General features: G+C 36.9%; 2 pseudogenes; both read right to left on the minus strand.

Moving 5' to 3' along the window:
• Positions 1 to 4,467: 4,467 nt before the first annotated feature.
• Positions 4,468 to 6,495, minus strand: LOC129884185 (uncharacterized; annotated as a pseudogene).
• Positions 6,496 to 12,031: 5,536 nt separating this feature from the next.
• Positions 12,032 to 35,303, minus strand: LOC129884186 (uncharacterized; annotated as a pseudogene).
• Positions 35,304 to 72,089: the final 36,786 nt, after the last annotated feature.

Genomic DNA, 72,089 nt, shown 5'->3' on the forward strand with positions numbered 1-72,089 from the left:
CCAAACTCCTGTTTATAGTTGGCTAAGGGTACGGTACTTAGCCAATCGTCCCACCAAATACAACACAAACCCGAGTGAAGCCTCCATTGAATGTGAGGTTCGGCAATGTGTTTGTTGTGCATCATGTGTTTCCACACAAGCGACTGGCTAGTATGGAATTTTTTGATGATGGGATTCGCTCTTTGACAGTATTTGGCTCTAAGGAAATCACCCCACAATGTTGGTTTAGCTCTAAAGATCCACCATTGCTTTAATTGGAGAGATTTGCACACATCTGTAGTTCTCCTCAACCCAATACCTCCTTCGTCATAAGGGTAACAAAGTTTCTTCCATGAAGCCCAATGGTATTTTTTCTTGTTATCCTTCCACCCCCAGAAAAAATCAGCGGTGACTCTCTCAATCTGTTTGAGAATAGTACGGGGGGGAGTAATGGCCGAAAGAAGGTGAATGGGGAGCGACTGAAGTACGTATTTCACGAGTGTAGCTCTACCGCAGTAGCTGAGGATTTTGGAGTGCCACCCTCTAATTCTGTTGACAACCTTAAAGACCATATCCGTGTAGTACATGACTCTCTGCCTGCCAATGTACAGCGGTCATCCTAAGTGTAATGGGACTATGCTTTTGAGTGAAACCCATAACCTGTTTCACCATTTCCATATTGGCTTGGAGTGCATTGGGATGCATCATGAAGTGGCTCTTATTCTTGTTTATAAGCTGCCCCGATGTCTTTTCATACAGAGTCAAGGTCTTCATGATAATCTGGAGAATTTCCTTCCTTCTGGAGGAAAAGATGATAACATCATCCGCAAAACTCAAATGATTAATCTGTGGGCCTCTTTTCTCCATATGAAAACCACGATAGAAGTGGTAATTATGAAGACTATTCAACATTCTGGACAGCACCTCCGCTCCCAAAATGAATAAGGCGGGAGAAAGAGGATCACCCTGTTTGAGCCCTCTAGTGGAGTGGAAAAAACTATGTCTAGACCCATTAACGATAACGGAGTACCAATTGTTAGACATGATTCGCCAAATCATATTAATAAAGGTCTCACCAAAGCCCATCCTTCTCAGTACTAGACAAGTATAGGACCAGCAGACTCTATCATATGCTTTGGCCATGTCTAACTTGATAACCACGTTGTCGCCAATAATAGGCTTTCGGATATTGTGGATAATCTCCTGTGCTAGCATGATATTTTTGGAGATGCTTCTTCCTTTTACAAACCCAGACTGATTGAGAGAAATAAGACCGGGGAGAATCGGAGCAAGCCTGAGGCAAATGAGTTTTGATATGATCTTATTGGTGAAGTTACTGAGACTAATGGGTCTATAGTCATATAGTGTGTTGGGGTGATCTACCTTTGGGAGAAAGACCAAACAAGCATGAGAAAAGAACTTAGGCATAGCATACCCTCCGAAGAAAGAAATAACCACTACTAGTAGGTCCTCCGAAATAATCTCCCAGCAAGCTTGGAAGAATTTTCCATTCATACCGTCTGGACCAGCTGCAGAGTTAGGATTCATGGAGAGGACTACCTGTTTCAACTCTTCAATGGTAGGCGTGGCTTGAAGGCTTTCATTCTGAGCATCTGTGATCATTCTAGGAACGTAATTCAAGATGTTCTCCGGAATCCGAGATTCATCACTTGTGAATATTTTCTGAAAATGATCGCATGCTGCTCTAGCAATGTGTTCGTCGCCTTGAATCCAATCCCCTTCTTCGTTGGTAACCTTGTGAATGAACAATCTCCTTCTCCTACCACGGGTTAAAGCATGGAAATACTTGGTGTTAGCATCTCCATCCTTGAACCAATGTTGTTGAGTTTTTTGTTTGAGAATGTTCTCTTCAATTTTAAGAAATCTGATGTATTCGGCGTTGAGATCATGCAATTGCATCCTGTTCTCTTCATTATTGGACTTTGAGGTTGCTTTGGACATGTCTTGACACCTTTCTAGTTTTGAGTTAGTGGCTTCTTAGACAAAGTCAAAGTTGAATTAGAATAATTCCTTTTGAGTCAATTTTTAATACAAAATTTCAGTATTAAGTTTATGACATTAAGTTACATTGTACTTTGAATATTTAAATCTATTATTTAGGTCTGGATGTTGGGCCGGTTTGGTTTAGTGTTGCATATTTGGGTTTGATTTTTCGATTTGGTGAAAATGTTAACCAAACCAAACTAGAATAAATTTGGTTCAGTTCGGTTTTTATAATTTTGGTTTGGTTTATTTCGGTTCGATTTCCAAATTAACCAAATTTAATCAATAATAAAATAATGATACACATATTTTCATTCAGAAGACAACTCAAGCTCTCTCAAGTCTCGTCTCTCTGTAGTTACTACTTACTAGTGAGCAGAATTTTGTCCATAAACCATATATACGGTACATATCCCATATGTACGGTACATTACAAGTTATAATGTGGTATATTATCCAGAAGAACCACAACTCTACAAGTCTATCATCTATGGCAATTGAAAACCTACTGGTATGGTTAGAACTTTAAAATGTGCCACAACATAAGCACTTCTTGCCCCAAATGCTACTGAATTTCTTATGTATTTTAAGTTTTCACCTTTACAAATTACTAGTAGTCACTAGCTATATATATTAATATAACTTCTACAATAGACAACAATCAACACTCAATTGTGATTTCCAGCAACAACAATCAACCAATGCAATAACATCCAAATTATAGATTTGCTTGCAAAAAAATAAAATTCTTTAGACAAATAATAGACATTTCATAATAAAATATATAAAATTGCCAAACAAGTTATGTATAAAAGTCTTTTACTTATAATTACTTGGATTGTTCAATGTTTAGTGTTCACTGTTGCCGGTTGGTCTTGGAATGGATTTAGTTTTTGGCACTGCTCACCTTCACTGTCGATGAACAACGATGAGATGCTGAATTGTGTGTTTGTATGCAACTAACAACAGCTCCCAAATTGACGACCTCTCAACGATAGGTCGGAGGTTAGAGTCACGACTACCGACTCGTGAGATGAGATTTGAGACATCAAAGTTCAGACTAGGGATTTTAATTTTTTGATTTGGGAATTAAATTTTAGTCTTCAGTAATGTGGAATATCAGATGTGGGAATTGGCTAATTGGATTTGCCGATTTGGGTCACTCCAATTCCACATAATTAGTCCACATTGATATTGGGCTTGGGAGTTAGAATATAGGCCTTTAGGGCTTAGTGACTAAGTATAGTAAAATTCGGTTTCTCGGTTTAATCGAATTTATATAGTTAAAATCGCAAACCTAACTGAATAATCAAAATTTTAAATTTGAAAACCAAAACCAACCGAATAAACCAAAAAATCGAAATCGAAATTAAAAAAAATTGGTTCGTTCGGTTTTTTCGGTTTGAACCGAAATATTCCCAGTCCTACTATTATTTACCTATTGATGAAGATGTTTTTAAATGTCCACTTGAGTTAACTCTCTCTATTGAGTCTAGTCTTCCGCTGAGTGACTGAATGAGCAATTAGACTAGGTGGTTCGCTTGGAGGCAAAAATGGTCTTTGAGTGCCGACCACGCCTAGGGTACCCTCTCGAGGCATGACAAGAAACAAGATGCTTTTATCAATATTTAGAAGAGGCTAGTCGTCCACTATGTGAAGGAGTCCGCACTCTGCTTTGTCTGTTGCAGTTAGATTAATGAATCTTAAATCACTACTAAAATAATGTTAAAAGAGACCTCAAATGTTGGTCGTTAGAATGCAGGTGGATTTTTGTAGAGAGCTCATGAGGTCTCTACTAATTTTTTACAGAATTATTCAAAAAGAGACCTCATCAGGTTGCTAGTTATTATTTATTTTTATTTTATTTTTTAAAAAGGGAGACCTTATTAGGTCCCTATATTATTATTTCTTTTTATTTTATATTCTCGAAAAGAGACCTAATGAGGTCTATAAAAATTATTAAATTTATTAATTTTATGAAGAGAGACCTTATAAGGTCGCTTTCACTAAAACACACAAGAAAATAAGCGAGCTAATGAGGTCTCTTTAATGAGAAAAAATAGTTTTTCCCAAAAAAGAGACCTCATGAGGTCGCTTTATCTCATTGCTTGAAAAAAGAAATTGCTAGAAAATAAAAGGCAGAAAAGTGACCTCATGAGGCCTCTTATCTGAAAACAAATCTAGCAACTTATTGCTTCTTTTACAGCTACCCACATGCCATTTTAATTCAACATATATTCTAATCAGCAAAATCAAGCTCAAAGAAGTTCCAACAATATACCGATATAACAAATCATTTGGTATATATTCTCTTATCAACTCAACATGAAAAATAACTTAAACGTTATTCGAATTAGAACAAACAAAACATAAAAGTCGTAAGTTATATATAATAGAATCATTCATTCACAAAAAACTTAATAATTAGTACAAACAAACTATAAAGTAAGGAATTTAGATTATCTAGTACAACTCTAAACTTCACTAATGTGGTTGTGTGTTTGCCACATGATCCTCGTCATCTTCTTCACCACTAGACTCATTTATAAAATCTCTTTGTTGACCATATATTTGCGGTTTAGTACGTCGAGACTGAGAAGGTCGAGGAGGGTAAGTGACATCATCAGAACAAGGTGGAATCCCTCCTGAAGTAAGTAATGTATCTAGTTCAGCCATAAGACCCACATACTTTATGTCCCTCCTCCTTTCCCTAGTCCACGAGGCTCCAACTTGACTAGATATCTCAACAATCTTCTTTTCCATAGCCAAATTAGTCTTCCTTATTTCATCATCAAGAGAACTACCTTCATTCCGATTTAGTATATATATAGTATTTCCTCCTTTCTTAATGGAAAGGAATCGAAGAAGAAGAGAAGATAAGTGAATGAAAAATGAAGGGAAAATGAAGGGAAAGAGAGTTAGAAAGGATTGACTGATGGATTAGTTATAGTTTTTGGACGAATGAGTTGAACTCTGTTCAACGAATCTTCAAAGCAACTTCGTACCTCCTATTAGGGTGAAGTTGATAAATTATTCTAACATCTTCATGAATTGAACTCACGTAATGGTAGCTTTTTTGTTTCATTTAAATAAGATTCACTCTATCGCTTATCCCTCTATTCTTTAAAATGATGATATATCCTTTTGACCCGACTATAGCCAATTGGTTTAAACGAAGGATAGGACCATTAATGGAAACCATCATTCCGTCCTATAAAGGTATCCCTTTGGTTACAGGTAGACTAGCTCAAACACTCTCAAGAGCTGGGAAGCGTAGAATCTTTGCAATATGTAATTACATAAAACATAGGTTACTTGCCCCTATTCATGAGTGGTCAATGAATGTATTATCTACAATAGAGATGGATGGTACGTATGACCAAGAGTGCCCCATAAATCTGTTAGCTCGTAATACTTACTGTTATGATGCTACAGATAGATGGCCGTTATCAATCATCTATCACACTTTTGCATTGTTCTTCGGAGCTACTTATGCATCAGGTGTGGTAATTGGTCTTAATACATTCTTGGTTCATTATCCATTCACTAAGAAGATTTCATTCTTGGCAGGGCAACCTTTAGGCTATCTCGGTTCTTGGTCACTCTTCTCTATAAGGTCAAATGAGTTTCACTTTCACATAGTGAAATGCTTCGTACCTAGGCCTTTTAGCTCATAATGATAGTCATGAAAGGTCTGTTGTGGAATTCCATAATTATACCCATATTTACTCGGACCACCAACTGAGTCTAGCCAAACTCTCTCAGCCTACTCTTGGCTAAGTATCATGCCTTGGTTATCTTCTGGCCGAGTCTGAAGAAAATTATCTAAGGCTTGAAGATATTGATTTTGAATTGAACAGTAATAACATTAGAATATAAATTTAGAAAAAAATAACTATTATTTTCAATTAATAGCTTAAATAGGTTTGTTGAGCTCATGGCTCAAACCAAACGTCTAGCTTCTTACCGATATTGCTCATCTTCTTAAACCTGAAATTGCTCCCCCAATGGTTAAGTAACTTTTTCCAATCCTCAGCTAGAATCCATTGAGGCTTCTTGTCACGATCCGAGAGGGTACCCTAGGTATGACCAGCACTTGAAGACCATTGCTAGTCTCCAAGAGAACCACTTGGTCCAATCACACCATCATTCATCAACATTTTAACAGAGGAAGACTCAAATCATTATGAAAACTAACTCATAAGATAAGGCCAAAGGCCAACAACCTATCAAATTAATTAAATTAACAAGACTAGTATGAATGAAACTAGCCAATAATTAAACCAATCGAATATGAAGCCTCTATCAACTATCTAAGGGTGCCAATGACATCTAAGGGTGCCAATGACAGGTTCATGGCTACCTCGAATCAAATGACAAAAACTAAACTCAAAGCTAGGATGATAGATGTGTTATCCTCTGGAAGCAAGAAGGACTCACCAAATAGCTGAATACGAACATATCCTCAACGATGCACCTTTTGATGATCTCTAGTACCTGTCTCTGCATCATGAATGCAGGCCTAAATGGACGTCAGTACATGGAATGTATGAGTATGTAAAATAACATAATGAAACATGCATCAAGGTAGAATCAATTCAACTCAGAGATCTCGAATCAAAAGGTGAATGACTCAATCAAGATGTCATAAGTCCAAACAAGGATAAAATTTAGACAAAGACCAATTATATACCTTCCAATCCAATCAGAATATTACCAATACCTATATGGGAGTTTCTCTTATTCGACAACCATCACTTATGAGCCAGTGATAGTACAAAAAACCGACATTGTTACCACATCCATCCATTACCTTGTTAGGGTAATAATGAATCAACCAACCATGGATCCAAAACCAATCAAGTCCTACCATGTCAGGATAATAATTTAGAAAGCATCCGGCTTAATGGTTCAATCCTCTCCTATATATGGCGACGTAGGTATTGGGTTTGAGTTATTACTTAGTCTTACCCTTTCGGTGCTCGTTACTCCTACCAAGACTCAAAGCTCATAAGAGAATCAATCCAAATCAAACTAAATCAACAAGTCTCTGTAGAACTTTTTCAAGTCATCAATTCTATCAATCTATCCTCTCAACCAATCAATTTCCCAATTATTCCCAATTATTTGATTAAGAAATGTTTTAGGCAATCATTTATGACAACAATTAGTTGAGACCATTCACTTGGGTTCAATTAAGTAAAATATATAGGACCATCAGTTGATCGACATTATCATCATGCTCACATCCTAATCACAATCACATTCATAAGTACAAGGCTCTAGACTCAATCTTTAGGTATATACAATGTAATATCAATCAATATGCTATTAAGGTTTATGAAATAAATAGTTCAAATCATACGTTCAAGGAATTCATTTGTATAAAAGTATGAACTTATTAATAATTATTAAAATATGTAAATTTAGAAAATAAATTATCAAGAACACATTAATGGGAACTCAATCCATTCACAATCAACCTATCATAATCACGGGCACATGGAATAAAAAAATTTATATTTTAGTTTAGCCTTACATACCTAGAGACGAAGAGCAATTAAGAACTCAAAGACCTTTCTTGAAGAATTTGAATCCTAGCCTTTCTCATCTTCTCTAATCCTCCCTCTCAAATAATCTTAGTTTTAATGAGAGTATTATGCGTTCAAGGTACTGATAAGGGACTTGTAGAAACATTTACTCTTCAGGTCTATGAGTGGTAAACCCCTCGATGAGTCATAAACACGACTCATCCTATAGGTTTCTCAGAAGCCTGAAATTTTGAGTCTCTAAAGTTTCTCTATAGGTCATTTCTACGACTTTTAGGGACTTTGATGACTCGTCAATTCAATTTGTATGAGTGAAATTTGACTTTAGGATTTTGGTTAAGTCGTAAGAGTTATTAGGACTCATAAAAGCAATCATAGGTGACTTCTCAAAACTCCATATTTTACAAAGTGTTGGGAAGGGTGTACTTATTATTCCTACGACTCGTAGAACGCTCTATGAATCATAGACGAAACTTGTGGTCCTCAAAGTCATTTCTTTTCCTTAATTTTTCTCATAGTCATCGATCCTAGTTTAGGTTAGGATAACACGGGGTGTTATAATATCTCTCTCTTGAGATCATTCATCCTCAAATGAAGATCAAGATAAAGGTTTTTCTTAAGGAACGAATACAATCAAGAACTCAACAATTAATCATTTGTACAATCAACTAATTAAACTCAGGAATACATATTAAATACTCAAACTCGGAATGGACTTCAAATCAAAGATAAGAAACGAACGTTACCATAAACATCATAATTAGAAGGCATGAATGGATGAGGATATCTAGCTTTCATATGCTCTCCAGCTTCCCATGTAGCCTCTTCAACAAACTGATTTGGCTATAGGACCTTGTCGGATGCTACCTCTTTGGTTCTCAATTTATGAACCTAACGATCTAGAATCTAAATTGGGATTTTTTTCATAATTCAAACTCTCCTTCACCCCAATTCTCTCAGTTGGGACAACAATTGAAGGATTTCCCAAGCACTTCTTAAGCATAGAGATGTGAAATACAAGATGAATAACTTCTAACTCTAGGAAAAATTCTAATTCATAGGCTACATTACCAACCCTCTTCACAATCTGATAAGGACAAATATAGCGGGGACTAAGCTTCCCTCTCTTTCCAAATCTCATCACACTCTTCATGGATGAAACTTTCAAGTATACCCAATCATGCACTTCAATCTCCAAGTCTCTCCTCCTAATATCAATATAGGATTTTTGATGACTCTAAGCAGTTCTCAACGTCTCTTTGATGATCTTCACCTTCTCCATGGCTTAATGAACCAAGTCTGGTCCAATCAAATAAACTTCTCCAACCTCTAACCAACCAATTGGTGATCTATATCTCTTCCCATATAGATCTTCATAGGAAGTCATCTGAATGCTCGAATGAAAGCTATTATTGTATGTAAACTCAATAAGAGGTAAATGGTCGTCCCAATTACCTTTGAAGTCAATGAAAAAGTCTCTTAACATATCCTCCAAAGTTTGTATCATAGAATTTTCTTGGCCATTTATCTACGGATGAAAACCAGTGTTAAGGTTCACTCTTGAAGCCAAACCTTTTTGGAATAAATTCCAAAACTGAGCAGTGAACTGAGCTTTCTTATCTGAGATGATAGACAAAGGAACTCCATACATCTAATAATCTCTCGAAGATACAGTCTGGCATAATCCTCTATAGTGTCCATAGTCTTAACTGGCAATAAATAGGCTGACTTGGTCATTCTATCCACAATTAACTAAATAGAGTCATAATGTCTGCGGAATCGCGGTAGACCAGTAATGAAATCCATATTTATCATCTCCTATTTCCATTCTGGAATCTTAATATTCTGAGCTACTCCAAAAAGCCTTTGATGCTCAACTTTGAATTTTTGTCAGTTCAAACACTTGGACACAAACTCTACTATACTCTTTATTCTACTTCACTAGTATATTTCTCTCAATTCATGATACATCTTCGTAGTACCTAGATGGATGGAATACTTGGAGTTATTGGCTTCTTCCATGATTCTCTCTCGAATACTATCAACTATTGGAACACACAATCTCCCTTGATACCCTAACACTCCATCTCTCCCTTTGGAAAAGGCCATTACCTTCTGCTTGTGAACCTCGTCTTTCAGTTGAAGGAGAATGGGGTCCTAATCTTGCTTTTCTTTCACCTCTGCAACTAGAGATGATTCATCCCTATTCTGAATGATTGTACCACCATCACTTGAGTCGATAAGTTGAACTCCAAAACGTGCAAGCCTATGTACTTCTTTGGCCAATTCTTTATTTCCCTCTTCTACATGAGTAGTGCTTCCCATATATAACCTATTAAGAGCATCGACACAATATTAGCTTTACCTGGATGGTAAAGAATGCTTATATCATAGTCTTTGAGCAACTTGATCTATCTCCTCTGTCTCAAGTTTAGCTCTTTTTGGGTAAACACATATTGCAGGCTCTTATGATCTGTGAACACATCAACATGTATGTCATAAAGATAGTAACACCAAATCTTGAGAGAGAACACCACAGCTGCCAACTCAAGGTCGTGAGTTGGGTAATTTCTCTCATGAATCTTAAGTTGTTTGGAAGAATATGCTATCACATTTCCCTTCTACATTAACACATATCCCAATCCAAATCTAGATGCATCACAGAAGATAACAAAACCATCCATTCTCTCGTTTAGGGATAGCACTAGAGTAGTAGTTAATTTTGTTTTGAACTCTTGTAAACTCTTCTTGCAAGTAACAGACCATTGAAACTTAGCCTTCTTCTAAGTTAGCTTAGTCAATGGTGAAGATATGAATAAGAACCCTTCAATAAATCTACGATAGTAGCTCGCCAGGCCCAAGAAACTCCTTATATCAGTCAAGGATGTGGACCTTAGCCAGTTCTTAACCACTTTAATCTTTTGTGAATCAACTCGTTTACCATCTCTAGAAATAATATAGCCTAAGAACTCCACAGACACAAACCAGAATTCACATCCTTAAGAGTTTGAAGGAAAATTCTGAGATGATTAGCGTGCCTCCTCACTTCTTGAATAGATCAGTATGTCATCTATAAATACAATCACCAAAATATCTAAATACTGTTTGAACACTCATCAATTCCATAAATGCTGCGTGAACATTAGTCTGACTGAAGGTCATAACAAGAAACTCGAAGTGACCACATCGGGTTCTGAAAGAAATATTTGGGATAACACATTCTCTGACTTTCAACTGGTGGTAGCTTGATCTCAGGTCTATTTTTGAAAAATAAGTGACATCCTAAAGCTGGTCAAACAGATCATCTATCTTGGGAAGGGTATACCTATTCTTTATGGTGACCATATTTAGTTGACGATAGTCGATGCACATTCATAATGACCCATCTTTATTTCACACAAATAGGAAAAGAACACCCCAAAGTGAGATACTCTACCTAATAAATCCCTTAACTAGGAGATCTTTAAGGTCTTTCAACTCGATAGAAGCCATTTTATATGGCAGAATAGAAATAGGCTGCATATCAAGAAGAACATTAATCCCAATGTCAATCTCTAGCAGGAGGAACTCTGGGCATATCCTCAAGAAATATTTTAGGAAAATCATTTACAATGGGGATAGACTCAAGAGTAGGTAACTCAACACTATCATCTTTGACTCTAACAATGTGATAAATACACCCTTTAGAGATCAACTTTCTGTCCCTAAGGTGGGAGATAAACTTACCCTTAGGCACAAAAAGGCTACCCCTCCATTCTTCGACTAGCTCATTCACAAAAATGAACTTAACAATCTGAGTTCTATAATCAACAGTGGCATAACAAGAATAAAGCTAGTCCATGCCAAGAATCATATCAAAATTGACCATGTCCAACTCAGCTAAGTCAAGCATGGTATCCATGTGATGGATAAACACCTCACAATCTCTATAGACCCTCTTAGCTAAGATAGACTTACCACATGAGTAGATAGACTGAAAGGCTCTAGAAGACACTCAGAAATTTTATCAAATATACTAGTTATATAAGGAGATACAAAGGATAAGGTGGCACTCGGATCTATAAAAATATAATAATCAAAAGTAAAAACTCAAATCATACTTGTCACAATATATGGGGAGTTTTCCTGATCTTGGCGGCTACCCATGGCATATAGACAGTTTCTACCTCCTCGCGTACCTAAAGTAGTACTCGTCTGATTACCTCTAGCCGAGGGTGCAATAGTGGAAGACTGGCTCAATTGACCGATGTCGGACACTCCTTCTGAAAATGGCCTACCTGGCCACATTTATAACAACCATTCTTTCCATCTTTACACTCTCCCAAGTGGAGCTTACCGCACTTGCCATAATGTAGTTTTCCCTTTGAACCTTTAGTCACACTAGCTTGGGATTAAGAACCCTGGGCTCTCGAATTTTGGTGACTCTATCCCTGTTGATCATACCAGTTATGTGGCGCAGGTGTAGTTGCTGCTGATGGAGCATAATTGGAAGATCTCTTCTAGAAAAAGGACCTATTTCCATTACTCTGCCTCTGCTCATTCTCATGGCCAGACGATTTTGCCTTCTTGCTAAAGTGCTCTTTCTTGTCTATCCTCTTATCTTCCTCTACCTATTGAGCATACACCATCAACCTGGAAATATCCATGTCAGAAATCAGCAGTGATACTTTACACTCCTTCTTCATGTTCCTCCCCAATTTAGAGACAAACTTCCTCATCTTAGATCGCATATCTGGGACCATATCCGAAAAATATCTAGACAGTTGGATGAACTTCAGACTATACTCCTTTACTGTCAAACCATCCCATTTCAAATTCACAAACTCTTCCACTTTTGCTTCCCCTAATTCCCTAAGAAAGAAATAATCAAGGAAAGCTCCCTCAAACTTATCCCAAATAGAAAGCTCAGCATCCTCACCCCTACCTTCCTCCCACTAGTTGTACCATACATTCGCCACATCCTTGATCTGATAAGAGACCAACTCAACCCCCTCAATCTCCATAGTATGCATCACTTTCAAGATCTTTCACATCTCACCAATGAAATTTTGGGACCCTCTTCCACTTTAGAACACGCAAAGACAGGTGGGTTCATCCTCATGAAGTCTCGATTCTCACAGAAGCTGACGGTTCTTGAGACTTAGAGCTGGGAGATGGTGAACCCTGTTTATCCCTCTGGCCAGCAATCAGTTGGGAGAGCATAGTGATCCCTCCTTTGAACTCAACTTCCGAAGTAGAAGCTAGTTGAGTAGTAGGCTCTTGGGGTTCCTCAGTAGACCTTGCAGGTTGGCCCATAGTTATCACCCCTAATGGAGGGGGCATCTCAGATTGTGGAACCTCAGTATTAGCGGCATTCCTCTGACTAGCTATGCATTTAGGAGGCATTATCTGCAAATGTGTAACATACGAATTAGGAAGGAAATTTTAGAGTTAAACTCTTTAGCACAAACTCAGAGTATGAAGAAGTGAAATAATTTCTAATGTCATATAGCCTCTTGATTATAAGTGTGGTGCACAACACTTCGATAAGCAAGACTCTACAAGACATGACTTCGTCGACTCCCTAGGACTCTTAGACTCTATGTTCTCATACCAAGTTTGTCAAGCCCTGAGAGGGTACCCTAGGTGTGGCCAGCACTTGAAGACCATTGCTAGTCCCCAAATGAACTACTTGGTCCAATCACACCATCATTTATCAATATTCTAATAGAAGAAGACTCGGCTCATTATGAAAACAAACTCATAAGATAAGGCCAAAGGAAAACAAACTATCAAATTAATAAGACTAGTATGAATGAAACTAGCCAATAATAAAACTAATTGACAACATCAACAATCTAGTCTATAAAGCCTCTATCAACTATCTAAATGGTGCCAATCACAGGTTCATGGTACCTCGAATCAAATGACGAAAACTAAAATCAAAGCTTAAATAATAGACATGGTATCCTCTGGAAGCAAGGAAGACTCACCAAATAGCTGAATATGAATAGATCCTCAATGATGCACATGTTGATGATCTCTAGTACCTGTCTCTACATAATGAAATGATGCAGGCCCAAATGGATGTCAGAAATATGCATCAAGCTATAATCAAATCAACTCAAAGATCTCGAATCAAAAGGTGAACTACTCAATCAAGATGTCTTAAGTCTAAATAAGGATAAGATTTAGAAAAATACCAATCATATACCATCCAATCCAATCCATTTCAATCTAATCCAATCCGAATACTATCAAGATCTATATGAGAGTTTCTTTTATCTGACAACCATCAGTTATGAGGTAGTGATAATAAAACAAGCCAATCTTGTTGCCATGTCTGTCCATTATCTTTCTAGGGTAAGAATGAATCAACCAATCATGGATCCAAAACCAATCAAGTCCTATCATGTCAGGACAATAATTTAGGAAGCATCTGACTTAACATTTCAATTCTATCCTATATATGGTGATATAGTTATTGGGTTCGAGTTATTACTTACTCTTACACAATTCGGTGCTCGATACTCATCCCAAAACTCAAAGCTCATAAGACAATCAATCCAAATCAAATCAAATCAACAAGTCTCTATCAGATTCTTTCAAGTCATCAGTTCTATTAATCAATCCTCTCAACTAATCAAATTTGCAATCATTCCCAATAATTTGATTAAGAGATGTTTTAGATAATTATTTATAACAACAATCAGTTAAGACCATTCACTTGGTTCAATTATCAAAATATATAGGACCATCAGTTCATCGACACTATCATCATGCTCATATCCTAATTACAATCATATATTTACAAGTTCAAGGCTCTAGACTCAATATTTAGGTATATACAATGCAATGAAATATCAATCAACATGCTATTAGGGTTGATGAAACAAATAGTTCAAATCATACGTTCAAGGAATTCATTTTTAGAAAAGCATGAACTTATTAATTATCATTAAAATGTGTAAATTTGAGAAAAGGAATTCTCAAGAGTACATTAATGGGGACTCAATTTGTTCACAATCATGGGTACATAAAGGAACAAAATCCATGTATTAGTTCAGCCTTACATACCTGGACATGAAGAGCAATCAAGAACTCAAAGACCTTTCTTGAAGAACTTGAACCCTACCCTTTCTCCTCTTATCTAATCCTTGCTCTCAAATAATCTAAGTGATAATGAGAGTAATATATGTTCAAGATATTGATAAGGGACTTAAATTAGTCCTAAAATGTTAAGGGTTTTGTTTTAGAAGGGTGGGAAAAGACTAATCTATCCTTCGTTAAAACTGAAATAGGTCGTCTATGAGTCATTTCTACAACTCATAGAAATTTCCATGAGTCATCATCTACAATTGTGGAACTAGGATGGAAAAGGTGGTGGTATAAAACTTAGGGTCTACGAGTCATAAACCCCTTGACGAGTCGTAAACACGACTCATTCTGCAGGTTTCTTAGAAGCCTGAAATTTTGTGTCTATGAAGTTTCTCCACGGGTCATTTCTATGACTCTCTAGGGACTTCAATGACTCGTCAATTCAACTCGTAGAAGTGACATTCAACTTTAGGATTTTGGTTAAGTGCCAGGAGATTCTGCGAGTTATTTTTATGAATCGTATGAGTCATTATGACTCATAAAGGTAATCATAGGTGCCTTCTCAGAATTCGATATTTTACTAAGTGTTGGAAAGGGTCTACGAGTCGACCCTACAACTTGTGGAACTCTCTACGAATCGTAGAGGACACTCATGGACCTCAAAGTCAGTTCTTTTCCTCAATTTTTCTCATACTCATCGAGCCTAGTTTAGGTTAGAATAACATGGGGTATTAAATTCTTCTTATTTTTATGAGCTTTCAAAAATAAACTAGCAAGTAAAGGCCTAGCTTTCTTGTCAAAGTTAGCACAAATTTGGGCCTCATGTTTCGGATGCCATGCACACTTTCTCTTCAATGACAAGATAAAGTTTTTATTAATAAATATTATTGAAGACAAGTATTTAAATAGAGTTAAAGCAATAAATTTTAATATACCCTAAATTCTAAAAATATTTGTCTCTTGAGATTGGCTGACATCTTGACCCTAAGTCGGATATGCATCTCTATAGAGATATTTGATGATCCCCACAACATCATCCAGATTAAAACTGTAATACAAAATTCAAACACATATAGGTTAAAACTTAAGACAATTATGAGATAATTATAAACTAAAGACATTTTGTAAAACAGTTAATGTTATGTATAACTATCAGGCTCGATGACAAGTATATTGTGTATATCCCTTAATCCAACTTGTGTAAGGACTTGATCATGTGTAGCTGACTGGCTCGTGGTAGGAGTGTCCGACTCAGAACTATTGTCTTGAAGGCGAAGACATGACATCCCAAGTTGTAAAGTAGATGCTTGTGAAGGTTGTGAGTCTGTAGAGGGCTGAGTATATCCCAATGATGGTTTCCTATAGGATGATAGTGGATGAATCTACGGAGACACTTGACTATTAGACTCAGTCTGTCTAGAATACTGATGTATCAGAGTATCTAGTAGAGGGGGAGATGGTGTGGAGTATGATCTAATATATATCCCTGTTGGTCGTCTACTAATCATACTATCTCTCATTTTTTTATTTTTGGGGGAATTATCAATACCTTTATTTTTATCACCACCTTCCATCTAAGTAACAAAAGTATTCAAGTCAAAACAAGATTAGATATTTACAAGAAAAAATATTTCTAAGAATTACAATAACAACATACTCAATGTAGTTCCAATATACCCACTAAAGCAGAAAAAACTCAACTATTCAATCAAATAACATCATATTTAATAGGATGAGTGGAATAGTAATCAAGTACTATGTAATCCCTAATTATTGTAATCATATATAACCACACACGAGTATGCATTATACTAGTAAATAACACATATATTAGTGACACCATGAGAAAATGGTAGCCACTCAAAAATATATATCAGTGCAATTTCTATTAAAGGACAAGATCCAAGTCACTGATAAGCACAAAGTAAGAAAAAAATATCACTACTATTTTGTAATGGCTATTCTCATATTCACTTTTGGTTTCACCTTAATTTCTTGATTTATCTCCTACATGAATCCCTTAAATGTAAGAAAACAAGCACACGTCATTGTTAACAAAAAAACAAAAAAGCAAAAAAGCACAAAATCCACAAAATCGTAAAACAAATACTATGAGAAAGAAGCTCTTAAAAAAACATTCACAAAATCCATTTTCATATTTAAGCATAGTATCTCAAACTAATAAGTTTTCAAATATTCTTGGATTTAAAAGTAATGCAACTAGACTCAAGCTAGGAGATGAAAAAGCAAATGAACTTGTTCAAACACATCTAAGATCACACAAAAAGGCTGAGTACTGATATAAAAAATTATCAATTTTGATTATAGGATCATATGAGTTGGCCCGTACAAGCTTATATTTCCATGAATAGATAGCAAGAAGAAGGCCAGTTAATTTCCCTCAAATGTCAAGTTTCACATACAAGCATTCAAGAACAATATATATATATCTAAATACAAAAACTCAACATAGTAATTGCTATTCCTCCTCATTCTCATTTTCTTCTTCTGACCATTCTTCCTCTTCTGACCATTCTTCCTTATTTGCCCACTCTTCTTCATAAATTGATTCATTTGCCCATTCATTTGTTAGTTCTTCTATATCAACCTTTTCTAATATATGTTCAGGATGCTCCAAATTATTTTCTAACTCAGCATCCACTTTATGGTGAACACTTGATATGTCATCATCCTAGTATGCAACATCTAACATGTTTTCAACTTTCACATGACCCATGGATTTAGTTTTAATTAATACCCACCAATTTTATTTATATGGACACAAGGGATAAGGCGCATAATACATTTCTTAATATTTTGTCCGATGATGAAAGGATCATATGCCCCATACTTCCTTGTGTGCCTTACTTCAATGATATTATATTGTTTGATTTCTCTCGTACCTCTTTTTAGAGTTGGATCAAACCAATTGCATCGAAACAATACAATTCTTTTTTTTTGGCCAACCAGAATACTTCATTTCTAAAATCTCCTTGAGAAACCTATAGTAATCTACTCCATCCTAATCTCCATCACAACATTTCACCCAAACTCCACTATTGTTAATTTTTTTTTATATTTGGAACATTCTTCAGTGTTGAATTTAAAACCATTTATAAGATAGTTATCCTTTAAATCATGTTGAAAAATACTCAAACACTTTATTATTGCCATATAAATACACGAAGTAGCTATCAAAGAGGATGAATATTGAGTTAGTCATTTTGCCTTATAATGGCATATTTAGTGCAAAATAATAACAACTTACTCAGAAAATTTTTTAACTTGTGGAAAATTTAACAAGACATGTGTCGATGCAGACTTAAACTCCATTGCATTAAGATCTCTCTTTGTACATTTTTTATATCCTTTGCTTGGTTGATTGAAGATTCATAATGGCTCCGCAAAAGAATTAATCTCACCAACATCGTCATGATGATTGAGTCTATTTCACAAGCATGGCACATCACTTGTGAATTAATAAGAATCAAAATGAGTTATTTCTCTAGCAAGGTAGGCCTCAACCATTGCGCCTTCAAGTCTATGTTTTTGCTTCATAACCTGTTTACACTTGCCAATAGTCCTACATAATATTATATAATGATTAATTTTTTAAAAAATATTAATAAAAAAATCTTAAGAGCTAAACACTTACCTCTCAAATGGATACATCCATCTATATCGTACTGGGCCTCCAAGGCGAGCTTCGTGCACTAGATGCACAGGAAGATGCTCAATCACATCCTTGGTGCACGAACCTTTTATGAGCTTTTCTAGAGGACCTTGTCCCTCGTTTTTCTAGAAAAAATAATAAATAAAAACACGACACCGTTTGTTGCTTTTGTCAATTTTTTAAAAAATACCTAAAAGAGATGGACTATATTGTACATTGGCGATGCAGTCCATTTCTTATTGAAAAGTGTTGAGGAAAAAAGCAATGGAAGTGACTACATCACTTTTTTATTTTATTTTGACAAATGAATGATGCAGTCTGCCACTTTTGGTCTATACTCTTACCCAAATTAGTGTTCAATACTACTCTCAAAATATAATTTATATGTTCATATCTCAAGTGAGTGTATTTACTCAATTAACTCATTTAGTCTCATTGGACTTTTCTCAAAAACTCAACTCTTCTCAACTCATCTCTTCTCTTTAAAATGGATATATTCTCGACTCAATAAATGCATTTTAAGCATAGCTTGATCCTCAACTTAATCTCAAAAATAGATGTTTAAATGTATTAGTGTTCATGCTCAAATTAATAATTAAGAAACTTCTCAAACTCAAATTATGCTCAAAATAATAATTAAGATACTTCTCGAACTCAAATCCTACTCAAACTCTTCTCAATTAAATGATGAAAATAATTTCTATCGCTCAAAATAGTGCACAAAATAATTAATGTAAAACTCAGCTAGGATTCATGTGAATACAACCATGAACAATAATATCAAGGATTTAACTCTTGAAAATCATCTATGTATATTTAAATATATATAAGAACTCAATAGAACTTATATAGATAACTTAAGAAATTCACTTTATCGGAATTGAAAATTCAAACTCAAAACTTAACTTGACTGTATGAAGATGTAGGGCATGAGGACGAATTTATTCCAACATTATGATAGCCTTACATACCTAGAACAAAGTTTATTTAAGTAAAATTGGAAGATCTTGCTTGGAACTCTTGAACCCTAACTCTTCTCCTTCTCTCCAATTCTCGCTTTTGAAAGATTTTAACTGTTAATGAGAGAAAAACCTCATTGGGTGTTGATAAGCGATTAATTTTAGTCCCAAAATGGCATGGGTTTAGTTTCAGAAATGTGGGAAAAGACCAAATGAAACCTTATTAAAATTGACTTGGGGCCGTCTATGGGCACTTCTACGGATCGTAGGATTTTATACGGACCGTAGAAGCTGGTCGTTGAAACTAGGTACCAAGAGTCAGGCTCACTATAATTTGGTCAATGGGTCTATGGCAAAACTTCTATGAGTTTTAAAGGACCTCTCATAGGTTTGACTAGGATTTTGGCTTGGGGTCTAGGGACCCCTTTATTTGGCTTATAGGGTCCTAGAAGGGTCATAGGACAAGGTCGTAGTTCTTAGGTACACATTCAAATAGCTACTAGAATATGTCATGGATTTTAGAAGAGACCCTAAGGGTCATAACGAAGTTGACGGTTTGTAAGGTAGACTCGTAGGAAGGTTTCTCAGAACTCACTATTTTTCAAAGTGTGGGTGGACTCTATGAGTCACCCCTACAATTTGTAGGTTCCCACTTGTAGGCCACTGATCTAACACTTGGAAATTTGGCTAAGTGTCGGAGGGGTCTATGAGTCCTTTCTACGACTCGTAGAGTAGTCTACGGATCGTAGGTGGAACTCGTGCCCCTACTGTTCAATGTATCTCTTCAACTTTTCTCTGGGTTCCCGGCATTTATCTAAGTTAAAGTAATACAACATGTTACAACAGACTTGTCTCAAAATATAAAAGAATAGCCAAAATCTATATACCAATGGAGAGGTTCCAAACAAGAAAACCATAATCTCACCCTCTATCTCTGGATGTCCCACAAAAGCTCGAATAAACATTATTGACTAAAACTTGGATCTACTTCAAGAAAAATAGATGCAAAGTATAGTATGAGTACCAAAACATAAGGTACTGTAAGATCTTGAAAGTTGGAAAGTCGAAAAAGGAGGATCAAAAGACGATTTCTCAGAGAAAACTCAACTTTTGGCACCAGGTGATCTTCATGAGGCCCTATACAGGGTGTGAATAGGAAAATATGCCATGAAGGGCCATCATGGTCCATGCCTCATCAATTGAGTTTTAGAGGTTTGGACCACGAGGGTCCACCACAAGCCGTGGTGGGAACCACACACCATTATGGATCCCAAGGTGGACACCTCTGCATGCCCCTTTTAGGGAAACCACCATGGCTACCCTCTACAGTCCGTGTTACTCTCTGCAGACTGTGAAGGTCCCATGGAAGAAATCCCGAAACTTTTCCCATAAATCCCCAAGTTCAAGTCCAAGTCTATTACCACGGACGATCACCACGGACCGTCGTGCCCTCAACAAGTTATGGTGTGTCTTGTGGTGGCACCCCCTTTCAAGACCTTTTTGCAAAATTCTAAGTCCAACTCCATGATCTTCACCATGGACCGTGGTGGGTCTGCTGTGCAGCCCTAATTTTCAGTTTTAATGAAGGGCGTTTTGGTCATTTCCTATAATTTCTTTAATGTATATGTATAGTTTTTTGAACTATATTCCCATATTTTAACCATCCTAAAGTCTTCTAACCCTCTCATTTTCATCATAATTATCAAAATTAGAAAACCTTCCCTCCCAAGTTTTCTCTCTAAGGTCTTCTTCTCTTTCAAGCAATTCAAGGGATTTCTTCAAGGTCAAGCTTCCATTCTATTCAATTTAGGGCTCATAAAGGCCAGGGTATGTAGGTATTCATCCATGGGTACCTTTAACCCATGGAATCGCAAAGATTTATTCTCAATTTCTATTATGATTTCTTCAATTAAAAGCCCTAATTTCATGATTTGTATTGGGTCTTCTAAATTATGATGTTCTTTAATGCTATTAGACTAATTATGCATAATTCACATCATATTGCATGATTTCAAGTTGATTTTCAATTACATGTGCTATGTTCTAGTTTCAAGTATGATTTATGAGATATGATCATGATTTTCAATGTTATATAAATGAAAGCTTTATGAATGAGTTAACGATGCTCTATACAAAGAAGTTTATGAATGATGATTCTATGATGTTTCAAGAAGAATAATGATAGGACAATATAAGTCCCTAAAGATGTGTTAGGATCAAGGATATATAATTATGGAAGGCCTAGACCCATATTATATGAGTTATATGATAGATGAGCTAATCCTATAATTTTTCTATGATGTGATAGATGAGCTATTCGTATGATATTTTAGAAAGATGGATTGATAATTATTATTATCTTTCCTTGTGGTGTTTATATCATATTTTATGATTTCCGTTGGGATAATGACTAAGCATTGAGAGGACTACTAGATGGGGTTCAGTCTGGTAACTAAAGGTTTTTTACCTGAGGGAATCATAGTAGCAACCTTTAGTCCCAAACGACGCTGCCCATGTAAGTTTAAAGATGCCAATATGGTAAAGCTAGTGGATCCACATAGTAAATTTAAAATCATTACTAATAGAGTATGCCCTGGAAAGGTAGCCTTCCCCATCTCAATGTGGGAGTCATCAAATTTCATGTATTAGCTTGCATGGTCTTATATATCAGTTAATGGTCCTATCCCACACAGTTTCAGCTGAGTTATGAGTTCCTATGATGATTGTGAGATCTTTGATGCATTGACCAATGAGATAAATGTTTTAATATTTTCATGAATTTATTCATGTTTAAAAGATATTGGTCTTGCATCTATGATTCATATTAATTATATCATATATTTATTGTTCATATTTTTTCTCACATACTTAGTGTATTTCATGTACTAATGTATATTTTTTGTCTACATCATATCATAATGTAGGGACCGACGATCACGCTCATCCTCTTCCCACTCGTGGCTAGAGTTAGCACTAGTGTACTGTTGGTGAGTCCTTATATTTCGAGAATGAAACATTTTATTTATTATGAGTTTATGACTTCTTTTACCTTTTATATTGGCAAAGTTAGGGAATTATCTTACACCCCCATCTAGACTAGTAGAGGCATGTTAGATGTTCATGGAGTCGATGTTGTCTCTTATTCCACATTTCTGAAACTTATGTTCTATATCGAGATTATGCTTTTGTATATTTGATCTTTTCTTATTATGTTTCATTTATCTTATGTATGCTCTTGAAAGTTATGCTAAGAGGCTTGGTTGGGGTCCCTAAGGATTCTAATCACTGTGTTACGGCTAGGCTCTAGGTCAGGTCATGGAAAACTTGGTATTAGAGCACAAGGTTCAAGTGTTCTAGGGAGTCTAACATGCTGCATCAAATAGAGTCTTGATCATCAGTATGAAGTGCACCACATTTATGAATAGGAGGCTATAAGGCATCTTAGGAAATACTTCACTTCTTTCATGATCTCATCGTGCTATAGAGTTGACCTCTAAGATTTCCTCCTCTAACACTTTCTCTTTGCAGTTACAGAATCATGCCTCCACGCAGAGCTACTATCTGAAGAAATGTTGAAGAGGAGCCTCAAGCTCTGAATGCTCCTTTGAATGAAAAAAGTGACTAATGTGGAGTTTCAATCCTCTTTTCATATGTTAGCCCAAGCAATTACTACTCAAGTGAATCAAGAAGTAGTTGTTCCTCCCAATGTATCTACTCCAGTTTCATGGGTTAGAGACTTCAAAAGGATAAACCTTCTCGAGTTTTGTGGATCTAAAATTGATGAGGATCCTTAAGAATTTGTTGATGAATTATACAAAATTATTGATATTATGGGAGTGTCTTCGGAAGAGATGGAAAAATTAGTGGCCTACCAACTTAAAGGTGTTGCTCATATGTAGTACAACCAATGCAAAGCCAAAGGAATTGAAGAGGGTCTCATAGCTTGGGAAAAGTTCAAGGTTTGCATTTCTCGACCACTTCTTTCCACTTGAGTTAAGGAAGGTGAAGTTATTGGAATTTATCAACCTCAAGCAAGGTAACATGAGTGTGAGGGAGTATTCCCTCAAGTTCACAAAGTTGTCCAAGTATGCTCTATCCTTGGTAGTCGATTCTCATGCCTGAATGAGTAAGTTTATTTTGAGAGTGTCGGACTTGGTTATAAAAGAATAATAAACCTCTATTCTCATCAAAGAGATGGAAATATTTAGGCTAATGAATTATGCCGAGCAAATTGAAGAAGAGAAACTTAGGAAGATGAATGTAAGGGAGTCTAGGAGGGCTCAGTTTGAAGGTGGGTTTCTCACAACAAATCTGGTTGTCGTAATGTTCATTTACGAAAGGGTCAAAATTTTCAAGGCCAAGGTTTTTCGAACTCTCCGACTCCAAAATTTTAGAAAGACAAGGTGCCAAATCCTAAGGCACAGGGTGGAGCTCCGGGTGGTCAAGTTATCCCACTATGTAAGAAGTGTAGGAAAACCATAGGGGAGAGTGTTTAGCGGGGTTGGATGTTTGCTATAAGTGTGGAAAGTTGGATCACCATGCAAGGGAATGTAGGAGTGGGGTTATACCCAAGGTTCATACTCAGACTACCGGTCATTCGAATCAGTGTGCTACTACTTCGGGTGGTGGTCAGTGCCAAAACAGATTTTATGCCCTTCAGACTTGTCAGGAATTAGAGGATTCTGCCGATGTCGTGACTGGCATGTTGAAAGTCTTTGACTTTGATGTTTATGAATTTTTAGATCCAAGTTCTACTCTATCATTTGTTATTCCTTATCTTTCTATGAGATTTATTGTTAGTCCCGACATCTTGATAGAGACTTTTTTGGTCTATACTGTCATTGGTGATTCAGTTGTGGTTAAAAGAGTTTATAAAAATTATCCAGTTTTAGTTTTTCATAAGGTAAATTCACTTGATCTTGTATAGCTTGATATGACCGATTTTGATGTTATTATTGATATGGATTGGCTTCATGTATGTTATGCCTCAATATAATATAGGACCTATGTGGTTAAATTTCAGTTTTCTAATGAGCCAGTCCTAGAATGGAAAGGTAGTATTCCGTGTTCAAGGATCAATTCATCTCATACCTTAACGCTTGAAAAATAATTTCAAAGGTTGCATTTATCATCTAGTTCGGGTTAGAGATACTAACTCCAAAACTCCTACTCTTGAGTCTATTTCAGTTGTTAATGAATTTCAGGAGGTTTCCCCCGATAAACTGCCAAGCATTCCCCCCGAAAGGGAAGTAGACTTTGGTATTGATCTTCTCCCTGATACTCAATCTATATCTATTCCTCCTTACAAGATGGACCCGAAATAACTAAAAAAGTTAAAGGATTAGTGAAGGATTTAGTAGATAAGGGTTTCATTAGACCGAGTATCTCTCCATGGGGTGCTCGGTTCTCTTTATTAGAAAGAACTATGGTTCTCTCCGTATATGTATTGATTATCGATAATTAAACAAGGTCACAATCAAGAATAAGTATTCAATTCCAAGGATTGATGAATTATTTGATCAACTTCAAGAAGCGAGTTACTTTTCAAAGATTGATCTTTGATCAGGATATCATCAACTAAGAGTAAAGGAATATGACATTCCAAAGATGGCTTTTACAACTCGGTATGGTCACTTTGAATTCTTTGATATGTCTTTTGGACTAACGAATGCCCCTGCAACTTATATGGATTTGATGAACAGGGTGTTCAAACAATACTTAGATATGTTTGTTGTTATATTCATTGATGATATTTTGATCTACTCTCGGAGTGAGGAAGGACATGCCGATCATTTGAGAATTGTGTTGCAAATTCTCAAGGACCACTAGTTGTATGCAAAGTTTAGTAAATCTGAATTTTGGTTAAAGTCAGTTGCTTTCCTTAGTCACATTGTCTTCGGTGAAGGAATTATGGTTGACCCCAAGAAGACCGAGGTGGTTAAGAATTGTCCTATAACATTGACTCATTTTGATAATCGGAGTTTTTAGGGTTTAGCCGGTTATTATAGACCGTTTGAGGAAGGTTTCTCTTCCATCATATCTCTCTTGACTACTTTAACACAAAAGAAGGTGAAATACCAATGGTCTGAGGCATGTGAGAAAACTTCCATGAGTTGTAGGATTGGCTTACCTCTGCTCCAGTGTTGTCTTTAACGGAAGGTTCTGATGAGTTTTTTGTATATTGTGATGCTTCACGAGGTGGTCTTTGTTGTGTTCTATTGTAAAATAGTAAAGTGATAGTTTATTCTTCAAGGAAACTCAAGGTTCATGAAAAGAATTACCCAACTCACGACTTGGAGTTGGCGGCGATAGCATTTACTTTGAAGTTGTGGAGACACTATCTCTATGGCATCCAAGTGGATGTTTTCACCGATCACAAGAGTTTGCAATATGTGTTCACTCAAAAGGACTTAAACCTTTGACAAATGAGATGGTTTGAGTTGTTGAAGGATTATGATATAGGTATACTATACCATCCAGGTAAGGCAAATGTGGTTGCAACGCTCTTAGTAGACTGTCTATGAATTGTGTTATCATGTTGAGGATGAGAAAAAGGAGCTAGTTTGGAATATGCATAGATTAGCCTATTTGGGTGTTCGATTGGTTGATTTCGCGGATGGTGGTGTTATTCTGCAAAATGGTTCTGAATAATCCCTTGTGGCAAATATTAAGGCAAAACAAGATAGTAATCCTGTGTTGATTGAATTAAAGAAAGTAGTTGTCGAAAAAACCATTGAGGCTTTTTCCCAAGGGGGAGATAGTATTTGGAGATATCAAGGCCGATTGTGTGTTCTGAATGTTGTTTACTTGAAAGATATGATATTTTCTAAAGACCATGGTTCATCGTATTCTATACATACCAGTTCCAAAAGGAATATTGCATAATTCGTGGCTAAGCTTCCTAACTATCAACAAGTAAAGGTTGAACACCAAAAACCCAGAGGTTTGGATCAAGACAATGAGATTTCTAATCAGAAGTGGGAAGCCTTGAATATGGACTTCATTACTATTATACCCTCAAAAAAATTTAAGCTATGACCCAAGCCATTCTTCTTATGCATATAGGCCCAAACCCAATGACTCCTAATTGTATATGTGTCATAGGATCGATTCCTAAGTATTTTAAGTGTATTAGAGGTAAATTAGGGTCATAAGGAACCTCTTGTACTAAGTTGAGTTCAAAGATCCTTTACCAATTAATTTTTCGTATAAGATCTTATAAGGGTGAAATTTAAATGACCATATCTCTCATAATATTAAGACTTAGGTGACCTATGACCTATGAAATTAAATATCTATGTATCCTCTTTCCAACTCCGTCAATTTTTCCTCATTTAGAGTTTGGAGTAAGATGTTATGATCATTTTACAGGAGATGCTCCATCTTGGCAGAAGTCCACAATGGCTCCGAGACGTGGACAATATATGGACTCTACTGCCTAAGACAAATGATGCCCCTTTATTTTAAGGGTATTTTTGTTTTTAATATCCCTAAACGTGTAAAAAATTAATTTTTCCTCATAAAAAACCCTCTCATTCACTCCTAATTATTAACGCTCAAGAATTTTTTTTAAAAAATCAAGTTAGGGTTCTCATTAAAGTTTCTTTATCAAGCTAAATTCTTCTTCATAGATTTCAAGATTTCCAACACAAATTTCTTCATAAATACATGAATCTCTAAGAGAAATCTTAAATCCTAACCATATAGTTTCCAAGAAAACAAATCCAAGAATTTCAATAAAAGGGCCTCTTGTTTGTTCTTCTTCAAGTTGAGATTTTTCATCAAGATTTGTAGAGATTTAAAGGTATGTAAGGCTTAAACAACGATGGAATGAATTCATCCACATGCCCCTTCATCTTTATTAATTTGAATTGAGTTGAGTTGGAGTTTTTTAGTTCATTGAATTGAATTCTTGAGTTATTTATTGTCTTATTGAGATCCTTGTACTTAATTAAATAAGTATTTATTATGTTCATGGGTTGAGTATTTGATATAGATGCATGTTCATGTCTTTGTTCACATGAATCCTAATTAAGGATTGTATTTGATTTTATGCATTGATTAAGTTTGAAAGTATGAATGGTAAATATCCTGCATGAGACTGAGTCAAGCATGAGTTGAATCTGAGAAATATTTTAATTATTATATTGATCATGAATATTTTGAGCATAAATGATGATTTTGAAATAGAGTTTTAATAAGTTAGGATTTATTTTGAAAATATATTTTTCTAAAAGAATTTGATGATACGAGCATGAGTAAAGCGCGGGTTGAATTGAAAGTATCTTTTAGATTATAACTATTTTGATTTTATTTCACTATGGATTATTTGAGTTAAGATTGCATGTTTTAAAGAGATTTAAGAGAGATGAGCATTTAATCTAAATGAGTGGACTGGATTGAGTTGATCTGAAAGAGCATAATGATTGAGATAAGATTGAGTTTTGATGAGAGTCCAATGAGACTAGTCAAAGTTTTTGATTGAACTGATTTTTTAAGTTGCATAAGCATATAGAGTTGTGAGAGTAGTATCGAGTACCAAATTGGATGAAATTACTCAATAACTATGTAGCAGCGTATGAGAGGATTGAACTATTAAAGTCTGATGTTTCCCTTTTTATTATCACGACAAAATTGGACTTGATTGATTATGGATCCAACATTGGTTGATTTGTCCTTTACCTTGGCAAGTATTAGACGGACCGGGAAATAATGTCGTTTCATTGTACATCACCTACTTATATGTTGTGAGATTGTTGTCGGTTAAGAGAGATTCCCATAGTGTGCATGAAAGTATATGACATGTTTTGAACATGTTGCATATTACTGATGTCACGCTCCGGGAGGGTACCCTAGGCGTGGCCGGCACTCGAAGGCCATTTCTGACACCCGAGCAAACTACCTGGTCCAGTCACACATTCATTCAATCACATTCTCTTAGTGGAAAACTCAATTAAGGATATACTATTCATAGATTAGGGCCAAAGGCCAAACAATCATCAACTCGACAAGAAATTTTTAAAAAGGGCTACTCAAAAGAAGAATTCAACATTTCTACACTCCGGTCTATGAAGCCTCTATCTACAATTTAGAAGGTGCCCATGACAAGCCCATAGCTACCAACAATCAAAATAAAGCAAGTGACACCAGAACTATACAAGCAGAGCTCAAAATCCTCCGGAACTAGGAGGACTCACCGCTAGCTGGGAGGGGGTGGGGATCTTCAACGGAGCGCCGGTTGATGATCTCTGGTACCTATCTCTGCATCATGAAATGATGCAGGCCAAATGGCTCAGTACGTGGAATGTACTGGTATGTAAAATGGCCAAATGGAAGGACATAAAGGAAACATCAATTCTATCAGAACTCAACTCAAGAGAAATAACAACTCAATCAAGTGTCCTAGATCTAAACGATAATACGGTTTAGATGGGACCAATCACATACCATTCAACTCAATCCGACTCAGAGTACTATCAAGACTTATGTGGGAGTTTTTCTTATCCGACAACCATCACTTATGAGCCAGTGATAGTACAACAAGTTGACGTTTTTGCCGCGTCCGTTCATGCTTTGCCAAGGCATGAACGAGTCAACCAATCATGCATCCAATCCAACAAAGTCCTATAATATCAGGACAAACATTTTTGGGGAAACATCCAACTTTAACGGTTCAATCCCCTCCTACGTTTGGCGACATAGTTATTGGGTTCGAGTATGGACATTACTCTTACCCAATTCGATGCTCGATACTCCTCCCAAGACTCAATGCTCATAAAACTCCATCCAATCGACTCAATCAAATCATATCGATAAGTCTCATTTAAACCTTGTCAACTCATCAACTCTTTCACAATCAAACCTCTTATAATCATATCTTTCAAGAGAAATTTAAATGCACATTTATAGCAACATATAGACATAACCAATCATTTCCTCCATCCATTCAATTAATCTTAGAATCTCATCACAACTCCAAGGCTTTAAATCAACAAATCAAGATAAGCATCATTTTTAAGAAAATAGAATCCTTTATCATAATCCACATAGATAAGAAAATCAATAAAACATATTTAACAACTCATCTTCATCAACTCATACTCACACAAAGACTTTTTTGGAAGTTCTTGACTAAACCTCATCAACATAGCAAGAATTACTCTAATAGACAATGAAACTCATTTGAACACAACTCTAGCAAGAAACTCCATTTCTATGGGCATTTATCCTCAAAGAAGGTATAGGGCACACGAGTGGACTCAACCCATATTTTAGATAGCCTTACATACCTTAGTGAAGACTTTGAAGAAAACCTTGTTGTTGGGCCTTCAATGGGAACTTGGAGTCTTGAAGCTCTTGGGACAAATCTTTGTTGAGAATGGAGAAGAAAAAGAAGATGAAGAAGAGAGTTTTCTAGGGCTTTTCTAGAGAGAGAGTGGGGGCTGAAAAATGTGTCTCCAAATGCTCAAGGAGGATACATATATAATTTGGGACAATTCCCAAATTGCCCCTTCTCAAAAGTTCTGAAAAATAGGCAAAAATGTACGTGACGCGATAGTGGCGCGTCGCGCCATTGCAGCGCCAGGCCGATTATGCCTAAAACCTGCATACCTCGTAGTGGCGCACCGCACCAGAGACCAAACTACTGAGGCATGTTTCTTGCGCGATAGTGGCGCGTCGCGCCCTTACAGCGCCAAGGCCATTGTTCCTGGGTTCTGGAAATTAGGCTTGAAAAACCCTGCATAACTTTTAGTAGTGCATCGCGCCAAGGATATAACTACTGAGGCATGTTCTTGGCGCGATAGTGGCGCATTGCGCCCTTACAGCGCCAAGGCCATTTCCCCAGCAGTTGCAATCCAGGCCCAAAAATCAAATTCCTGTCGTGCTAGTTCATCTTAGGATCGTCATATCCTTTGACTCCAAACTCTAAAATGTACATTCTTGGTGGCGTTGGAAAGAAGACTCGACGACCTTTAATTTGATAGGTTGTGGGCCACCCAGATTGTCATCTTTCAAAAGATATGGTCTTCAAAAGTCGACCCCTTTTATGAACTCATCCCAAGACTTAGCCACGATGAATCTCTGGATTTAATTTGGTCCTAGGGGCCCCTTGTGACCCCACATTGCTTCTAACATCCTTAAATTTATTAGGGACTCATCCTAGCTCATGCGTAAGCCTCTCAATACTCGGGTTCGACCCTACCCGTATACAAGAAGGGTCCGAATCTTAGGGAAATTTTTTGAGGGGTGTTACATTATCTCCCTCTTGGGATCATTCGTCCTCGAATGACGAGTGACCAAGAATGGACTCGGGGTACAAATCACAATCAAAATTCAGTCAATCAACCAATCAATTTCTCAAACAAATTACCAATTAAACTCATAATACACAAATGAATTCAAGTCAAGGAAATAGACATTACCTTCAACATTCTCCTCGGTAGGCATACATAGATGTGGATATTTAGATTTCATGGCTTTCTCCGCTTCCCATGTGGCTTTCTCAACCAATTGGTTCCTCCACAGGACTTTGACTGAGGCAACCTCTTTGTTCCTCAATTTGCGAATTTGGCGATCAAGAATTTGGATGGGAATCTCTTCATACGACAAGCTATCCTTAATTCCAATGCTATCAATGGGGACTACCAACGAGGAATCGCCCAAGCACTTTTTCAACATCGAAACGTGGAACACCGGATGAATAGAGTCTAGCTCTGAGGGTAACTCCAACTCATAGGCAACACTCCTAATCCGCCTCGAAATATGGTAAGGACCAATATATCGAGGATTGAGCTTCCCTTTCCTCCCAAACCTCATGACACCCTTCATGGGTGACACTTTCAAATACACCCAATCACCCACCTCAAACTCTAAGTCTCTCCTCCTCACGTCGGTGTAAGATTTTTGGCGGCTTTGGGCTGTCTTTAGCCTATCTTGGATAACTATCACCTTCTCCATGGCTTGGTGAACAAAGTTAGGCCCAATCAACTCAACCTCACCAACTTCAAACCACCCAATGGGTGATCTACACCTCCTCCCATACAAGGATTCATAAGGAGCCATTTGAATGCTTGCATGATAAATATTGTTATATGCAAACTCTATGAGAGGTAAGTGATCATCCCAATTTCCCTTGAAGTCAAGCACACATGCCCTCAACATATCTTCCAATGTCTGGATAGTGCGCTCTGCTTGGCCATCTGTCTGGGGATGAAAGGCCGTACTCAAGTTCACCTTCGAACCTAATCCCTTCTGAAAGGATTTCTAAAATTGGGAAGTGAATTGGGCTCCTCTGTCTGAGATGATAGACAAAGGGACCCCATGCAATCTGAAAATCTCCTGTATTTCAACTTTGCGTAATCTTCTGCGGTGTCAGTAGTCATAACCGCCAAAAAGTGAGCTGATTTCGTCATTCTATCCACAATCACCCAAATGGAATCGTGTTGCTTTCGGGACCTCGGCAAGCCTGTAATAAAGTCCATATTGATCATCTCCCACTTCCATTATGGAATTTCTATGTTTTGGGCTAAACCACATGGCCTTTGATGCTCAACCTTCACCTGTTGGCAGTTTGGGCACTTAGAAACAAATTCCGCAATATCCCTCTTCATCCCACTCTACCAATAGATTTCCCTCAAGTCATGATACATTTTTGTGGAGCCTAGATGAATAGAGTATCTGGAACTATGCGCTTCGGCCATAATCCTCTCTCGAACATCATCGACATCAGGTACACACAATCTACTTTGGTACCTCAACACACCATCTCCCCCTTTGGTGAAAACCATCACCCCTTATTTGTGAACAACTTCCTTCAACCGAAGGAGGACGGGATCCTAATCTTGTTTCTCCTTTACCTCTGCTACAATTAAAGGATGTAGACCCATCCTGAATGGTAATTCCTCCTTTATTGTTCTCTTCCAGATGAACTCCCAATCGGGCTAATCTATGTACCTCCTTCGCCAATTCCCTCCTTCCCTCCTCTACATGGGTAGTGCTACCCATAGACAAACTGCTAAGAGCATCAGCAACACCATTAGCTTTACCTGGATGGTAGAGGATGCTTTTGTCATAGTCCTTGAGTAGCTCGAGCCATCTCCTTTGCCTCAGGTTGAGTTCTTTCTGGCTGGAAATATATTGTAAGCTCTTGTGATCGGTGAATATGTCAACATGCACTCCATATAGGTAGTGGCGCTAGATTTTAAGCGCGAATACCACAGTTTCTAGCTCAAGGTCATGAGTTGGGTAATTCCTCTCATGAACCTTAAGCTGTCTCGAAGCATAGGCTATCACCTTCCCCCTTTGCATCAATGAACAACCCAAGCCAATTCATGATGCATCACAATAGACTACAAAGCCCTCTGTCCTATCGGGCAAGGTCAGCACAGGAGCAGTGGTTAGGTTGGCCTTCAATTTTTGGAAACTCTCCTCACAAGCATCGGACCATTGGAACTTAGCCTTGTTTTGAGTCAGCTTAGTCAATGGTGATGATATGGATGAGAATCCCTCTACAAACCTTTGATAATAGCCGGCCAAACCCAAGAATCTTATTATCTCTATCGGGGATGTGGGTCTGGGCCAATTCTTCACAGCTTCAATCTTCTGGGCATCAACCTGATTACCATCTCCAGACACAATGTGGCCTAAGAAGGCCACTGATGCAAGCAAAAATTCATATTTAGAGAACTTTGCATACAATACTTGGTCTCTCAAGGTTTGTAAAACGACTCTAAGATGATAAGCATGCTCCTCTTCATTCTTGGAGTAGACCAGAATATCATCTATTAATACAATCACAAACATATCAAGATATGGTTTAAACACCCGGTTCATGAGATCCATGAAAGCTGCGGGGGCATTTGTCAAACCAAAGGACATGACCAAAAATTCAAAGTGGCCATAACGAGTCCGAAAAGTAGTCTTCGGAATATCACATTCCCTCACCTTTAACTGATGGTAGCCGGATCTCAAGTCTATCTTTGAGAAACACGTGGCACCCTGAAGTTGATCAAATAAATCATCTATTCTGGGGAGAGGGTATTTTTTCTTTACAGTGACCTTATTCAGTTGCCTGTAGTCAATACAGATTCTAAGGGACCCATCTTTCTTTCGCACAAATAGGACGGGAGCACCCCATGGTGAGACGCTCGGCCTAATGAATCCCTTATCTAACAAGTCTTTCAACTGTTCTTTCAACTCCTTCAACTCGGCTGGAGCCATTCTATATGGAGGGATTGAGATAGGCTGGGTATCAAGAAGAACATCAATCCTGAAGTCGATCTCCCTATAAGGAGGGACTCCAGGTAGATCCTCGGGAAAAACGTCGAGAAACTCATTGACAATCGGGATCGATTCGAGAGATGGAGACTCAATATTTCCATCTTTCACTCGAACAATGTGATAGATACACCGTTTCGAGATTAGCTTCCTGTCCCTAAGGTAAGAAATAAACTTACCCTTAGGCATAACGGGACTACCCCTCTACTCTATGATAGCTTCGTTCGGGAATTTGAACTTGACAACCTGAGTTCTATAATCAATAGAGGCATAACAAACATAAAGCCAGTCCATGCCAAGGATGACATCAAAATCAACCATGTCCAACTCAACTAGGTCGGCCAAGGTATCCCTGTGGTGAATTGACACAGTGCAATCTCTATAAACTCTCTCAGCTAAGACAGAATCAGCGATCGGAGTAGCTACACTGAAAGGCTCAAGAAGACATTCAAGAATTTTATTGAATTTACTAGCCACGTAAGGAGTCACAAAGGATAGGGTGGCACCCGGATCCATCAATATATAACAATCAAGAGAAGAGACTCAAATCATACCCGTCACGACGTTTAGAGAGTTCTCTTGATCTTGGCGACTACCCATGGCGTATAAACGGTTTGTACCTCCCCTCGTGCCTAAAGTAGTACCCCTCTGATAAAACCTAGCCGGTGGTACGGTTGTAGAGAACTGGGCCCTGTCTCCCCATGCTGGACACTCTCTCTGAAAATGGTTCATTTGGCCGCATTTATAACAACCGTCCCTCCCCGCTCTGCACTCTCCCAAGTGGAGCTTACCACACTTGACGCATGGTAGCTTCCCTTGCGAACCTTGAACCACGCTAGCTTGGGATTGAAAACCTTGAGGTCTGAAATTTTGGTGACTCTGTCCTTGTCGGTCATACCTATTTTGCGGCATAGGTGCACTTGCGGTAGATAAGGCATAATTGGGAGGCCTCTTCTGGAAGAAGGACCTGTTGCCCTTGTTTTGCCTCTGCTCATTCTCATACCCAGCTGATCTTTCCTTCTTACTCAGATGATCCTCTCTATCTTTTTGCTTTTCATCCTCCACCTGTTAAGCATACACCATTAGTCTCAAAATATCCATGTCCGAGATCAACAATGCTGCTTTGCACTCCTTCTTCATATGCCTCCTTAATCCGGAGACGAACTTCCTCATCTTTGACCTCATATCTGGGATCATTTTTGGAGCATACCTGGACAGCTGGATGAACTTCAGGCCATACTCCTTAACAGTCATACTCTCCTGTTTCAGATTCACAAATTCCTCCGCTTTCGCTTCCCTCAATTCTCAGGGAAAGAAGTGGTCAAGAAAGGCTCCCTCAAATTCATCTCACCTAGCAGGTTCAGCATCCTCACCCCTACCTTGCTCCCATTGGTTATACCAAATGTTTGCCATATCTTTGACTTAATAAGACACCAACTCAACCCCCTCAATTTCTGTAGCATGCATAGCTTTCAGAATTTTCCATATCTCATCACTAAAATTTTGGGGGTCCTCATCAACCTTCGAACCCGTGAATGTTGGCAGTTTCATTCTCAGAAAGTCTCAAATTCTGGCGGCAGTAGACGACTCTTGGGGACTAGAGCTAAGAGTCAGCAAAATCTGGTTACCACTTCGGGCAGCCATTAACTGAGTGAGCATTGCAATCGCCCTTCTAAATTTCGCCTCTGACGTGGGTGCAGGCGGGGTAGCAGGCAGTTAAGGCGCCTCCGCATACCTCACAGGTCGGCCTCTAGCCCTTGCCGGGCATACCTCAGACTGAGGCATCTCTGCATTTTCGGCATTTCTCTAGCTGGCAGTATGTTTTGGAGGCATTATCTGTAATGTATAAACGCACGAATTAGAAGGGAAGTTTCATAGAGTTTAACTCTATCGCACGAATTCAGAGTATGAAAGAAGTGAAACAATTCCTAATGTCCTATAGCCTCCTGCTTATAAGTGTAGTGCACAACACACCCATAAGCAAGACTCTACTAGACACGGCTTCATAGACTCCCTAGGACTCTTGAACTCTGGGCTGTGATACCATGTTTGTCATGCCCCGGGAGGGTACCCTAGGCGTGGCCGGCACTCGAAGGCCATTTCTGACCCCCGAGCGAACCACCTGGTCCAGTCACATATTCATTCAATCACATTCTCTTAGCAGAAAACTCAATTAAGGATATACTATTCATAGATTATGGCAAAAGGCCAAACAATCATCAACTGGATAAAAAAAAATTAAAAAGGGCTACTCAAAAGAAGAATTCAACATTTCTACACTTCAGTCTATGAAGCCTCTATCTACAATTTAGAAGGTGCCCATGATAAGACCATGGTTACCAACAATCAAAATAAAGAAAGTGACACCAGAACTATACAAGAAGAGCTCAACATCCTCCGGGCATGAAACGCAGCCCCTGAAGAAAGGGAGGTCAGTACGACATATGTACTGAGTATATAAAACATAACATATCATAACTGAAATAATAACTGAAATAGGGATGCAGGAAACATGAATAACAGTTAACAGATTACTGTACTTGCAGCTTAGGACATGCAGTCATATACCTTATCATACCCTGTACCCGGCCCTCTAGTGAACTCGTTATCATAATCGTTTCATCATAATCGCGTGTCGTCATATCATCATGTATATTATTTCATCATGTCATAGTATACGGCATCATATCATCGTATATGGCATAATCTCATATGTCATCATAGTATACCCGGTCCATTCTGGGGCTCGGGCTCACAAATGTATTCCTATATTTTCATATGCATGCCTACATAAAGTATTCGTCCCATTATGGGACTCGGTGTCAGAAATGTTTTATAAGGTCATCATATTCATACATGTGTCGTACCCGGCCCTCTGCGAGGGACTCGGTCAATAATCATACTATCATAATAGCCATACCATCATATGTCATACCCGGCTCTTTATGGGACTCGGTTGTACCCGACCCTTTATGGGACTCGGTGAATGCTCATATCATCATATATCATACCTAGACCTTTATGGGACTCAGTCATCCCGACCCTTTATGGGACTCGGTGAATAATTATGTCATCATATATCATACCCGGACCTTTATGGGACTCGGTCATACCTGAACCTTCATGGGACTCGGTGGAAGATGTATTAACTGCTTGCACGAGTAGAGTAGCGAGTAACCATATGCAATTAGCTCATCATCTGAGACTATAAGAATCGTCATGAACTATCATTTGAGGATTAAAATGATCATCATCCCAAGTATCCTCTAAATGCCATTAGGGGCCATATTAAACGGAGTCTCAGGGATCATAGACTTGTATTAATAAACAGCCAAATGGCTTATGAAATCAAAGACACTTGTCATTATAGATTCCTTAGGCACACGAGTAGAAGGCTCGAGGGTGATAGCTCAACTACCTTAAGAGCCTTAGCATTTAGAAGTGAACATGAGTCACGTGTTATACTCGGAACTTACAACTAGAAGTACCTCCAGACTCATATCATATCTCATTTCATTTACATTTAAGACATCCCAAAATAAAGAAGCAATAGGCTCTACATATATTACCTTTTATCATATAAAAGCCTTAAAAAGGCAATAGCTCAACTATTACAGAAGTTTTACCATCACGAAGTGGATATGAATTATGAACTCTACTCAGAGCTTTATGAATGGATTTATCCCCATATTTCATATACAAACCATTCATAACTTATATCAAAGACATGCCAAAAGAGAGAAGAATAGCTTTACATACCTCTTATCGATTGCGTTTAACCTGGCTTGTCGCATCATCCTTAAACCTATTTAACACGAAGGTAACACTAATATTAATAACCTTTAACTTTACAGTTTCTAAATCCACAACCAAGCACCCACAGGAATCAATTCATTATCTGCCTTGCTCGACTAGTCTCGACTAGTCTTTTAGTTAGTTAAGGAGTTAGTGGAAATCAGGCAGCATCTCCTCTATAACTTGCCCTATACAAACTTTCAATTTAATCTCCAAATTTAGAATCCAAACAACAACAAAAATAAGCATCTCATATGCAATTAAAATATGGCAACATTATGCAATACAAGCTTCCAACAACTCGCTTAAAATTAGGAGACCAAAATAGGGTTTTAGTTGCTATTTTGTAAAATCTTTAACTATACGGAATAGAGGGTCGTGTGGATGAAACCAGAAGCTCCCACACACCTTTTGGAACATGTTTCATCCCTGAAACTTACAATAAAAGAACCTGCAATCCCAGCACAACAGCCACAACACCCTACTCGACATTCGATTTAACTATGACGTCCTTAGTTTAGTTTGTTTCCAACATCAAGCATCCTTGTGCAATTTTTATAGTTCCAGCCACGTATAATATGGTAATACACTCCATAACTACACCATAAACTCTAAATTTAAAGAAAAACCCTTACCTTACCCAAAATTGGCCAAAGCTTGCCAAAATTTGCCTCGCAAGTTCTGTAGTTGCGGCTGAAATTTTGTGGCTGCTTGTTACCCTTTTGATACTGATACAAACAGAAAATTTACATTAGTAACACGTTAATATCATGTAAAAACCCTTACAAAAATGTGGGAGAAGAGGACCAAGCCATACCTTGCTAAAACTTGCTAAAACTTATCTCGGAAGTTCTCTTAATATGCTGAAAGTTAGCGGACTATTTGTGGCGCTACTCCACTGCCCCAAATAGTTAATTTACACTATTAAACACCATTATATCACTGTAGGATACCTTAAATAATTAATTCACAGAACGAAACCGGAGCTTACCTTGGCAGCCATGCTTGGTCGTAGCTCTTCCTCTCTAGTTCTAGGGTTTTCTCTATTTTTTCCAAGCTTAAAGATGAAGAATGAAAATATTCAGCAACTTATATGTATATATATCCTTTTTAAGAGGGTGACACCTAACAAACTCTAGGAGTGACACTTGGAAGCCTCCTAGGGTGCCACCTCAGCTCATGCGGCCACTCACATGCTGCCACGTGGAAGTGGGGTCCACCTCAAGTAGGTGAGTCACCTACTTACCCCAAGTAGGTGCATCACCTACTTGTCACCTACTTTCTTCTTTTCGTAAATTCAGAATCTAGTGTTTACTTCTTTTCGTAGGTTCGTAATCTCATCTCACTTCAAGAGCCTATGTATTCCTTGCTACTTAAGCTTGACGTGTACTCAAGTAGCTTAGTTATGTAAGACGTCCAAGTCGATATCCTACGCAAGTAATTTGAGTCCTACGACTCAATACTTGGCCTCCAACTCCTTTCAAATTCCTATAACCCATTTCCAATCTTCCCTATTATGGGGCATCACATCCTCCCTTCCTTAGAGTTATTTAGTAGCGTTATAGATACTATGGATCATATGATAGCTTTAAAGAAGCTAGATAGGTGTTCCCATGTACAAAAAGTCTGGGGCATAACATCAATCCCCCCTTTAGAACATTCATCCTCGAATGTTAATTAGTCTCATAAGGTCTTACAAGGACTTCGGGAATTCTCTATAACAATTGTCATCCATAGGCCTCTTATTTATAAACCCAATCAATTTAGCAGTTTAGGTCACCTGTAGACGTAGGGAACAGTTACCAATATTTCTTTTCCATCTCTGCTTCGGCTTCCCTAGTTATTTCTTCTTTATTTTTATTTCACAAGCGGTCTTATTATCCATCACAATTCTTTTTCCCTAGTACTCTTGTTTTAATCATACTGTTAATTTTTTCAACCATAGTTTATCATATTTTATCCCTATGTATCAATTTAGTTGGTGCCTTAATATGTCATTCTATCCGGATCTGCCAGTCTTCTCTAAATTATCTCTTAGGATCACAAGTCTTTTTCAACTTCGTTTTACCATACCAGTATCATCCTCCTAGTTACTATTACCATCCAGTCAATAATTAACTCATTCCTCGAGGTCAGCCATACTCGTAGTTTAGTCAAATCTTATCATTATGGTGGACACGACCTTTCAAGACATATTACAACCATATAGCTTATTTTCTTTTTATTTCTCGAAAACTTTTTATAGAGTTTCCTCTATATTTCTTACTATATCAAAACCTGCACGCAGAAAATACGAACAATGCCTCACAGGGCCAACATATATATTCGTATTATATCATATCGTAGCCACACAAGACGTCCAATATCAACAGTATGAAAATGGACTTACCTCATATATCCACTCGAATTGCACCTATTGCACTTTCCTGTTTACTTTCCCTCTCACTTTTCAACTTTACATATCAATTGTATTTCCACACCTTACCTGACATATCTCCTACGTGCCTTTGCTTACCTGCGTGCTCTGTAACTTCCAATATCGTCAGTTACTTTCTCCTATCGATGTTGTCTATCTACTGAAATCACCGGTTAGTCTAAGGAATTTCATTCCCTAGGACTCAGCTCTATCACACGATCTTAGATATGAAAGAAAGTAACATCCTAAATGTATTTTAGCCTCCTGTTTATAGATGTGGTGCACAACACACTAATAAATAAGACTCTATTAGACACGGTCTGTAGACATATCAAGGACGAACTGCTCTGATACCACTTTTGTCATGACCCAACCCCGTAGGCCGCAATTGGGGTCTGATCTGGGCCCCCTTATATGTATCTATCAGCTATACTTAAGTTGAACCATGTGCGATGTGATACTATACACAAAAACCATAATGGGTCAAAAAGTTTTTTCATCTACCTGTAGCCTCTTTCACTTATATCATAACATAAAAGGACACGCAAGCCAATAAGGCTTCCATAACACAAAAACATTTGCAGTATGTCGTATGAGCACAACTGAAACAAGTTTACAATCAACCCACATACACATGTCTACAGACCTCTAAGAGTAATAACTATATCATATGGCGGGATAGGGCCCCCACCGTACCCCCGAATAAATAAATATGTACCTCAAATGACCAGTATCAAAAGTTAGGCTCCGGAATAGTGGAACACTTCCAACATAGCTAAGAGGAAATACTAAGCTGACGCATCTCCGAAACAAACATCTATACCTCCGGGTATGAAATACAGCCCCCTGAAGAAAGGGGGGTCAGTACGACATATGTACTGAGTATATAAAACATAACATATCATAACTTAAACAACAACTAAAATGGGGATGCAGGAAACATGTATAATAGTTAACAAATTACTGTACCTGTAGCTTAGGACATGCAGTTATATCTACTCTGGTAATGACTTTACTTATTACAGTCCATGCTTTACATACTCAGTACATATATCATACTGACCCTCCGTTCTCCGAGTTGCTGTATTTATGCCCGAAGGTACAGATGTTCATTTCGGGGGGATCCACTGGCGTAGGATGTCCACTCATCTATGTTGGAAGTACTCTATTTTTCCGGAGAATAACTTTTAACGTTGGTCATTTGATTATATTTGTTTATTCAGGGGTATGGCGGGGGCCCTATCCCGCCATATGATACAATTAATACCCTTAGAGGTCTGTAGATAGGTGTATGTGGGTTGTTTGTAAGTTTGTTTCAATTGCTCCTATGCTACGCATTGTAAATGTTTTTATGTTATGGTAGCCTTGTCGGCTTGTGTGCCCTTTCATGATATGGTATGAATGAAAGAGGCTAAATGTACATGAAAAAGTTTTGACCCATTAGGGTCTTTGGGTATAGCATCACATCGCACATGGTTCAACTTTAGTATAGCTGATAGATACGCATAAGGGGGTCCAAGGTTATGCATAGTTCAATTTGGCTATATTTGATGGTTATGTATACGAGGGTCCAGGTTGGACCCTAGTTGCGGCCTACGGGGTTGGTTCATGACAACTTTACCTTATGTATGCTTTATGATATGATAAGAGGCTTGGTTAGAGACCTTCGGGGTTCCAATCTCCATGTTACGACTAGGACCTAGGTCGTATCATGACACTCACATATTCTTAATATTTCGGTTGAGGTGATACTATATTACTTTTGTATGTACGAGAACCATCCCATGACCTAGACCCATGCACCCCCCCATGTTAATGCATATCATTGCTGAGTTTGAGGATGAAAATTGATAATTTCATTCAGCAATACTAATTTTATCTAATGAATCTAAGAGTTTTCAGCCCTATGTTACATGAGACATGACTTGAGTTTCACAATATGTATAGTTCAATGAGCACATGATAGGCCCTGAAAGACTAGAGAGATCATATAAGTTATGGATGTCCTAGATCAGACTTTATTGAATGAATCATGCTTATGACCTTTAGCTCTAAACTTTTTCTATGATTCTTCCTTTTAATTTTTATAACAATGTTGATGATAGTAGATGAGTTGTGGAAGATGAGATAGAGTGGGTGTTATTTATGGTAAGAGTTATGGTGTGTTGATTCCACTTGAGGTTATAGATGCGGAGGAAGAGCAAGAAGGGATCTTGTTGTGTGTATTAGACAAGTAAGAGTATATTGGTATTCCTAATGGTAGAAGTTAATGCAATTTCGGGTGTAGATATGCTAAGGTAGACATAAAAATTCTTTGGTGATGTCTACTTCAAAGAGGCCATTGAGTAAGTATAATAATAAGCTTAAATTCGTGAATGTCATTATGTGAGTGATACTAGTAGGCTATGTATGAATTCTTGTTAAGGGTATCAAGTAAGTGTATTAGAGCGGTAGGAGAAGTAGTATCCAATAAATGAAGGTCCTTACAAAGATATACAATATGAATCTCGCGGGTTAGATTTGTATGAGTATGATCATCTTATAGGTAGTACGTTGTGACTTAGAGTTAGGCTTGTACTTGGTAACGATATGCATTAGACTTAGGCTTTGATGAGACCTATAGGCTTAAATTAATTAAGTGTAGTATTCGAGAAAGAGAGCATAGTTGAGGAGAGTTGCTGAGCAAAAAGCTAGCAGTCGTACCTCTTATTACAAGTGGTCCTATCCTTATATTGGACAAATAGTCTTCTTTTGGAGTCATGAGGAATTTTGATAGAAGTGTTCGAGATGGTAATCCTCTTTTCAATTAAGATTCGGAGTTCATTAGTAAGTTGGGTTTCTATTTTTGAGGCTATATTCATTTTTGAGTCTGAGTTTTGAGTAATTGAGTGTGTACGTTCTATTTGTTCCTTTCAATGATGATGTTGAAGGTAATGCCCCTATTCTTAATTTTAAATGGTATGTCCATCCTTGAGTTTGAATAGTTGATTATTTAGATCATTTGGCTAGTTGAATATTTGAGTCTTGATTGTTATTTGTGTCTCGAGTCCATCCTTGGTCTACTCATCATTTGAGGACAAATGATCCTAAGGGGGAGATATTGTTATACCCCAAAAAAGATTTAAGCTAAGACCCGAGCCATTTTTCTTATGCCTATAGGCCCGAACTCAGTGACTCCTAATTGTATATATGTTGTAGAATCAATCCCTAAGTATTTCAAGTGTATTAGAGGTGAATTAGGGTCATAAGGAACCTCTAATACTAAGTAGAATTCAAAGTTCCTTTACCAACTAAGTTTTTGTATAAGATCTTATAAGGGTCAACTTTAAATGACCATATCTCACATAATATTAAGATTTAAGTGTCCTATGAACAATGAGAATAAATATCAGTATGTCCTCTTTCCAACGCCTCCACATTTGCCTCATTTGGAGTTTGGAGTAAAACGTTATAATCGTTTTACTGGAGACGCTCCATCCTGACAGAATTCTACGATGTCTCCCCAACTCGGAGAGGATATAGACTCTACTTCCTAAGCCAAACGATGCCCCTTTTATTTTTTTAAGGGTATTTTTTCCAATAACCCCTTGGGAGTTATTTTAATGTCCCTAGACATGTATAAATCAGTTTTTACTCATTAAAAAAAATCCTCTCATTCACTCCTAAACTTTAACGCTCAAGAATTTTCAACAAAACATCAAGTTAGGGTTCTTTTTTTAGGTTCTTCCTTAAGGTAAGTTCTACTTCACATATTTCCTGGAAGAGTTAATATCTCCATTAGCTAAACCCTTTCTTACCCTGCCTTTGGATTCGTATTTTGTTTGTACACAATCAACAGAGACCTTCTACCGAATCACTTATATTATGATCTTCTACATCCAAGGTCTTCCCATTCCATCATCTAGTTTATATTCTTCATGTAGCATTCAGATCAAATGACTCATGATTGGGTTTAGAATACTTATTTTGGACTTATCTACATGAATTTGTGATCACGCCAAGTGATTCTTTTGGGAGATAACAATGGCTTCTTAGTGCCGGCTATATCTAGAGTATCCTCTCGAGGCGTGACAATTATAGGTTTGCCTTGTACTAGTAGGCAACATGACTCTATTTGGGTGATTTTTGACCGAAGGAATAAGTCAACTCACTTTCTTCTTGTTAAGACTTCATATTCAACCAAGGACTATGCTAAATTGTATATTCGAGTGTTGGTCAAGCTTCATGGTGTTCCATTGTCTATTATTTTGGATTGAGGCACTCAGTTTACATTTTAAATTTAAAAATCTTTCCAAAAGGGTCTTGGTACTTAAATGAAGCTTAGTACATATGGATGGTCAACCCGAGCATACCATTGAGACCTTTGAAGATATGTTGAGAGTATGCATTAGTAATTTTAAAGGAAATAGGGATGACCATTTGCCATTGATTGAATTTGCCTATAATAACAGTTATTATTCTAGTATTGAGATGGCTCTATTTGAGGAATTGTATCATAGGAGGTGTAGATCCAATATTAGTTAGTTTGAGGTAGGTGAAGTTGCTTTGATAGGACCCGAGTTGGTATTTGAGGCTATGAAGAAGGTTTGACTCATTAGAGAAAGACTAAAAGTAGCCCAAAGCCGAAAAAGTCTTATTCGGATGTGAGAAGAAGAGAACTTGAATTTGAGGTTAATGATTGGGTTAACTTGAAAATCTCACCCATGAAGGTAGTGATGTGTTCTGACAAGAAAAGGAAGTTGTCCCTGCTATGTTGGGGCATATCAGATTTTAAGGCTGATTGGTAAGGTAGCTTATGAGATGGAATTTTATTGGTGATCCTAGCTCTATTGTGCCATTGGATATCATTGAGCTTAAAGAGAATCTTTCATATAAAGAGGTTCTAGTTGAGATCTTGGACCGACAAGTTAGAAAATTAAGCAACAAAGAAATAGCTTCAATTAAAGTGATATGGAGGAACCAAAAGTTTAAGACAGCTACATGGGAAGCCAAAGTCGATATGATGTCCCGATATCCTCATTTATTTTCTTCCATGCCAAGTTGAGGTATGTAGTGCCTTCATAATCAAACCAGCCCAAATTATGTGTTTCAGTTATTCTCATGGTTTCATATTCATTTATGTTTGTGAAATGAATTTTGAATTCATATTTTTGTTTGAGATTAAGGATTTCATGTTTTAAGCTTTTTTGAGATATTCTGCATTCATGCTGGGTTGTTATGTTCCTTTTCTATTTCATTTATGCTAGTTGAGTCTTATTCGAGGACGAATGTTCCCAAGGGGAAGATATTGAAAGAACTCGAAAGTTGGAAAGTTGGAAAATGAGGATCAAAGGAAAATTTCTTAGAGAAAACTTAGCTTTTGTCACCCGATGGTCTTCTCGAGGCCCTATACAGGCGGTGAAGAGGACTATGGGCAGTAAAGGGTCATCGTGGTCCATCCCCTATCAATTGGGTTTCGGAGGTGAGGACTACTATGAATCGTGGTATGAACCACAGACCATTACGGATCACGTGATGGATACCCCTGAAGGCACCTATAATACCCTGTGTTATCCTAACCTAAACTAGGCTCGATGACTACGAAAAAATTATGGAAAAGAACTAATTTTGAGGACCACAATGTCCTCTATGATTTGTAGATGGTTCTACAAGTCGTAGAGATGACTCGTAGACCGTTCCTAATACTCATTAAAATAGGAAACTCTAAGAAGCTACCTATGACTGCCTTTACAAGTTGTAATGATTTCTAAGAGTCATAGAAATGACTCGTAGAATCACCTTACACTTAACCAAATGTCAGAGCTCTAATGTCACTCCTATGAGTAAAATTGATGACTCATCAAAGAGTATACGAGTCGTAATAATGACTCATATGAAAAGTTCAGAGACAGTTTCTTAGAAATTTTAAAACCTACAGGACGAGTCGTGTCTATGACGTTTCAAGGGGCTTACAACTTATAGACCTAAGTCTTAGACCGTTATCTTCTCCAACCCAGTTCCGTGATTGAAAATGAAGATGCGTAGAAGTTCCTATGAGTCATAGAAATAAATCGTAGATTTCAAATTTCAGGTTTTAAGAAGGTTATTCACATCTTTTCCCATCCTTCACAAACTAAAACCTTCACGCTTTGAGACTATTTTGAGCCCTTATCAATACCCTGAATGCATAATACTGTCATCAACACTTAGATTCATTCAGTGCGAGGAATATAGAAGAGGAGAAAGGCTAGGGTTCAAGCTCTTCAACAAAGGTCTTCGAATTCTCGATTGTTCTTCCATCTCAGGTATATAAGGCTGAACCAAAACATCGACTTTATTCCTCCATTTGCCCATGTTTATGATAGATTGGTTGTGAATGGATTTAGACTCCATGATTGTGTTTTTTTTAGAATTCCTTTCTTATAAATCTATATGTCTTACTGATTATAAATAGATTCATACTTTTCTATGAATTAGTTCCTTGAACAAATGGTTTGAACTAATTCCTAGATGAACCCTAATAGCATGTTGATGGAAATTGAAGCATTTGCTTAAGAATTGAGTTTAGAGCCTTGAAATTGTGAATGCATGATTGTGATTGTGATGTGAGTATGATGATAGGGTTGATGAACTTGACCTTCCTTTATATCTTTGTAATTGAACCCAAGTAATTGGTTTCAACTGAATGTTGTCATAAATGATAGTCTAAACTTCTCTTAAAATAGATGCTTTGGAATGATTGGGAAATTGAATTGTTGAAAGGATTGAATTGATAGAATTGATGTAATTATAATAGTTCATTTGAGGCTTATTCATTTGATTGATTGGATTAATTTTCTTATGAGCTTTAACTCTTGGGAGGAGTATCGAGCACCGAATTAGGTAAGAGTAAGTAATGACTCAAAACCAATAACTATGCCGCCAAACGTAGGAGAGGATTGAATGATTTTGTCGGATGTTTCCTAATTTATTGTCTTGATATGATAGGACTTGATTGGTTTTGGATCTATGAATGGTTGATTCATTCTTAACCTTTAAAGGTATTGGATCGATGTGGCAACAATGTCGGCTTTTTGTACTATCACTGGCTCATAAGTGATAGTTGTTGGATAAAAGAAACTCCCACATAGATCTTGATAGTACTCTAGATCATATTGTATTGGATTATACATGATTAGTCTCTGTCTAAATCTCATTCTTGTTTAGATTTAGGATATCTTGATTGAGCTATTCACCTTCCCAATTTGAGGTCCCTGAACTAATTTAATTCTATTTTTACGTATATTTCATTCTACTATACTACATACTCGTATATTCTATATATTGATGTCCATTTCATCCCGCATTATTATATAATGCATAGACAGGTACTAGAGATCATCAATAGATGCATTGTTGAGGATATATTCATATTCAGCTGATTAGTGAGTCCTCTCTGCTTTCGGAGGATACCATATTTATCTTTCTTATTTTTGAGTTAGTTTTCTCTATTTGATTTGAGGTAGTCATGAACCTGTCATTGGCCCCATTTTATATAGTTCATAGAGGCTTTGTAGACTAGATTGTTGATGTACCCAATTGGACTTGTTATCTTGATTTATTAGAAAGATTGTTTGCCCTTGGCCTTATATTATGAGTAGTTTTCTTAATGAGTTGAGTCTATCGCTGTTATACTATTGATGAATAATTGTGTGATTGGACCAAGTGGTTCTCTTAGGGACCAACAACGGTCTTTGAGTGTTGGCCATGCCAAGGGTACCCTCTCGGGACATGAAAAACTTGGTATCAAAGCCCAAAGTTCAAAAGTCCTAGGGTGTCTATAAAGTTGTGTCTAGTAGAGTTTTGCTTATGGGTTTGTCGTCCACCATACTTATAATCAGAAGTTTATATGACATTCAGAATTGTTTTGCTTCTTCATATTCTGAGTTTGTGTGAAAGAGTTTAACTCTAAGAGTTCCTTCCTTACTCATTTGTTACATGTTTTAAGATAATGCCTCCTAAACGCACTTCTAACTAAAGGAACACCACCAAAACTAAGGTTCTGTAATCTGAGATGCCCCCACAATCTAGAGTGAGTACCCGAGACCAACCTACATGATCTACTAAGGCACCTCAAGATCTTACTACTCATTCAAGTCCTACTTTAGAAGTTGAGTTCAAAGGTGCCATTACTATGCTCACACAACTGATAGTTGGCAAGAGAGGAAACAAGAGTTCATCAGTTCCTATCTCTAGCTCTCAAGAGTTGTCAGCTTCGATAAGGATCTGAAACTTCTTGAAGATGAACCCACCAATATTCATGGGTTCTAAGATTGAGGAGGACCCCTAGAATTTTATTGATGAGATGTCAAAGATCTTGAAAGTTCAGCATGCTATGGGGATTGAGGGAGTTAAGTTGGTGTCTTATCAGCTCAAGGATGTAGTGAACATGTGGTACAACCAGTAGGAGGAAGGTAAAAGTGAGGATGCTGAGCCTGCTATTCGAGATTAGTTCGAGCGAGAATACCTTGATCACTTCTTTTCCAGATAATTGAGTGAAGCAAAAGTGCAAGAGTTCATAGATTTGAAATAAAAGGGTTTGATAGTGAAGAAATATTGTCTGAAGTTTATTCAACTATCTAGATATTCTCTGAAGATGGTCCCAGATATGCGGTCTAAAATGAGGAAGTTTGTCTCCTGATTGGGAAGACATGTGAAGAAGGAATGCAAAGCATCAATGCTGATTTCTTCTATGGAAGGGTAGTCTTGTTGTGCCTAAGGGTAAGTTTATCTCCTACCTTAGGGCCATAAATTTGATCTCTAAGGGTTGTATTTATCATATCGTTAAAGACAAAGATGATAGTGTTAAATCCCCTACTCTTGAGTATATCCCGATTGTAAATGAGTTTCTTGAAGTGTTTTATGAGGATCTGCTTGGAGCCCCCCGATATAGAGATTGACTTTGGGATTAATGTTCTTCCTTAAATGCAGCCCATTTCTATTATGCCATATAGAATGGCTCTTACTGAGTTGAAAGAGTTGAAAGAATAGCTGAAAGATGTCCTAGATAAAGAATTCATTAAGTCGAGTGTCTTACCTTGGAACACTCATATCCTATTCGTGCGAAAGAAAAATGTGTTATTGAGGATGTGCATTCACTATCGTCAACTGAACAAGGTCACCATAAAGAACAAGTATCCTCTTTCCAGAATAGATGATTTGTTTGACCAACTTTAGGGTGCCACTTATTTCTCAAAGCTATACCTCAGCTCAGGCTACCACTAGTTAAAAGTGAGAGAATTTGACATCCCAAAGACTTATTTCCAAAACCGGTATGTTCACTTTGAGTTTCTTATTATGTCATTTGGTTTGACTAATGTTCCTACAATATTTATAGACCTGATGAACAGAGTTTTCAAATAGTATTTGGACATGTTTGTGATTGTATTTATAAATGATATACTAATCTATTTGAGGAGTGAGGAGGATAATTCTAATCATCTCAGAATTGTCCTTCAAACTCTTAAGAAGAATGAGTTATATGCTAAATTTTACAAATATGAGTTTTGGCTTGCGTCCATAGCGTTCTTAAGCCATATTATTTCAGAAGATGGTATACGAGTTGATTCGCAAAATATAGAAATGGTTAAGAACTGGCCAAGACCAACATCCCTAATTGATATAAGGAGTTTATTGGGTTTGGATGGCTACTACCATAGATTTGTTGATAGTTTCTCAACCATATTTTCACCATTGACTAAGATAACTCAAAAAGAAGGTAAAGTTCCAATGATCAGATGCTTGCGAGAAGAGTTTTCAAAAATTAAAAATAAGGTTGACTATTGGACCAGTGCTATCCTTACCTGAGGGAACAAATGGTTTTGTTATCTATTGCGATGTGTCCAGAGTTGTATTGGGTTGTGTGTTAGTGCAAAAGGGAAACACAAAAGGGAAAGGTTATTTTCCAGTTAAATGATTATGGACAGGATGACTAAGTCAGCCTACTTCTTGCTGGTTAAAACCATAGATGCCACAAAAAATTATGCTAGGCTGTACCTTTGAGAGATTATTACATTGTATGGAGTTCCTTTTTCTATCATCTCAGATAGGGGATCTTCATTCACTACTCAGTTTTGGAAGTCATTTCAAAAAGGTTTGGGTTCAAGAGTGAACAATAGCACTGCTTTTCATCCACAGACAAATGGCCAAGCATACCATATGATACAGACTTTGGATGGTATGTTGAGAGCCTATTTCATCAAATTCATAGGTAATTGGTATAATCACTTACCTCTTTTAAAGTTTGCATATAGCAATAGCTTCTATTCGAGCATTCAAATGACTCCCTATGAAGCTCTGTATAGGAGGAGATGTAGATCTCCAATTGGTTGGTTCGAGGTTGGTGAAGCTGAGTTGATTGGGCCAGACTTGGTTCACCAAGCAATGGACAAGGTGAATATCATCCAGGAGAAGTTGAGAATTGGTCAGAGTCGCCAAAAATCCTACACTAATGTTAGGAGAAGAGATTTAGAGTTCAAAGTGCATGATTGGGTGTACTTGAAAGTTTCACCCATGAAGGGTGTGATGATATTTGGAAAGAAAGGGAAGCTTAGTCCCCACTACATTGGTCCATATCAAATTATGAAGAGGGTTGGTAACGTAGCCTATGAATTAGAGTTGCCACAAAACTTAGCAGTTATACATCCCATATTTCATATCTCTATGCTTAAGAAGTGTTTGGGAGATACTTTACTTGTTGTCCCAACTGAGAGCATTAGTATGAAAGAGAGTTTGAGTTATGAAGAGATTCTAGTTCAGATTCTTGATCGTTAGGTTTCCAAATTAAGAACCAAGGAGGTAGCGTCCGTCCAAGTTCTATGGCAGAATCAGTTTGTTAAGAAGGCTACCTAGGAAGCTGAGTAAAATATGAAACCTAGATACCCTCATCTATTCATACCTCCTAATGATGATTTTGATGGTAATTTCCCTTTTTCCTATCTTTGTTCTGAGGTTCATTCCGAGTTTGAGTATTTGATACGTATTCCTGAGTCTGAGTAGTTGATTATTCTAATGTTTGATTGTTGAGTTCTTGATTGTATTTGTGAATTAAGTAAAACCTTATATTGGTCTTCCTTTGAGGATGAATGATCCCAAGGGGAAGATATTGTATCACCCTGTGTTATCCTAACCTAGACTAGGCTCGACGACTAGGAGAAAATTGAGGAAAAGAACTGACCCTAAGCACCATGAGTGTCCTCTATGATTCTCAGAGAGTTCTAAAAGTCGTAGGGATGACTCGTAGACCCCTCCCAACAATTATTAAAATATGGGAGTGAGAAGCCTCCGACGACTGCTTTTACAAGTCATAATGATTTCTATGAGTCTAAAAATGACTTGTAGAAGCACCTGACACTTAACCAAATTTTAGAGCTTGAATGTGACTCTTACGAGTCATACTGACAACTTTTCAACGAGTAAACGATTCTTAAGAATGAATTGTATAAAAAGTTTAGAGACTTAGTTTCTTAAAAATTTGTAAACCTACAGGACAAGTCATGTCTATGACTCATCGTGTGGCCTACAACTCATAGACTTGAGTCGTAGACCCTTACCTTCTCCATCCCAGTTCCTCGATTAAAAATGACCACCATTTCTAAACTAAAACCTTGATGTTTTGAGACTATTTTGAAACCTTATCAGTACCCTGAATGCATAATACTATCATCAACACTTAGATTATTTGAGAGCGAGGAATTAAGAAGAAGAGAAAGGCTAGGGTTCAAGTTCTTCTAGCAAGGTCTTCGAATTCTCGATTATTCTTCGAGTCCAGGTATGTAAGGCTGAATCAAAATATGGAATTTGTTCCTCTATGCGTCCATGATTGAGATAGATTGGTTGTGAATGGATTTAGACCCCATGATTGTGTATTTTTAGAATTCCTTTTTTACAAATCTACATATCTTACTGATTATAAATAGATTCATTCTTTTCTATGAATTAATTCCTTGAACAAATTATTTGAACTAATTGCAACACGAACCCTAATAGCATATTAATGGATATTGAATACATATGCTTAAGAATTGAGTCTAGAGCCTTGAAATTGTGAATGTATGATTGTGATTTGTATGTGAGTATGATGATAGGGTTGATGAGCTTGGTGGTCCTTTATATCTTTGAAATTGAAGCCAAGTGATTGGTTTCAACTGAATATTATCATAAATTATTGTCTAAACTTCTCTTAAAATAGATGATTTGGAATGATTTAGAAAGTGATTGGTTCAAATAATTGAGTTGATAGAATTGATGAAATGATAAGAGTCCATTTGAGACATTGATTTGATTGATTGGATTGATTTTCTTATGAGCTTTGAGTCTAGGGAGGAGTATTGAGCATCAAATTGAGTAAAAGTAAGTAATAAGTCGAACCAAATAACTATGTCACCAAACATTGGAGAGGATTGAACTGTTAAGTTGGATGTTTCCTAATTTATTGTCGTAACATGATAGGACTTGATTGGTTTTGGATCCATGAATGGTTGATTCATTCTTACCCTGGCAAATCTTGGACGGATGTTGTAACAAAATCGGTTTTTTGTACTATCACTGGCTCATAAGTGATGGTTGTCGGATAAGAGAAACTCTCAAATAGGTCTTGATAGTACTATGGATTGGATTGGATTGGATTGTACATGATTGGTCTCTGTCTAAATCTCATTCTTGTTTAGACTTAGGACATCTTGATTGAGTTGTTCACCTTCCCAATTTGAGGTCCCTGAACTGATTTGATTCTACCTTTATATATGTTTCATTCTACTATATTACATACTCATATATTTTATGTACTGATATTAGTTTGGGCCTACATTATTTTATGATGTAGAGACAGGTACAAGAGATCATCAACAGGCACATCATTGAGGATCTATTCGTATTCAGCTGATCGGTGAGTCCTTCCTACTTTTGGATGGTACCATATTTATCTTTCTAGCTTTTGAGTTAGTTTTCTCTATTTTATTTGAGGTAGCCATAAACCTGTCATTGGCCCTATTTTAGACAGTTGATAGAGGCTTTATAGACCAGATTATTGATGTACTCTATTGGACTTGTCTTTTGGCAAGTGTCATTCATACTAGTCTTATTATTTTAATTGATTAGAAAGATTGTTGGCCCTTGTCCATATCTTATGAGTAGTTTTCTAAATGAGTTGTGTATTCCACTGTTAGAATGTTAATGAATGATTGTGAAATTAGACCAAGTGGTTCGCTTGGGGACCAGCAATGGTCTTCGAGTGCCGGCCACGCCAAGGGTACCCTCTCGGGGCATGAAATCCCCTCTTAGGAAACTCACCATGGCTACCCTCTATTGGTTGTATTTCTCTACACGTACCGTGAAGGTCTCCATGGAGGAAGTCCTGAAACGTTTCCTTTAAATCCCCTAGTTCAAGTCCAAGTCTATAACCACGGACGACCACCACAGGCCATGGTGCCCTTAATGGGCCATGGTGTGTCTAGCGATGGCACCCCCCTTTCAAGACCTTTTTCCAAAAGTCTATGTCCAAGTCCATGATCACCACCACGGACTATGGTGGGTCCTCCATGCAGCCCCAATTTTTAGTTTTTATAAAGGGTATTTTGGTTATTCCCATATTTTCGTTAATGTATGTCAACGGTTTCTGGGACTATATTCCCACCTATTAAATAACCCTAATGTCTTCTAAACCTCTTATTCTCATCATAATTCACAGAATCACAAAACCTTCTCTCCTTAGTTTTCTCTCCGAGGTGTTCTTCTCCCTTAAGCAATTCAAAGGATTCCTTCAAGGTAAAACTTCTATTCTCTTCCATTTAGGTCTTTCACTCATACAATCCCAAAGATTTATTCTCAATTTCTATTATGATTTTCTTCAAATTAAAAGCCCTAATTTCATGATTGCATTGGATCTTCTCCATTATGATATTCTGCAATGCTATTAGCCAAATTATGCATAATTCACATCATATTGCATGATTTCAAGTTGAATTTAAATGAACTATGCTATGTTCTAGTTTCAAATATGATTTATGAGATATGATCATAAATTTCAAAGTTATCTCAATGAAAGCTTTATGAATAAGTTAAAGATGCTCTATGCAAGGAAGTTTATGAATGATGATTCTATGATGTTTCAAGAAAGTTAATGATAGGGCAATCTAAGTCCCTAAATATGTGTTGCAATCAAAGATATATAATGATGGAACGACTACACCCATATTACATGAGTTATATGATAGATGAGTTAATCCTATGATTTTTCTATGATGATGCTAGATGAGTTATTCTTCTGATATTTTATAAAGATGGATTGGTATTTATTATTATCTTTCCTATGATGTTTATGATCATATTTTATGAGTTCCATTGAGATAATGACTAAGCACCTAGAGAACTATTAGGTGGCGTTCGTTCTGGTAACCAAAGGTTTTTTACCCAAGCGAATCCTAGTAACAACCTTTAGTCACGTAGGTTTAAAGATGCCAATATGGAGAAGCTAGTGTATCCACATAGCAAAGCTAAAAGAGTTACTAAAAGAGTATTTTCAAGCCTCCCCTATCTTGATGTGGGAGTCATCGGATTCTATCTATTGCTTACATGGTCTTATATATCGGATAATGGTCCTATCCCACACAATTTCAGTTGATTTATGAGTTCCTATGATGATTGTGAGATTTTTGATGCGTTGACCAATAAGATAAATATTTTAATATTTTCATGACTTTATTCATGTTTAAAAAATATTGGTCTTGCATCCATGATTCATATTGATTATGTTCTATATTTATTGTTAATGCATATTCTCACATACTTAGTGCATTCCATGTACTAACGCATACTTTTTCCCTATATTGTATCATAATGTAGGGACCAAGGATCACCCTCATCCTCTTCCAACTCGTAGCTAGAGTTAGCACTAGTGTACTGTTGGTGAGTTCTAATGTTCTGAGGATGAGACATTTTATTTCTTATGAGTTTATTACATCTTTTAAATTTTATATTAAGTGAGCTAGGGGATTGTCTTTCACCCAATCTATACTAGTAGAGGCATGTTAGATGTTCATGGAGTCTATGTTGTCTCTTATTTCATACTTTGGAGAATTATGTTCTATATCGAGATTATTCTTCCCTATATTTGATATTTGCTTATTTGTTTCATTTACCTTACGTATGATCTTGAAAGTTATGCTAAGAGGCTTGGTTGGGATCCCGCAGGATTCTTATCTTCATGTTATAGCTAGGCCCTAGGTCAGGTCATGATAGGTACTCAGTAAGCATCATAGACTGATGGATCTTGGAAAGCAAATTCATAATGAAAAGCTAGAAAAAAATTGTATCAAAGATTCACAAGGGTCGTTTAGTAACAGGAAGTTTAAATATGCATCTCAGTAATCAAGAAGAATAGAACGATAATTTAAAGTTATTTATAACCTAATTGGACCCCCAAAAGCCTAGAAGGTGCACTAGTGTACAATTGAAATGAAATAAAACAAGCGGACCCCCATATCCCTAGCTAAGACTAAGTATGATCCGGAACTGAAACGGTTGACACTGGACTCAAACTGCGGTGAAGGCACCCTAAAGAACCTAATATAACCATGATGGTAGGAAACGAACCTAACTAACAGTAGTATGTCCGTATTAAAATCGTGGCTACATAACTAATATACCCCCAGCCTTGAACCATAGCTAGAATAAGTTTGCTCGAACCTCGAACCGCACCTAGAATGCTTCAACAATCTCCATAATCACACACTCTCCATCGTGCGAGGAATATACTAAAGAATAAAACCTCGATCAGAGTCACAATTAACCCACTCAAGTTCAAAACCCATGACCCAATCTAATGTAACAACCAAATCCTAAAAACACACCTGAAACCTACTGAGACCACAACATAGGGAAGTTGTGGATGATGGGATAAAAGAGTTGCGTTGTTACTTAGCTAAGGATTCATACTATCAGACTCAAGTCTGTTACATCAGTCTAGAAGGAACTAGCACTATCCGAAGCGACATTAGAGGATTTCTAAGGCATAACAACTTAAAAATAGCAATTTTAATGCAATCACTAGCCTACGCCTAGGCAAAGGACAAGAGTCAATCACAAATACCAATAAAAAAAGAAGGCAACATACAACATTTCAAGATAACAACTCAACTAAGGCAAACAAACTCAAAGTTCCCCAATAGAGGCTAGAGTAAGATTCCTAACAACTAAACATGAAACATACTATGAACCCTCCAGAAACTAGCTAAACATCATGTAAATACTAATACAAACTCAATGTAATATTAGTAAGCCATAACCTACCTAAAAGTCGATCATCAACACTTCAAAACCAACAAAACTTAAACTTTACCCCTCCAAAAGACCTCTGATCACTCCCATGCTATCAAATTAATAATCATAGTGTCATTATGGATGAAATAATACCCTTATTGCACTATAAAATCAAGGATCCAAAATTTGATCAAAATGAGTCCATGGACCCCAAGTACCAAATCATAATTCATGAAAATCATGGTCCATGAATAACCTTAAAGCATGGCTCATAATCATAAAATAGGCATAATTCATGGGTTCATATAATTTTTTTCAAAAACATATAATTAAGATCAATTCAAGCATAAAAAGATAATTCAGATTGAATAAAAGCATAATCAATTGAACCCAATGCAAGATCATCAAAATCCTAGAGAATTGAATTGAAATTCATGAAAAAATTAGGGAAATATTTGAGACTACATAGCTAGAAGAGGATCCATGGATGAAATTCCCACGTACCTTATTGAAATCAGGCCTAAATATTTGAGTGGACACTTGACTTCTTGGGACCCTAGCTTGGCTCGAGGAAGAAGACTTGAGAGAGAACCTTAGTGTGCCTTAGGAAATATTGAGAGATAGAGAGTGAAGGGTTTTGGTAGATATAAATCATCCAAAATAGTCCAAAATAACATAGTTTATGATTTAAATAGTCGAAAATTACCAAAATATCCCCGACTTAAAAACTGTCAAAGTGTCCTACGGATGGGACCTATGGGTCATATGTCCATGCATGAGTCGTACAAAAGGTCCATAGAAATCGTGTACCAAAACTGAAGCTACTGGAATTGGCCCTACGATCCTATAACCCTGTTCTATGGGTAGTCAACCCTTTCATCCTGTACAACTCCACAAATTTCAAAAATCAACTTCTCTAAATCTCACCCTATGAGCCATTATATGACCCGTCAAACTTTCTACGGTCTGTAGGATCTCTCATCGAACATCACTTTGGCTATTGGAATTTGTCATTTATCAGGAGTCCTCTTACGGACCCCTTCTACATATCGTGGGACTACCTATGGTCCGTAGATAACCCTCGTAGGTCAACCCCTAACTTTTCCAGATTTTTCCCAAGTCTTGGGCTCCCCTACGAGTGCCTTCCTACGAGCCATAGAACCTTGTACTATCTGTAGGTAGGCCTTGTCTGAACTCCACCAGAAGACTTTTCTGCAAATTTTCCCTTCACTTATACTTTCCAACTTTTGGGTCTTACACCTGCACGCAAACAAACTATACTACCCTACCAACATTCAACATTCTAGACTCAGCGAAGTTGTTGAAACTTCCAACGGAGATTGTCTCAACAAAAATAAGTCCCACACTCAAGGCTCCATTTTATCCATAAACCACAATGTTTCTCAAAATGAGTTCAGAAGCCTCGGGACCCGAACAAAATAACCTTCTAGATCAACTCAATATTTTAGAGCTAAAGAACCATTGAGGTTGTTTACCTGAAGTTTTGATTGAATTCAACTGTTTAGATTTCAAAATCTCCAAAATAAAACAACTTGCATAAAACCAAACGAACAAGCAGGTGATCAAACTTAAGTCCCAACAATTCATAAATGACTTGGATCGCTATAGAAAAGCTTTAAATATTGAAAATACTAAAAATAGAGAAAATGACCTAGCAGGTTATTACACTAAAGCACCACCTAGTGAAAATAGAGATATAGTTGTGGGTGCACATGATATGAATCAATTTGAGGCCCAAGAAACTTATGGTATACAAGTAGAGAATTAAGTAGAGGTAGAAGTAGATTATGAAGATGAAGATTACAATGTTACACCCACTAATTCCATTATTGCTAAAAGACATGCACAAAATTTGCCTACCCATTATGTATTTAATTTTTTTATTTATGATTTAATACAACCAACAACACAAAGAAGCGTAATCAAAATGAGCTTAATTATTATTTGAGAATAGACTGAGAATCTGATCAAAGTAATATTATCACATTGGATGGATGGAAGAACAACCAAAGATAATATCATGTACTTTCAACAATTATTAGGGATGTGCTAAATATTTCAATGTCAACTGTTGCATCAAAGAGCATATTTGTCGAAGGAAGGCAGTAGATCAGAGAAAATGGACACTCATTGGGGAGCACTTCCATGAATGTTTTAGTTAGTTTCATAGATTAGATTAGATTAGAGCAAAGAAATAAATGAAGATCACAAGATATGTAAGAAGAAGAAGAAGAAGAGCTTGAAGAAATTAATGTCAATTGGAGATCCTTCGATACAAGCAAGTCCACTGTGTGAATTTGTTGATTTTGAAATTGATGAGCCAAATTTTGTTAATTTTAATGTAGAGAAATTGGAGAAATAATTCAAAATATGTAGATTTTTCAATTTATTTATTCAAATTTTTATTTTCTAATTTAAGTATATGAAATTACAGATAAGTAATTGTAACCTTCTAAGAATTGAATTTTATTAATCTATTAATAAAGTCAAAGGAACATTGAGTCCTTGTATTTTTTTTATAAAATTTGTAAATCTTGCTTGAATCCTTGAATTGAATAAATTTAATGTATTGTTATCATACATTACATAACATATATTAAAAAATAAATTTACAAACACTATAATACATATAAAAATTAAAAATATTTTTATTTTAGTATCTTGTAAGTTGTAATTGGTATATATTGTAAGTTAATATATATATACACACACAAATATTCCTAGAATATTTACTAATTCTCCCTATATTTTTCAAATAATTGCATAGTGCCTCATTAATTAATAATTTCACACCATGTTAGATACACCTAAATTCATGTATTTTTTTCTATCAGATACACTATGAAATACAGATAATCGGGAGAGAAACGAGCGAGAGAAATTGTGTATCTCATGTACATTTTAATCAGACTAGATACATGTACATGAGATTCTAGATACATTCTGAAATAAAGATATGTAGGAAGAGAGGAAAGTGAGATAAAAGAGATGCAATAGAGAAAGTTAGATACATATGAATCAACTTGGATATAGTGTATCTAGAACAAAGTAAACCTATATATTTGAGATACTTTTATTTGGACGTGCCAAATACATATATCTATAGACCAAAATCCAGCATGAATGGTAATTTTGAAAACTCATGAAAAGACACATAATTATGCTCTAAACTAGTGAAATTAGTGATGTTTGCCATTATATTATTATAGATAGTATATTCTAAGAATATTTATAACGACCTGCTTTCGTCTTTACGGGTAAGCCAATTGGGAAGGAATACGGGTCAAAAAACTTCGGGTAGTGACTTTGAGAAATTTTGAGCCTAGGTTAGATTTGGATGAATTCTGAGTCAGGTGACGTCTAGGGTGATCCAAATATTTATGGAGAATGGAACCCTTCATTTGATGAATTTAGCTGATAGAAAAGATAATACAGATTATGTACGGCTTTAAGAAATTATATTTGGGTGAGTAAAACTCCCAAAACTGAACTTGGGGTGAAAGGTATATTTTAAGGCATCTTAACTTGGGGTATGTTGGGATATGGGAGACTTGGAGACTCTTTATGAGCTCTCTGTATCTGCATATCCTTCCATATTGGGAATAATCCTGCCAGGGCAGGGCCGCCAAAGCGAGATGGTCCACTGTGGTGGGACAAACGTGACTTAAGTCGGAGAATAGTCCTAGAATGGTGTTTAGTCATCCCACTTTGTTTTTAAGAGACTAGAAGTGGCCTAGGGTGAATTCCAACTGATTTTCACCATAATTTATGCCAAATGTATGGAATTTCTTCCTCAACTTGTAGTTTGATTCCTAGAACCCATAGACTATGGTTGGTGATCATTGAGAGAAGGTTTTGGATTGAAACTAATGGTACCAAATAGCCCTAGAACAGAGGTTGGGATCATGAGTTTGGCCTAACAGATGAATTATGTTATAATTCATGTAATTTAGGCCTTTGTATTGATCCTATATATGTTATCATTGTTTCTAAAACAAGAACAAGTTGAACGAACTCGGAAAAGGGAAAGCTCCTGCACTTTAGAGTGATCAAGCTTGATTTCTAGGTAAGTGATGGTTTTTATTCCCTTATGTGATTCATGCACTTGTTAAATTGCTCTGCTGTAATCATATGTGTATATGAATAGGGAAGAATGAAATGATCTATGTCAATTGACTACTTACTGGGCATGACTTGTTATGAACCTATTCTTGGTAGATATGATAGTTGATTATTCGTTGTGATTGTGGCTAACTTGTATTCTTGGATCGAGTGCCACGTTCTAACACAAACCTTCAAATGAGTGTCACGTTCTGACATATAAATCAGTGCCCGTAGGACCCATGAGAGGGCCCTTATGCGAAGTTGAATGATAATTGGGACTGATGGATATGATCATTTTGAGTACTAGTTATGAGACGTTAATGGTTTAGTTTATTCTGTATATATGTGTTTACTATGTTGTATTGACTTATTCATGTCTCGCTTACTAGCTAGCCACATAATCCTACCATTACACTATTATTTTGTATATTGATACTACACTTGTTCTGTCTGTGTCGAGTATAAGTCATATTCATACGGATGCTGAGAGACCTAAAATAGAGGACCACTAGCTGGCAGAGTTCAAGGGTGAGACATCCCTTTCAAGTTGTCATGGACTCTCCTTATTCTAGTCCTTTTTTCGGGACTTAGACTTTTAAACACTGTTATTCTATGACTTGTTGGGGTTGCATCCCCTTCCTAGACTTGATGTTTTTCTAGAGTTTTAGTACATTTGACTTTTATTTTCTAGGAGTTAAATTTTGCATATTTAGGGTTAATAACTAGATATTTCTAAGTTCATGGGAACTCAGCCATTTTTTTATTATTAAACTTGCTTTTGCATCTTTAAATGTCTTATATCATTTCGAGTGTTATTAGTTTGTCCCCAAATAATGGTTTTCTAATGAGAGGGTTAGTGTGGGTGTCAATCATAGTGGGTTAGATTCATAACAAAGTTGGTATCAGAGCCCTAGATTTGTTGATCTTGTTGTACCAAAATGAGCCTAGTAAAGTCTTGCGGAATGGTACGGAGATGTCTGTACTTTTCATTTAGAGGCTACAGGACTTTAGGAAAAGCTTCTCTGTCTTCTTTTCCCTTGTGTTAGAACTTGGTTCCAATTGGTATCTGGTAATCTGAATTGGTATGTAACCTTTTTCACTCTCTTATACGCAAACGGTGAACTTAAACTATAATAGTGTCCGGCTCGTGGCTCCCATTGAACCAGAGGTGGAGCCAATTGCTAAAGGACGTGGCCGAACAAGGGGCAGGAGAAGGGTATGCGGAAGAGATTGGTAAGAGGGGCACCCACTAGGGTTGATGCTCTGGTTGAGGAGGTAAAGAGAGACAAGGCCTCTCCCATGCCCAAGTATGAATTAGATGAGAACATAGAGGTAGAGGAGGATGAGACAGTTGGATAGGTGGAGGACATCCAATCTGGGGCTATCGATCTTTCCTCTCTGGACCCCATCCTAGTATAGCAGATCATGGCTTTCCTAAGAGGCTTGGTTGGAACTGGAGTCATTTCTACCATGATCACAACACCAGCTCTAGTTGCTCGCCCTTATGCTACTGTCACAACCCGAACTAGGGCCTAGACATGACACATCGATTAGAATCCCGAGAGAACCCAACCAATCCTCTAAGCATATTATTCATGAGCATACATAAGGTAACTAAAGAAAATAAAACTAAATCAAAATACAGATGCATAGTCTCAATAAGGGCATAAATCTCAAAGGTGAGAAACGTAAGACAACATAGACTATCAATATCTAAAATACCTATGCAAACTAGATGGGGGCGTAACCTAAGCTCCTATATCACCCATGACAACATGAGACTAATGACATAGTCAAATGACAACATGAAAATAAAATGTCATGTCCTCCGAACATGAGGACTCACGACCCAAGTACAACTATAACAATCTTTAACCATGAATAGGAGAATGAGCGTGATCGTTGGAGCCTATATTATGATACAATATAGGCAAAAGTATGCGTTAGTACATGGAATGCACTAAGTATGTGAGTAGTATGCATTAATAATAAATATACGACATAATCAATATGAATCATAAGATGCAAGACTAATATCTTTAAAACATGAGTAAAGTCATCAAAATATTAAAACATTATAACTCATTGGTCAATGCATCAATATATCATCATCATGAGAACTTTATGCCTTTGTTTTAAATAGTGTGGGATAGGACTTTTAACCGATATATAACACTATACGAGCGATAACATAAAATCCGATGATCTCAAAAATTAGAAGGGGGAGGCTACTTGCCAATGTAGTCTTCGTCCAACATTATCATCATCATCATCATCATCATCATCACAAACCATATTGGTAAATAATAATCTTAAAGTGGTAAAGTAGTTTAAGGGACTAAGGGTTGCTACTAAGGCTTAGGTTGAGCCCCCACCTCAAAGTCCACTCGGTGCTAAGTCAACATCCTACGGAATACATATCATATCATATCATAATATAAATATATCATAGGAATAGTTCATTCATCATGTGATTCATGTAATGTGTGTGTAGGCCTTCCATCATTACTATTTCTTGTTATAAAATATCATTAGGGTCTTAAGTCACCTTGCTCATTAGGGATCTTAAGTCACCCTTTCATTGATATTGCTTGAAAAATCATTGAACGTCACTTAAAACATTTCATGAGAAATTCATAAACCTTGCAGATTATTCAATAAAGCTTTCAATGAATACAACTTGAAAAATCATGATCATAATTCATAAATCATAATTGAAACTAGAATATATCATGAATTATTGAAATTCATCTTAAAATCATGAAATATGATGTGAATTATGAATAAGAAGGTTAATATCATTGAAATATATCATAATTTAGAAGGACCAATGCAAATCATGAAATTAGAGCTTTTTGATTGAAACAATCAATAAGAAATTAGAGAGAAAACTCTGGGATTTCATGGGTGAAAGGTTCCCATGAATGAAGTCCCACATACATTGACCTTTAGGAGTCCTCAACTAAAGTGAATTAAAGTTTGACCTTGAAGAAAACCTTTGAAATTGCTTAGAGAAGAAAAAAACTCTTGAGAGAAACCTTGGGAGAGAAGATTTTGATATTTGGGGGTTAATGAGAGAATTAGAGGGTTAAGGGTACTTAGGTTAGTTAATAGGTAAAAATGTAGTCCCAAAAACTCACATTCATTAATGAAATATAGGAAAATATCAAAATAACCCCATGTAGGCCAATACGTATTGGGGGTCGTGGTGATGGACTTAATGTCACGACCCGACCTAGGACCTAGTCGTAACACAGTGATCGGAACCCCGAAGGGATCCAACCTAGCCTATTGACATATCATAAATCATATATAAGGTAATGTAAGTATGGAAATAATGTAGAAAGAATCTAAGATATGATCATAGATTAAATATAAACTCGACTACATAGACTCCATACATAGGTCCAACAATTACCGCTACTACATAAGAAGGCCGGGGGATAATATATGTACCTAGCTCACCCTCAAACGAAATATAACAAAGTCTTTGAAATGAAACAAACAACTCATAAATAGCCCCCGGTAGATGAGGACTCACCAAATACTTCGCCGATAAGGAATCATTTTAGCCACGTGTGATAGGACCATGATCCTCAACCCCTATATTATGAAATAATGTAGGAAAAAAATATGAGTTATTACTTTCTAATGTACTAAGTATGAGGGCATGACAAATAATATAAACCATAAGATGCAATGATTAAGTTAAGCACAAATGTAAGAAGAGATAGGTAAAGTCATGAGAGAATCATAATGATCAAAGCATTTGAAAAGAATAGTTGAAAGAATGAAAGTATATATGAGATCATACATATGTGGGATAGAACCATAACCGACAAAAAGACCATGCGAGCTATAACATAGAATCCAGATGGCTACTCATACAACGAAAGAAAGGGAAATCTACTTGCCAAGATAGACTCTACCCGGCTAAGCGGGTCATGTACATACGCTATATGAGGATCCACTAGCTAATCCATGAAGGCAACCTATGGTGGCACTTAGTTTAAGATACTTGACGCTGCTTCTAAGGCTTTTGGTAGGGCCCTCTCCTCAAGTTCACTCGGTGATAAGTCAAATCCTATGGAATACATAACATAGTAATCATACTTGGGATATATCATAACTTATTCATAAACTTCATAATTCATAGAATAGCTAATTTCATAACATAATTGCAATGTGAGAATTGGCCTTTTATCATTACAAGTCATACTTGCATAATACATATCATGAGGTTCCTAGGTCAACACATAGGGACCTAAGTCACCTTTCTTCATAAATTGCATGAATATCATAATCTGATCATAATTGAAATTAGTAGTCATGATTCATACTTGAATTTAGATTAAAACTCAAATATATAATTCATTTGAATGAAAATCATGATAATACCTTAAAATCCTTGAAATCATAATCACACTTCATAGTATCATCATTGAAACTAGGCTTCATGCATGGCCAATCATAATTCATCTTTAAATCATGTAATTCATATAGGAACATCTTATAATGATCATCTATAATAATCAAAAGCATAATTTAAAAAGCTCAATGCAATTTATAAAACTAGGGTTACAAACCTAATTTGAAATTGATGAGATTTTGAGTAGAAACCTTGGGACTCCATGGGTGAAAGGGATATATGGATCAATCCCTACATACTTGATTGAATTTTACCTTAGAATTAAAAAAGGAGACTTGTTCTTGAAGAAACCCTAGCCAAAATTGATGAGAAGATGAACCCTTGAAGTATCCTTGAGAGAGAAGTCTTAAATTTGATTGAGAATTAATGAGGGAAAATAATAGGTTTAGAAGTATTTAGGATATTTTTGTAATAAATCTAATCTCAAAAATGTCCACACACATTAATGAAAGAATAGGCAAAATGACTGAAGTACCCTTCATATAACTGAAACTGGGACTCACCACAGAGGACCCATCACTGTACGTGATGCTCATCACAACCTATGGTGATGTCCGTGATGTTGGACTTGGAATTAAAGTTTGGGAATCGTAGAGGAAGGTTTCTAAACTTTCTCCACGGAACCCCTTCACAGTCCGCAGAGTGCATTACGGGTCGTAAATAGTGGGTTGGTACAGGCCTACCAGGTGACCTGCAGGAGTGACTACCACAGATCTCAGCACAGACTGTGAAGAGCTACACGGCCCATGGTGGCCAATCGTGGTCCTAGCCTTGGGATCATGTTTTGAGGTCTCAGGGGATGGGTCATCACATAGGGCTTCACGGCCCGTGATTCCCTATCATGGACCTCAACCTATAGGATTAAACCTCGGAGTCACCACCATGGTGGCTAACCATGAGGCGTGGTACTCACCCCTGCCCATTATGGCCTTCGTGTTCATCACCTAGTGCCAAAATTGCATATTGTTTTAGAAATTTCATGTTTTGATCCTCGTTTTCTGAATTTCCAAATTCTGGGATCTTACAATATCTTCCCTTTTGGAATATTTGTCTTGGAATGGGACTCAAGATAACATGAATGGAATATAAAAGGAACATAACAGCCCAACATAAATGCAAAATATCTCAATAATGTATAAAAACATGTAATCTTTAATCTCAAGAAAAAACATAACTTCAAAAACTCATTTCTTAAAGATGAATGCATGTGAAAACATGAAACACCTACAATGCATGGTTTGTCTTGATTGGATCATGAAGGAGCTAATTACCTCAACTAGGAATTAAAGGAAAAAGATGAAGATACTGGGTCATCATATCGTCTTTGGCCTCCCATGTAGCACCCTCAACCTCTTGATTCCTCCAAAGCACTTTAACTAAAGCTATTTTTTTGTTTATCAACTTTCTAACTTGTCGGTGTAAGATCTTAATCGAAACCTCTTCATAAGAAAGAGTCTCTAATCTTAATGTTGTCCAATGGTACAATGGAGATAGGATCACCTATAAACTTCATCAATAATGACACATAGAACATCAAATATACCAATGCCAAATCTGAAAGCAAATCCAACTCATAAGCTACCTTACCGATTCGCCTTAAAATCTAATATGGGACAACATTTCGGGGACTTAGCTTCCCTTTCTTACCAAAATGCATCACACCCTTTATGGGTGTCATAAACTTAAAATTAAAGTTCCCTTCTCCTCCTATTTGAATAGGACTTTTGCCTTCTTTGAGTCATTTTCAATCTTTCTCTAATAAGTCTAACTTTCTCCATAGCCTCAAATACCAACTCGGGTCTTATCAAAGCAACTTTACCTACCTCAAACCAATCTATAAGGGATCTACACCACCTACCATATAAATCTTCAAATAGAGTTATTTCAATAGTAGAGTGATAAGTGTTACTACAAGCAAACTCTATTAACGGCAAATGGTTATCCCAATTAACTTTAAAATCGATCATGCATGCTCTGAACATATCCTCTAATGTATGAATGGTACGTTCGGCCTGGACATCCATTTGTGGATGAAAAGTCATACTAAGTTTCACTTGGGCACCAAGACCCTTTTAGAAAGATCTCCTTAATTGAGATGTAAATTGATTACCTCAATCAGAAATGATAGAAAATGGAACACCATGAAGCATAACCAACTCACGAATATACAATCTAGCATAGTCTTTGGCTGAAAATAAAGTCTTAACTGGGAGAAAATAAGCCGACTTAGTCATTCAGTCAACCATCACCCAAATAGGAATATTAATGTCTTGAGCCAAACCTCCTGATTTTTTATGCTCAAATTTGATTTGTTGACAATTAGGTAACTTAGCCACAAATTCTGCAATGTCACTCTTCATGCCATTCCAACAATACATTTCTCTTAAATCTCGATACATCTTTGTGTAATCGGGATGAATAAAATATCAAGAACTATGAGCTTCGGACAATATCGCTTCTTTCAAGCCATCAATGTTCGGAACACACAATCGGTCTTGATATCTCAAAAACCTATCTCTCCCTTGGGAGAAAGCTCGATGGCTTTTTTGTCAACCGCTTTCTTCAATTTAATGAAAATGGGATCATCATCTTGATTTGTCTTTACGTCTACCATAAAGGATGATTCAGAACCATTTTGCACAGTAACTCCACCATCCTCCTACTCGACCAATCGAACACCCAAATAGGATAATCTATGCACATCCCGAACTAACTCTTTCTTTTCATCATCAACATGGGAAACACTGTTCATGGACAACCTCCTAAGAGGACCGAAAACCACATTTGCCTTACCTGGATGGTATAGCACACTCATGTCAAAAATCTTTAACAATTCATGTCATCTCCTTTGTCAAAGGTTCAAGTCCTTTTGAGTGAATACATATTACAAACTCTTGTGATCGGTGAAAACAACTACATGGATACCATAGAGATAGTGTCTCCATAATTTCAAAGCAAATACCACCGCCGCCAACTCCAAGCCATGAGTTGGATAATTTTTCTCATGCACCTTGAGTTGTTTAGAAGCATAAGCTATAACCTTGCCATTTTGCATTAACACACAACCAAGACCAACTCGTGAGGCATCACAATACACAACAAATCCATCGAAACCTTTCGATAAAGTCAACATCAGAGTGGAGGTAAGCCTATCTTTTAATTCTTGGAAGCTCTTTTCATATGCCTCAGACCAATGGAACTTCGACTTTGTTTTAGTCAAACCAGTCAAGAAAGATGCAATGGAAAAGAAACCTTCCATAAATTGTCTATAATAACCAGTTAGGCCAAAGAAACTCCGAATATCAGAAGGACTAAATGGTCTAAGCCAATTCTTAATTGCCTCTATCTTCTTTGGATGAACCATAATTCCTTTTTTGGAGACAATGTCACCAAGGAAAGAAATCGACCATAACAAAAAATCACATCTGCTAAACTTTGCATATAACTGACCGTCATTGAGGAAATGCAACACAATCCTCAAATAATTGTCATGATTTTCCTCACTCCATGAATAAATCACAATATCATCAATAAACACGATAACGAACATATCCAAATATTACTTTAAAACCCTGTTCAATAAATTCATAAAAGTTGCAGGGGCATTCGTTAGTCCAAAAGACATAACCAACAATTTAAAATGACCATACCGAGTTCTAAAATCTATCTTTGGAATGCCACACTCCCTTACTCAGAGTTGATGATATCCTGATCGGAGGTCAATATTTAAAAAGTAGTTTGCTCATTAAAGTTTGTCGAACAATTCATCAATTCTTGGGATGGGATACTTATTCTTAATTGTAGCCTTGTTCCATTGTCGATAATCAATGCACATTCGAAGTGACCCATCTTTCTTCCTCACAAACAATATGGGAGCACCTTAAGGTAAAATGCTTAGCTTTGTAAAACCCTAATCCAACAAATATATCAATTTTTCTTTTAACTCCTTTAGTTTCGTCGGAGCCATATGGTAAGGAGGAATAGAAATAGGCAGAGTATCGGAAAGGAGATATATGCCAATGTCAATTTCTCTTTCACGAAAAATAACTGAAAGATCTTTGGGGAAAACTTTTAGAAATTCATTTACAACCAAAATTGACTCGAGAGTAAGAGTATTGGAGTTAGTATCGCTAACCCAAAATAGATGGTAGATGCAACCCTTGGAAATTATCTTTCGGGCCTTAAGACATGAAATGAATCAACCCTTAACCACCGAATCATTACCCTTCCATTTGAGAATAGGCTCATTAGGAAACTGAAACTTGACTTTACAGGTTATACAATCAATGGTTGCATAAGAGGCATGTAACCAATCCATACCAAGAATAATGTCGAAATTGGTCATGTCAAGTTCAACAAAATCACAAGGGATAACTTTGTGCAAAACTAACACGGGATAATTTCTATACTCTTTTATCCATAACCGACTCACCTATGAGAGTATTAACAGAAAAAGTCTCCATGAATATTTTGGGGCTAATATCAAACCTCATAGCTACATAAGGTGTATCAAAAGACAAATTTGCACCCGAATCAAGCAAGGCATAAACATCATAGTGAAAGACCCATAACATACAGGTAACAACATCAGGAATCTCCTTCACCTCTTGCCTACCATAAAGAGCATAAAACTGGTTGTTGCTTTGACCATCCTTAGGTTGAGCTTGAGCACCTTGTGGAGCTTGGCCACCTTGAATAACATGGCCTTGAGGACAACCTTTTCTACCCTTGTTGGTAACATGAGGGCACTCGAATTGCCTATGCCCTATTTTGCCACATCCAAAGTAAGCACCCATTACCATCAAACATCTCCCTCCATGATTCTTCCCGCATTTTGCATATTTGAGAAATGAAGGGATAGTAGCATTCACACCTCCTTATTGAGCCTTAGGGTATGTCACCCTATCATTTACAAATTTATTTCCCAAACTTTGGCCTTGTTGAGAATGGCCACTGCTACCACCGGACTTAGCATTTGAGAACCCACCTTCATTCCAGGCTTTCTTAGAATCTCTCATTCTCATATCTTTGAGCTTCTCTCCCTCAATTTTATCGATGAAAGTCATTAGCCGAGATATGTCTATTTTCTTAATAAGCATTTTAGTACGACATTATTTAGCAACCAAGTTAGATACCTCAATATGAATTGACTCATTTGGGCATGTGGATTGACAACCAAAGATGGAGCATACTTGGAGAGAATATTCCCTCATTCTAATGTTTCCTTGTCAAAGATTTATGAAATCCAACACCTTAGATTCCCTTGGATCAAGAGGGAAAAAATGATCAAGGAAAGCAAGTTTGAAGGCTTCTTATTCAATAGGACCTCTTCTACTCTCTCTAACTTCTATTCAGTGTACCAAACTTGGGCCACACTTTTGAGTTGGTAAGCTGCGAACTCTGCTTTCTCTTCAGACGACACCCCTATAATGCTTACTATCTTGTAAACCTCATTAATAAATTCTTGAGGATCCTCATCAACTTTTGAGCCATGAAACTCTAGAGGGTTTATCCTTCCAAAATCCCTTACCCTAGAAGCCAGAGTGGGAACATTGGGAGAAGCTGCAACCCCTTAGTTGGCCACTATTTGGGATAGCATCATAATAGTGATCTAAAACTCCGCATTAGTAACTTAGTTGGGTAGGAGACTATTGCCATAGGAGGTTGAGCTTCATTGGCATTGTTTCTCCTTGGAGGCATTTTCTCAAAATCTTAAAGGAAGATCGTTAGGGAAAGAAAGTCTTAGGGTGAACTCTATATCACAACATAGATCATGAAAGAAGTGAGAATTTCCTAACATGCCTTTTAGCATCCTATCCATAATTGTGGTGTGCTTCATAACCATGAATAATACTCTACTTGACATGGCATGTTGTACACCCTAGGATATCTTAAACCTTGTGCTCCGACCAAATTTATCATGATCCAACCTAGGGCCTATTCGTAACACGGTGATCTGAACCCCGAAGGGCTCCAATCTAGCCTCTTGATAGGTCATAAAGCATACACAAGGTAAAGTAAGAACGGAAATAACGTAAAAAAAGTTTAAGATATGATCATAGAAGAAATATAAACTCGACTACATAGAGTCCATACATAGGTCCAACAAATTGCCTTTACTACATAAGAAGGGAGGGGGATAAGATATATCTCTAGATCACCCTCAAATGAAATATAACAAAGTCTTTGAAATGAAACAAACAACACATAAATAACCCCCGGTAGATGAGGACTCAACAAAAACTTCGCCGATAAGGAATCCTACTAACTACTTGTGATTGAAGCGTGATCCTCAACACCTATATTATGAAATAATATAGGAAACAAATATTTGTTAGTAATTTTTAATGTACTATGTATGAGGGCATGACATGCAATGTAAATCAGAAGATGCAATGATCAAATTAAGTACAATGGTAAGAAATGATAGGTGAAGTCATGAGAGAATCATAATGATCAAAGCATTTGAAAAGCATAGTTGAAATCATGAAAGTACATATGTGGATAGAACCATAACCGACAATAAGACCATGTGAGCTATAACATGGAATCTCGATGTCTCCCCATATAAAGGAAGAAAGGGAAATCTACTTGCCAAGGTAGACTCTACCCCGCTAAGGGGGTCATCTACATATGTTATATGTGGATCCACTAGCTAAGCCATGAAGGAAACCTATGGTAGTACTTAGTTTAAGAGACTTGAGGATGATACTAAGGCTTTTAATAAGTCCCCCATCTCAAGTCCACTCGGTTCTAAGTCAAATCCCATGGAATACATAACATATTAATCATTGTTGAAATATATCATAACTTGTTTAATAACTTCATAATTCATAAAATAGCTTATTTCATAACATAATTACCATGTGAGAATTGACCTTTCATCATTACAAATCATACTTGCATAATACATATAATGAGGTTCCTAGGTCACCACATAGGGCCTTAAGTTACCTTTCTTCATAACTTTCATGAATATCATAATCTGATCATAATTGAAATCCGTAGTCATGATTCATACTTGAATTTAGATTAAAACACATATACAAAGTTAATTTGAATGAAAATCATGATAATACCTTAAAATCATAATCATACTTTATAATATCATCATTGAAAATAGGATTTATTCATGGGAAATTATAATTCATCTTAAAGTCATGTAATTCCTATAGGAACATAGTTATAATGATCATCTATAATAATCAAAAGCATAATTTAAACAAACCAATACAATTTATAAAACTAGGGCTACAAACCCAATTTGAAATTTATGAGATTTTGAGTAGAAACCTTGAGACTCCATTGGTGAAAGGGACCCATGGATCAATCCCTACATAACTTGATTGAATTTTACCTTAGAATTGAAAAAGGAGAGTTTTTTTTTGAAGAAACCCTAGCCAAACTTAATGAAGAAAATGAACCCTTGAAGTATCCTTACGAGAGAAGTCTTAAAGTTGATTGGGAATTATTGAGGAAAAAGAATAGGTTTGGAAATATTTAGGATATTTTTATAATGAATCTAGTCCCA

Source organism: Solanum dulcamara, chromosome 4, assembly GCF_947179165.1.
Source record: "Solanum dulcamara chromosome 4, daSolDulc1.2, whole genome shotgun sequence".
Lineage (NCBI taxonomy): Eukaryota > Viridiplantae > Streptophyta > Magnoliopsida > Solanales > Solanaceae > Solanum > Solanum dulcamara.